Source organism: Coregonus clupeaformis, chromosome 13 (genome assembly GCF_020615455.1).
Source record: "Coregonus clupeaformis isolate EN_2021a chromosome 13, ASM2061545v1, whole genome shotgun sequence".
NCBI lineage: Eukaryota > Metazoa > Chordata > Actinopteri > Salmoniformes > Salmonidae > Coregonus > Coregonus clupeaformis.
In genome coordinates this window covers 46,009,424-46,079,975 of record NC_059204.1, presented here as the reverse complement: position 1 = coordinate 46,079,975, position 70,552 = coordinate 46,009,424, and the positions used below count along the sequence as shown (strand labels likewise).

Here is a 70,552-nt window from a genome sequence, read left to right as displayed (position 1 = left end):
GATATCGAACTTTCATGGAATTGAAATATGATTAGAATAGAATCAGGGGGATTTGCTGTGGTTATTTTCTACACTCCAGTATTTAAAGGAGTGACACGTTCTGAAGCTATCCTCTGTCCAATGTTTGTGTACAGACTCAAGAGTATCAGGATGACTACCCAGAAGAATGCCCCTGTGGACCGGTGAGTTTGAATCATCTGAGATAAAAACCTGTAGGGAGCAGCTTTCACATGCTTCCTCATTTAGTAACCATCTCGTTCATCTGAGCACTGGTCGATGGGAATCAGATAAGAAATGACATGATATATCGGTAATTACTCAGTACAAAAACTAGAAATTACTTGTTTCTGTGGGATACATTAAGCATCATTAGGCACAATTTAGTACCAGGTACTTACCAATTGTGTAAGTAAACTAGAAAGTACCCATTCTTACCACATAAATTCAGATGAAATACAAGATAAATACCAGTGGAAATAGTAACCTACCTTAAAATGCAGTGCTACCAGCTGATGTAGGAGTGGTTGCTATGTGGGATGTGAGTGATGTCCTCTCTCTCCTAACAGAGGCTGTGCTGTGGCCGTCATCATGTTCATCCTGGGAATGGGAACACTGCTGCCATGGAACTTCTTCATCACTGCAACTGAGGTACCACACAGCTCCTTTACCTCATCACAACCAGACACACACACACACGCACACGCACACACACACACTGCCACTGAGGTACCACACAGCTCCTCTACCTCATCACAACCACACACACACACACACACACACTGCCACTGAGGTACCACACAGCTCCTCTACCTCATCACAACCACACACGCACACACACACACACACACACACACACACACACACACACACACTGCCACTGAGGTACCACACAGCTCCTCTACCTCATCACAACCAGACACACACACACACACACACACACCTGCCACTGAGGTACCACACAGCTCCTCTACCTCATCACAACCAGACACACACACGCACACACACACACACACACACACACACACACACTGCCACTGAGGTACCACACAGCTCCTCTACCTCATCACAACCAGACACACGCACGCACACACACACACACACACACACACACACACACACACACACACACTGCCACTGAGGTACCACACAGCTCCTCTACCTCATCACAACCAGACACGCACACACACACACACACACACACACACACACTGCCACCGAGGTACCACACAGCTCCTCTACCTCATCACAACCAGACACACACACACACACACACTGCCACTGAGGTACCACAAACAACATTTTAACTGATTGAATATTACACTTTCAGGTAAACATACTGTCTAATATTAGTTTGCTGTATGATAAGAGTAGGGGGCTTCAGCTAATGTCACCTCTGTTCTCCCATTGTTTTCTGCTGAAGTATTTCGACGACCGACTCAAAGGGACCACATCAAGTTACAGAATGACCCCAGTTACTAATGGAACGACCCCAGTTACTAATGGAACGATCCCAGTTACTAAAGACTACAAATTTGCCAGCTTTATGACCCTTCTAGCCCAGCTGCCCCTTCTCCTCTTCACCCTGGCCAACTCTTTCCTGTATCAGTGGTGAGCAACATACTACAGTGTTATAATAATAATAATAGTAACAGTGTTCTATGTATATTACTGTTGATTCAACACCTCTCCTTTTGAATGGAAGGTATAGTTTAGCATAGTGGTCTAACCCAACCTTCTTTTCCCTGTGTGGCGGTAGTGTCAAAGAGAAGGTCCGGATTGCTGTCAGTCTGGTCTCCATCCTCTTCCTCTTCCTCCTCACGGCCATTATGGTCAAGGTGCCCATGCATCCCGACAGCTTCTTCTCTATTACCATGGCAACTATCTGGTTCATCAACTGTGAGTTGGTTCCCACCTGCCTTCATGTCTCTATGGATCCCATATTATATAATGAATCGTCATAAGTAGTATCATTGTTTTGACTATTTGTCTGATGAAAATGTGTTCCAATTAGATTTGATGTGGAAATACTCACACATCCCCTCTTTCTCCCTCTCTCTAGCTTTTGGAGCAGTGCTCCAGGGCAGTCTGTTTGGGCTGGTGGGTCTGCTCCCCCCGAGGTACAGCACATTGTTTATGAGTGGTCAGGGACTGGCAGGGATCTTCGCTGCCCTGGCCAGTCTGCTCTCTATCCTCAGTGAGTACTACGCTTCCCTACACACAACATATCACCTCACTAACAATGAACACAATGACACACCCAAGCACACTCAATCAGCATGATCTCCTTAATATAGTAACAGGCTCACTAAAACAGGTCTTTGCTAAAGGCATTTGCTCACAATGTTGTTCAAAATGCCTTACTTGTGTTTGCAAGTATGGTACTGTGTTTGCAAGCAGTAAGGATGGGCCCAGAGCCCAGCTTATAGGGGCATGGACACAGTTGTTTGATGCTGACAGGGATCAACACCGAACAGGCTTAAGACACACCCCACAAAACACATGTTTACTATATAACTGGAAGAGCAGGCTCAAACTGTAGTAAACATGTGTGACAGCTTCACTCAACTGAATAACTGGTCACAACATCCTGTTTGGTGGGAAACATCTCAGCTCTGCCTGCCAGGATAGATTTGACTCTGTTTTTACATGGAATTGTCTTTTAATTCTATTTAATGCTGCGTTTCTCTGTGTAGGTAAAGCAGACAAGGCCAGTGCTGCTCTTGGGTACTTCATAACCCCTTGTGTGGCAACTCTGCTCACTTTGCTCAGCTACTTACTACTGCCACACCTGGTGAGTGGCTACACCAATCATGACAAGAGCGTAATAGTCAGTTCAAGTACTATTGCTTAGGACATTCATTCCATTTTGTGTTGGGTTCTAGGGGTTTGCCCAGTTTTACTTGGAGAAAAGTAAAAGTCACCATGACCAACCGGCGACTACAAACGAGCCTCTCGAAAGTGCAGGTAGGTTTACGGAACACTATATTCCATCCTTAACTAATAACAAATACCATATACAATATACCATATAGAGAAGCTATTATTACTAATAGTTCATTCATTTATGGGCAGTGATTTTCCTTAATACTTGTATATACTTGTATGGTTACAGTATGTTTTAAAAACAATATAATGCTTGAACCAGTTGTCACTGTCTTTATCATTGTTTGTTATATTCTTCTCAAAGAAAAAGAAGCTTTGGCCAATGGTCACATGAATGGCTACAACAATAAACCCATAATAACCAGTGGTGATTTAGAGGCCAGTGGGACCAAAGAAGCCCTGTTCATGATGAAGCAGACTGACAGTCACGACAGGTCATCTGTCCTGGCAGTCTTCAAAAAGGTGCCTTGTACTGAATCCCACTGTCATTCAAATCTCAATTCAAATCAATTTTTTTTCTCAAACATTTCTCTAACACTTTGTTACTGTTGTACAGATTTGGGTGATGGCCCTCTGTGTGACATGTGTGCTGGCTGTCACACTGTCAGTTTTCCCTGCTGTTACAGTAAATGTGAAGAGTGTGTATGGAAACAAGGAGTGGGGTGAGCAAACATTTGGGACAATAATACATAATTGCCTAGTAATATAATGTCCAGTTGTGGTTGGACATCTGCATTACATCTGTATCTTTCAGACCGATACTTTCTCTGTGTCTGCTGCTTCATCGTCTTTAACGTCATGGACCTGATTGGCCGCAGTGTCACCTCTATGGTTCAGTGGGTGAGTCTGACATTTCTGCCCTCTGTCCGTCTGCTTTACTACCAGTAATAAATAGCTGCTCCAATGCCTCAGAGTATGTTTCTCTGCCTAATAGTGTCTTTCTGTCTTTATCTGTCCACAGCCCTCAAAGGGGAGCCGTCTGTTCCCTGTGCTCGTGGTGTCCCGTGTGATCTTCATCCCCCTCATCATGCTGTGCAAAACTGACAACCGGCAGTACCTGCCCGTCCTGTTCTCCCACGACGTTGCCTTCGTCGTCATCATGACATTATTCGCCGTGTCCAATGGATACTTCATCTGTCTCTGCATGTCCTACGCACCTCAGTGAGTCACAGAATGTATATCTACTGGAATCTGTTCAACGGTTTTGTCAAATTGTTCCATTAACCATTTTTTGTTTAATTAAATTGAATAACAATCTGTGCAGTTTGCATCATGTTCCCCAGTATCTGAGCTGTCCTGATCTCTGTTCTCTTTCCCAGGTTGGTGAGGTTTAAAGACTGTGAGACAGCAGGGGCCTTGATGACCTTCTTCCTGGCTCTGGGTCTGTCTCTAGGGGCAGCCCTCTCCTTCCTGCTGAGGAACCTTCTCTAGAGGACACAACCTTCCTCACATACACACCCTCCAATCACCACTCCAACCAGACTAAGTCTGACTGTCACAACGGTCAAAAACTCACAATGGTTACACTCTTATAAAAAAAAAAAAGTATTGAACCCAAAAGGGTTATTCTGCTGTCCCCATAGGAGAACCCTTTGAAGAAGCCTTTTTGATTCCAGGCAGAACCCTCTGTGGAAAGAAAAGGGTTCTACCTGGAGCCAAAAAGGATTCTCCTATGGGGACAGCCGAATAACCCTTTGGAACTATTTTTTCTAAGAATGTATTGAATAGAAATAGATTATACACATATTCATTAATACCAAAGCAAACGTATATGTATATTTAAAATGAAGTGCATTGTTCTGATTGAGGATTTTATCATTGTATTTTTATTACAGTTTTTATATTGTTTTTATACTGGATTATTATGATTTGTAACTATTTTTTACTACTATTTACTATCTTCATTTGACTGCATTTTATACACAATAATTCAGCTTTTATGGAGACATTTTTGGTCACTGTCTCCCTGACATTGTGATGGTTTGAAAAATAAATGAAAAACTTTTCCAGAAAGACAAATAATGTTCTACCCAGCTCTGCAGATTTTGCTGCGAAGAGACAGAATCATTAGATCATTTGTTTTGGTACTGTCCATTTGTAGCTTGTTTTTGGACACAGGTCCAGGGATGGCTAAAGGATTGCAATATTTACCTGGAGATAGCAGATAGCACTACTGGGTGATAGTCAATCGATCAATAATATAATACTTTTAGCAAAAATGTTTATTTTCAATTTACGATCTGTAGAAACAATGATAATAGAAAGGTTCAGAACTTTTGTAAAACATCACAGTACAGTTGAAAAATGTCGCCTCCCAAGTGGCGCAGTGGTCTAAGGCACTGCATCGCAGGACTAGCTGTGCCACTAGAGATCCTGGTTTGAATCCAGGCTCTGTCGTAGCCGGCCGCGACCCAGCGTCATCCAGGGTAGGGGAGGGAATGGCCGGCAGGGATATAGCTCAGTTGGTAGAGCATGGCGTTTGCAACGCCAGGGTTGTGGGTTCGATTTCTACAGGGGGCCAGTATGAAACAAATAAAAAAATGTATGCACTCACTAACTGGAAGTCGCTCTGGATAAGAGCGCCTGCTAAAATGACTAAAATGTAAAAATATATGGCAAATAGTAATCCATTATGGATGGTGTTAAGAGCTAGATGGGAGGTGTTGAATGGAGCTGAAGGATGGGACTAATAACAACAACTAATAACAAGATAACTAATGTAAAGCATACTCTGTCCATAATAAGTATATAGGTTATAGGTTGAGAGCTTTCGTGAAAGAGCACAGTTAGAAAAATATGGCATATAGAAGCAAACCAGATGGACATCATGAAAATGATCCGGAGGAAGTTAAGGAGTAAAAACAAACAAAATATAATTAGTGTAGAATTTGACTGTGTCCATAAAATGTATATAGTATGTATGGGCTGGAAGTAGAGGCCTAAGCGTTGTTGTTCACTAGTTTACTCCAATTGGGGAAGGGGTGGTGGGGTTGGAAAGTAATGAAGGGAAATATAATTTTAAAAAGGATGTGTGTGTATATACAGTGGGGGAAAAAAGTATTTGATACACTGCCAATTTAGCAGGTTTTCCTACTTATGTAGAGGTCTGTAATTTTTATCATAGGTACACTTCAACGATGGGAGACGGAATCTAAAACAAAAATCCAGAAAATCACATTGTATGATTTTTAAGTAATTTATTTGCATTTTATTGCATGACATAAGTATTTGATACATCAGAAAAGCAGAACTTAATATTTTGTACAGAAACCTTTGTTTGCAATTACAGAGATCATATGTTTCCTGTAGGTCTTGACCAGGTTTGCACACACTGCAGCAGGGATTTTGGCCCACTCCTCCATACAGACCTTCTCCAGATCCTTCAGGTTTCGGGGCTGTCGCTGGGCAATACGCACTTTCAGCTCCCTCCAAAGATTTTCTATGGGGTTGAGATCTGGAGACTGGCTAGGCCACTCCAGGACCTTGAAATGCTTCTTACGAAGCCACTCCTTCGTTGCCCAGGCGGTGTGTTTGGGATCACTGTCATGCTGAAAGACCCAGCCACGTTTCATCTTCAATGCCCTTGCTGATGGAAGGAGGTTTTCACTCAAAATCTCACGATACATGGCCCCATTCATTCTTTCCTTTACACGGATCAGTCGTCCTGGTCCCTTTGCAGAAACACAGCCCCAAAGCATGATGTTTCCACCCCCATGCTTCACAGTAGGTATGGTGTTCTTTGGATGCAACTCAACATTCTTTGTCCTCCAAACACGACGAGTTGAGTTTTTACCAAAAAGTTCTATTTTCTGACCATATGACATTCTCCCAATCCTCTTCTGGATCATCCAAATGCACTCTAGCAAACTTCAGACGGGCCTGGACATGTACTGGCTTAAGCAGGGGGACACGTCTTGCACTGCAGGATTTGAGTCCCTGGCGGCGTAGTGTGTTACTGATGGTAGGCTTTGTTACTTTGGTCCCAGCTCTCTGCAGGTCATTCACTAGGTCCCTCTGTGTGGTTCTGGGATTTTTGCTCACCGTTCTTGTGATCATTTTGACCCCACGGGGTGAGATCTTGCGTGGAGCCCCAGATCGAGGGAGATTATCAGTGGTCTTGTATGTCTTCCATTTCCTAATAATTGCTCCCACAGTTGATTTCTTCAAACCAAGCTGCTTACCTATTGCAGATTCAGTCTTCCCAGCCTGGTGCAGGTCTACAATTTTGTTTCTGGTGTCCTTTGACAGCTCTTTGATCTTGGCCGTAGTGGAGTTTGGAGTGTGACTGTTTGAGGTTGTGGACAGGTGTCTTTTATACTGATAACAAGTTCAAACAGGTCCCATTAATACAGGCAACGAGTGGAGGACAGAGGAGCCTCTTAAAGAAGAAGTTACAGGTCTGTGAGAGCCAGAAATCTTGCTTGTTTGTAGGTGACCAAATACTTATTTTCCACCATAATTTGCAAATAAATTCATAAAAAATCCTACAATGTGATTTTCTGGAGAGAAAAAAATCTAAATTTGTCTGTCATAGTTGACGTGTACCTATGATGAAAATTACAGGCCTCTCTCATCTTTTTAAGTGGGAGAACATGCACAATTGGTGGCTGACTAAATACTTTTTTTCCCCACTGTATGTGTATATATATATATATATACATATATATATATATATATATATATATATTTGCGAGAAAAAATACATATGGGGGATTTGAAGTGATGCAGACAATTACATTGATGGAAGTTACAATCTATCTGAAATATTAAAGCTGATCTACCCCCTAAAAAAATAAATTATGTTCTACCTCTATCTCTCTACCATGTCTCTTAGCTAATGCAAGCAGCTGGGGGGTACAATTATGGTAGCTATTATCAAACTCCAATAGCTCTTGTCCTAGACCCCATTACATTATTGTCCTTACAGAGGAGAGGACAGTGAAATGAATATCAACAGTGTGACTTCTTAAAGCATGCACTGCTATAGGATGGTAGAGAGATGCAACATACAATTTGAATGTGATCGAACACTTGTCATTTAATACACTAGTAAAAACACGTCTTTGTCAGGGTTCATCCCTCAGAGGAATCTGCAAGCTCCTCATAGAGATCAGTATCAGTGCCCTCCGAGGCTTACTCTGTGGCCACTAGCTGTAAACGCTGGCCCTGTTCCTGGAGCATAGCCTTGCTCCACAGCAGAGCCTCGTCCAGCCCAGCCCGCTCCAGGATCAGGGAGAAACGCTTGTCTGCCTCTCTCCGGGCCTGGGACAGGACACAACACAATTACCCTATGATGTTATCTCCACTTCCTGAGATCAGGCACTAACAATGTGGAGTTGTAGGCATAGCCGCGGGAAGTAGTTTGGGGGGACGTTTGCCTGCACTACAGACGGCTATATCAGAAAGCTAATACAGGACTAGTAAAGGCATAGTGCACTACTTTTGTGAAAAAGATTTAATCCAAAATAAATGATAAAAAATAGATTTTTCAGGGGGGCTACTTCCTGCGGCTATGGTTATAGGCACCCGACCTTAGATGTACTTCACTGTGGCTGAATAGTGTGTACTGGTAAAGGAGGGATATCAGCCGAGTTGCAACTCTATGCTGAACTCTGACCTGCCAGTGTCGTTGGAGCAGCAGTGGTCTGCCGTTGACTCTCTCCATCATGTCTGCCAGCTCAGATTGATACTCAGCACTACGCACCCTCATCTCCTTCCTGTTACACAAAGGGAGGGCTGAGTATTGTTCAGTATAATATTATTCTGTGAGCCCCCCCTAAGGTCTAAGAGTTAAACCTGTAGTTCTGCTGTTGCCGCTGTGCCCTGGCAGTACTGTGCTGTTTCTGGGCATTGAGCCATTTGGCCACCTCTTTCTGAAGACTACACCTGGCTTCTGACTTCTGCTGCTCTGCTCTCAGTCTCTTCTCTCTCGTTACCAGTCTCTTCCTATAAATAGCAGAATATGTATTCTTTAGTCTAAATAGAAACCTAACACAGTTAAAAATAGAAACCTACCACAGTTAAAAACAACATTTGCATCAAGTTAAGAACTGAAATTCAGTATACTCTGCACATACTTCACAGCCTCCTCTCGTAGCAGTGCAGACTTGGTAAGTCTTTGTGAGCTGGCCTTAATTCTAGCTAGGTCCCACTTTACCACTGGGCATGGGGCCTTCTTGACATTCTTCTGAGTTTCCTTAGACGTACTGACAGTCTGATCACCTCCAGCGTTCACCTGGAAAGTAAAAGGCTGTGGCACAGTGGAATGCATTCCCTGTCTGACGCTCCTGAGATGGTCCTCAAACCTGTGGTGCAACCTCCCAAAGTCGGGTATAGTCCGGTTGATGATGGGTTGGAAAGTGAGCTTCTTCTCCACTTTCATTGGAGGAGGGCGACGAGTAGCCAGCTGGGCACATCTTTCCAGTATGTCCTTATAGGAGGGGACAGGAACTGAACTCTCAGCCTTTGGTCCCTTGTCTCCCTCCTTGGCTGCTGTTCCCTCTTCATCACCCTCAGCTACAGCCGTCCTCTTGGCAGAACCATGTGCAACCTTTGACCCCAAGTTAAAGGGCTGTCGCATGGCCAGCATGAGATCTCTCCGTTTCTCATAGAGAACCTTTCTCTGCCTCTCACACTCCTCTACGATCTTGTCGTACAAGGGCAACTGGTTGGTCTTGGGAACAGGGTTAGCTTTGAATCGAGGCAGTGTGGCTGTTGGCTTGCTGGCAGTCTCCTCCCAGGCCTTCCTAAGCTGCCTCTGCTTCTTCCCCTCTGTCTCCTCACGCAGGGTCATCTTGAAAGGCTGCGGCACAGTCACTTTGGGTAGGCATCTCTTATCTTCCTTCAGTTTGGGTGTGATGACCTTTGGTTGGGGACCTTGGGGTTGGGGTTTTGGGTTATAGTCGTCTACGGAGAAGCCCTCCCACATCCATGAAGGAGCACCTCTCTCAGGCAGCAGAGCCCCTGTAAACCCTTCATCCATGTCCTCTTTCTCATTCTGACATGGCACTGAGGTTGCTGACTCTTTGTGCCCCTTTTCATTGTCTCTCCTTACTCCTTCCTCACTAGAGAGGATGGGAATTAAATACATTTCAGTGTTGTTGGCTGAGTCACACCTAATAGCCTACAGTTTACACAAGTGCAGTTCACCTAAATAAGTTGCAGAAGACACATAAATTGTGATTCATAAATGTAATCATGGTCATCATGGGACACCCTCTCACCATTTAGTATCCAAGGGTGTGGTGACAACTTCAACTGTAATGCACTTCAAAGGTCTGTAGACTGGCTGAAAAAACAACAACATAAAAGCCCTGAAATCTTAGAAGAAAGTAAGGGCTCTATTCAATCCGTAGCACTGAAGATCCGGTTTTTTGGCGCGATTGACAATTAAAGGCAATGGTCCCGCAGTCGCAGAGAGACTGCAGTCACGGTAAACGCTGCATATGTCGGCTCAATCAGAAATTACAGATCTCCCGCGATACGGATTGAGTCCATCCCTTAGTTTTCCATGCATGAAAGTTGATTTATCATTAATCCAGTTGCCCCCAACATTTTCTCTATTTGTCCCTCTATCTCTCTAAGTCATTGTATCAGACAAAAGATCACGTTTTATACTACTGTACATCAATGGGGTGGTTATTATTACATTAATGTGGATCTGCCATTTATGCCAATTAGTTAAAAAAAGACGACATGGAGTTGGTGGTGCGCTCTGCGCTCCAACTGCCCAAGCGATCTACCTTCAAACAGCTCCAATCAACAAAGCTGTGCGTCTTCAAAGTCACAAAATGTGGTTTGTTAGGCTTTACATTTTGAGGCCCTGCGCATTGATTCCACTTCTGGTTAATTGGCGAAGTAATACAACCATTTAAGATGACCGACTTTCGATGTGCGCCCCACATTATTTTTACAAAATTATATTCACAGAACAGAGGCCACTTCTTATGACTCCATTTTACTCAAGTATTCTGAGAAACAGAACACAGAACACCACCTGTTATTAATAACTCGTTATGTCACAAGGGACAAACAATTTAAGTGATTTTTAGCTATCACATAATTTGTACCATTCTACAAGAGCATTCTACAGCACAATCGCAAAATATCTGTGAAAGCCTCCATATACAGTCAATGGTGAAAGCATTGGACTTTTTCCAATTTGTATCAAATTTCTTTTAATGTCCTCTGCCCCTCTTATCTGTTTGTCTGCTTATGTTACAGTGCTGTCAGAAAGTATTCACACCCCTTGAGTTATTCCACATTTTGTTGTGTTACAGCCTGAATTCAAAATTGATTAAATGTTTTTAGAAATCTCACCAATCTACAAACAATACCCCATAATGACAAAGTGAAACCATGTTTTTAGAATTAAAATACAAATGTCTTGAAAATTAAATATAGAAATATAGAATCTACATAAGTATTCACACCTCTGAGTCAATGCATATTAGAATCACCTTTGGCAGCATTTACAGCTGTAAGTCTTTCTGTCTAAGTCTCTAAGAGCTGTGCACACCTGGATTGTACAATATTTGCCCATTATTCTTCGAGCTCTGTCAAATTGGTGGTTGATCATTGATACCAACCATTTTCAAGTCTTGCCATAGATTTTCATGCAGATTTAAGTCAAAAATGTAACTTGGCCAATCAGGAACATTCACTCTCTTCTTGGTAAGCAAGTCCAGTGTAGATTTGGCCATGTGTTTTAGGTTATTGTCCTGCTGAAAGTTGAATTCATCTCCCAGTTTCTGGTGGAAAGCAGACTGAACCAGATTTTCCTCTAATATTTTGCCTGTGCTTAGCTCCATTCTGTTTATTTTTTATCCTGAAAAACTCCCCAGTCCTTTACAAGCATACCCATAACATGATGCAGCCACCATAATGCTTGAAACTATGGAGAGTGGTACTCAATAATGTGTTGTATTGGATTTGCCACAAACATAACACTTTGTATTACTTTAGTGCCTTGTTGCAAACAGGATAATACACATCACTGCATCCTGTATCAAAAGGTTGGCTGGTCCTCATTAAAGTCCCGTAGATCACTTCATTACTCCCTTTTTGTTTACAAAGCTCTATTATACAAGCTTCCGACTTACCTAACTTTGTTGTTAAAGTATAAAAACATGAGATACCAAACCCATTCACAGGGTTGGTTAAGTCTTGAGATTCCTCGGGTTTCCACTGAAATAGGTAAATCCGCTTTTAGTTTTAATGCTCAACATTTTTGGAATCACTTACAAAATTCATTACATTTGGATTCCCTGCTGCCACTAGGGCAGTTTAAAACCCTGATGATAAATGAGTTCACCAAGGTGTGCAATTGTTTTAAATGGACTTAAATACTTTTTTATGATGCCTGTGATGTTTGTGATGTACTTGTTATTGTATCTTGTAGTTTCATCTTTTATATTATGTCCTCAGGGCACCATTGAAAATAAGACCCTGGTCTCAATTGGGCTCCCCTGATTAAATAAAAGTTAATAAATATTTTGGAATATTTGCATTATGTACAGGCTTCCTTCTTTTCACTCTGTCAATTAGGTTAGTGTTGTGGAGTAACTACAATGTTGTTGATCCATCCTCAGTTTTCTCCTGTCACAGCCATTAAACTCCGTAACTGTTTTAAAGTCACCATTGGCCTCATGGTGAAATCCCTGAGCAGTTTCCTTCCTCTCCGGCAACTGAGTTAGGAAGGACGCCTGTATCTTTGTAGTGACTGGGTGTATTGATACACCCTCCAAAGTGTAATTAATAACTTCACCATGCTCAAAGGGATATTCAGTGTCTGCTTTTTTGTATTTTTACCCATCTACCAATTGGTGCCCTTCTTTGAGAGGCATTGGAAAACCTCCCTGGTCTTTGTGGTTGAATCTGTGTTTGAAATTCACTACTCGACTGAGGGACCTTACAGATAATTGTATGTGTGGGGTACAGAGATGAGCTAGTCATTAACAAAAATGCTAAACACTACTATTGTTTTTATGTTACTATTATGTGACTTTTTAAGCAACATTTTACTCCAGAAATAATTTAAGCTTGCCATAAAGGGGCGGAATACTTAGAGTCAAGACATTTCAGCTTTTAATTGTAAATTAATTTGTAAAAATTTCGAAAAATTGAATTCCTCTTTCACATTATGGGGTATTGTGTGTAGGCCAGTGACAAAATAAATCGCATTTTAATCCATTTTAAATTCAGGCTGTAACACAACAAAATGTGGAAAAAGTCAATGGGTGTGAATACTTTCTGAAGGCACTCTAAATGTATTTGGTCTTCTACATCATGACTAAGTTGCTTTCGATGAAAGTGTCTGGTAAATGGCATATGTTACTGTGCTATTTCTCTCGACTGGAAATAGTAGCCAAAGGAATTGTGGTTGTAAGTATGTTTTTGTGTGTGAGAGCGAGCGAGATGAGGGGGGAGAGAAGGTTCGCTCAATAGATTCATTATGTTTACCCAGTCAATGCCTCCGCATTTGAACCTAGCAGAAGGGTAGGCTACTGACACCGCTGTTATATGATGGACAGAGAGTAGGCAATATTTCTTCTTAGATATGGGCTGCGCTGGAGGGTGGCTGCTCTGGGCTATGTGTCTGGTGTCTACCCTTCTGGAGTATGGTGAGTTGAGCCATGGGTTGATCAAGGGAACTGCAAAATATAGATATAAACCTGATTAAAGTGGGATTTTTTTGCTTACCAGTAGGCTGTCTGCCAAAAACATTGCAGTGTATGCTATCATCTCAGCAGTATATTATTTTGCTGCGGAGATGATCCATTATAATTTGAAACAATCTATGGATTTCAAATGTTTTATTAGTATAACATTATAGTAATTGTGTTTTTTAGAAGTGTAACAGGATTTGGTTTCCTAAAGTAGCCTAAATGTTTTATGGCTATGTAACCATTTATTGCATTCATTATATCTAAACGATATAAGCCCATACATATGTGGTAAATCAAAGGTGTATAAATTACTATTTGATATGGCTGAGTTTGTTAGAAAAATCTAAATATATATATATATATATCAAATATAAATAGTGGGTTTTCACTGCATAGAGAATACGGCTGTATTCTTCTACCCCTGCCTCTCAGTGATTAGCTGTGTTTGGCTGCTTGGTCGGAGCTGTCAGCTGTAATTAGTGCCCAGTGTCCATGCTAGTTTCCCACACATATACAAAGGGCCCCGGGATGCCCTTTGTATATGTGTAGTGGGGGAGGATGCATTATTACAGTAATGAGAAAAGGGGAGGGAGGGAGGCCCGGGCTGGGACCGTTTGCTAGACCCGAGGTCAGGAGCATGCATGGGACAAGCCATTGTGCCTTTGAAGCATTTTTGATAGAAACACAAGGAATGTTATTTGTGGGTCATTAGTTTGTTTGTATTTAATTGCTACACCACCAAACCCAATAAGTACTAATGATTGCCGTTCATGCTGCTGTATTACCTTGTATTCACCATAGGATATCTCATATATGTGAGAGGAATATGAATAGTGGAATGTGCCTGCCTTGCCCATTGATAGGTGTTGCCCTAAGCTTGTCTCACCAACCTCCTGTCCTCCATCCCCTGTGCAGGTGCAGTGAGGGTGACCATGAGAGACACCAATCTGGAGGTGGTTCAGGGGGACTCGGTGACCCTGCCCTGCTCCTTCTTCACCATGAGTCCCCTGTCCAGACTCAACATCATCTGGACCCTGGCACCCTTCTCTGACCCAGACTTCCCCACACAGGTCTGTTTGAATCCCCATTAGTAGATACAGTGAGTGTTGAAACTTTCTGTTTGACATGTCAGAAAGGTCTCAGTGTGCTGATTTGTCTGTCCCGTCCCTCAGGTGATAGTGTTTGACCACGGCCAGGTGATCGAGAACCCCTCCCTGACAGGCAGGGTGGGTTTCCCAGGCCTCCCCTGGAGTGCTGACATCATTCTCAACAAGACACGCATATCCGATGCTGGCACATACCGCTGCATGGTGAGCAACCCCCCAGAGACTGGAGACCCTGGTATAGGGGAACTGGCCCTCAACGTCCTGGGTAGGTGGTTCACATACTAATCACTATAACCATCTCGTATTACTCCCTGAATGTAATTCTCAACGAAAACAGTAACTCATTCTCTATCTTATATGTTTAACATTGAGTCAGCCTACTGTGCATTTCAGTTCTGAGTTACTTTGACAATCTGTAACCAATATATATTTTGTTCTTTCAGCACCCCCCTCGCTGCCCCTGTGTCTGTGGGATGGGGTCACTGATATGGGGGGGAGCGTTGCCCTGTCCTGCATGGTGGCTGAGGGGGTGCCCACTCCCGAGATGCGGTGGGATAAATTGGAACCAGAGGAAATCTCACTACCCATCAACATGGATGGTAAGAGCGGCCATGGTTCTCTAACTAACCCATGCCTAGAGCCCCAGAGACAACATGCTGCAGGTGCAGTGGAGCTTGTCTAATGGTAACCTCGTTCCCATGCTCAATTGCTACCGCATAGAGAGCCGGCTGGTGGACGAGATTAATCGAATGGTAATTTCAGCTACAGCACAGCAATCACTATTGTGATGTGTTTAATTCTATTTCAGGACTAAAAACAGTATTGTTGTAAATACAAACTGATGTTTGTATCCTGTAACCTCTGTTGTTCTCTATGACAGGGGACCTATCAGGCTCTGTCCAGATAATCAACATCTCGTCCCAGAACTCTGGGCTGTACCGCTGCTCTGTCACCAACCTCCTGGGCACCCAGAACTGTTACGTCAACCTGTCTATCTACAGCCGTGAGTCCCTCCCTGGTCCACATGCTCTTCAGTTGTCCCTCACTCTAACCCCCCCCAGATACTTGTCAATCATATCATACTAATTCAGAAGGGTTTTGAAATGTTGATGAAACAGGTCAGAGCTACTGTAACTGTGTTGGAAGTGCTGTGTGTTTAGAATCAGAGTATCTCTCCCCCTCCCTCTGCAGCTCCAGACAGCTCCCCAGGGATCCTCCAGGGGGTGTTGCTGACCCTGTTCATGGCCCTGGTGCTGCTGGCCCTGCTGGTGCTGGTGCTTTGGCTCCATCGCTCTGGCCAGGACAGGAAGTGGACGGAGGGGAAGGAAGAGGAGTGTTATAATGAGATAAGATACACTCCCTCTCTGATCAAACGCTCCTTTGTTTGATCCCTCAATCCAAGGAAGACAAACACCCGGATGCATTCTACAAAAAAATATACAACTCATTGACATTGTACAACTCATTGAATTGAACATTTGTTTCAGAAAATGTGATAAGAATGAGCAAGCATTCCACTGGGGAATGAAGAGAGTTACCTCACTGTAGACATTGGTTCCCACTTCACTATATTTTTTTGCGTCAAGCAGTCGCACAGAAGCTATTGAAATATTTCCCGCATAGAATACCTGATGAAAACTGTAACTTTTTTTGGGAATAAATGTTTGACTGGAATGTGCTTGGGTTTCTGTTCAAGACAGGTTTTCTGCTAAGTCCTGAATGAATATTCCAATTATGATAACATTGCCTGACAAAGGCTGGTAGAAAAAAGAAGACAGGGGAAAGGTCAATGAAAGCACTCACAGCATTACATTTGCAAATTATGACACAAAAAGCTTTAATTTAAATAGGGGGGGGGGTCACAGAAAACTGTACAGAACTTTGAATATATCGGCATACAGTTTTTAAATAAAACATCCCCCCAAATGACTCAAATAATAACGATAAAAAACATATGGGATGGTGTACTATTATACAACATTTGTGCAAAATAAGTATTAATCGATTCTTCCAAAACTGCATGATTCAATGTGAAGAGTGCCCTTCCACTCAGGAGCCAGATCTCTCTTCTGAGGGGTAAACACAAGAGAGAACCTCCCCTAAAACTCAACATAGTGTCTTCCATGAAAAAAGAACCAGAAATCCAATAATAATAAAATAGATTTATATATATTTTTTAATATATATATTTATATACAAAACATGCTGTACATCAATGGCAGAGATTAAGGAATCCCTTTTATTATAGACACCCAGTTCTGTCCAATAACTTGTGCTTTCCTTTCTCCTAGTCAGAAAAGTACTCCCTGTTGTTGGATATTACACTGAGAATGAGGGGAAGAGATAAACAGAAAGAAAAAGGGCCTGATTACAATGGCTCTGCTTTTCCTGAGCCTAGGGAGAACACACCTTAACAAGGGCTGATCAATTAGCTACATACTGGGTTTTAACATCTGGTCGGCGCCTCCTCAACAACACTCATGGAGTTCGAGTCAATGATCTGACTAACAAAAAGACTAGATTTACATTAGCCAGTGCTTCTTCCAAGTCCTCAAAATGTTTTTCTAGATGATGAAACCAAAGGGTGGTTATAGAAAATGAAGAGAGCTGTAGCACAAGCAGAATGAAAGGAGAATGAAGCTGCAGTAAGCCACTTCAAACCACTGCTGTTTCTGTAGTGGGGGGCATCACATTGACTGGCACTTTGAGCAGTGACCCATGAGTTCAACCATGAGGCCCAGACTTCCAAGATCCAGACTAAATTACTTTGCTACTGCATAATTACCCAGTCTAATTGATCTAGGTACAGTCTAACCTAGCGCTTGAGAGCTCCACCCTTCTGTGTCTCTTCCCTTTTAGACACAGTAAGATGAGCAAATAGCAGATCATTCCTATTGGTTCCCAATGAGACCCTGAGAATACCGTTTTCCACCTATTAGTTCTTATTCACCCTGTAAGAACAGATTCCCAGAGAAAGTTTAGTAGACAGTTCAGTCTGCTAACTAAAGTGAGAACTCAGACGGTTAGGGGCAAAAATGAGCATACAAGGCAGTTTTCTAGGACCGGATTTACACTATGGCACAAGGTTATTCCAGATAGCTCTACCAGTGATATAAAGACATGCAACAACTGGCCAAGGGACAACCACCTTGATTACTGTAGTGCTGTAAGACCCTGTAACCCTCGGGACAGAACAGAACAGTGTGAGACAGCCAGCTTGTCTGATATGTGCTCTGGTTAGGTCTCTACTCAGAAGTACGTCAGTGCTCATTCGCCCCTTAAAGCAGGGTATGGCCAATGCAGGAGTGGCAAAGCAAACATCTTAAAGTGACTTCTCAGGAATACTTCCAGTTATATTACACACCAAAAAAAGAGGAGAACCCTTGGTGAAAGTGTACAAGGATGATGCCAAACATGTGGGGCAAAGGTTACGATTAACAAGAGCCTATTTCAATCTCCATGTTTCTATCACACCAGCATGTCAAATAGACAAACCCTTTTAACAGTCTTCCAGACATGATCAATAATCAAATAAATATGCCATCGTTGTTTTTAGTATTTATTCAACTTTGTTTGTTTCCAACTAAAACGCTGGAGGTAAGTGTAGCACAAACATTAGTTGTAGGTATAGTAGTAGTAGGAGGTGCAGTAGCAGTAGTTTACTAGTAAGAGGATCTGGCACTGTAGCTGGAGCCAAGGAAAGCAGAAGGGCCTCTGCTGGTGGCTATCCCACACACAGAGCTGTCTGAGTCCCTCCCACTGTCTAGAGTCCACAGCTGATTGGATCAGGTCAGGGAGAGAGTGGTCGGTCACTAGGGCAACTCAGTGGGCTAGCCTATAGCCACTGAGGAGGTTGTGATTCTTCAAGTAAAGTAAAAAGACATTCCACTAACCCCAAAAATAGGAAACTAAAATCTAAAAGGCTTTAGAAAGAACAATCCCAGTTTAGAATCCTGTGGTCAGAACAATCTCCTCTTCCCTCTGTGCTGTTCCATAGGCATCAGCTCTGTCCAGAGTCACCCTCCCTCCCATCTCCTTAGACCTCCCCAAATTCAGAACTTGTGTCCAGGCCTGACTGGACTGTAAACTCTGCTGGGAAAAAGCACCACGTTGGGAAAGGCGGGAGTCTTATCCCTGAAACAAGCTCCTTGACAGAACGCTTGAGATTGTTGATGCTCTCAATAGCCTCCGTAAGAAATATCTGAATGAGCATGAGGGAGTTTTTACAGGGAGGGCTGTTGGAATGTGGGTGGTATGCTGGGGAAGTGGGGTGTTGATATTGACTGGTCATATGATGTGACCCATGCAGTTTCACAGTGGATTTCCCCACAGTGAACTCGTTCTACAGTGAAGCAGCAGGTTGGAGATAAAGAGCAAGGCTTGTTATGGTAGTAACTCTGGCTTCACCTTAACATACAGCAGCATAGGATATTGGCATTCCCTTTTTGGATTCGTTATGCTGTTGCATCTCAGGTGAAGGAGAGGAGAAACGAGGGGTTTTCCCTTCCTCTATATAGAATAAAAAACTAACTAAACAACATCCCTTACAATTGCACTGGCTTTTTGGCCTGCTAGAGTTCCCATTGTTATGGCCAAAAGTCCACAGAAACTCTGAGGGCGTATCAGGCGAGAGCTCCTGTTTCAAGTTCCTAGGAGGGGACATGGTGAACGGGGGGGGGGTTTGGGAACGGGGTCGGTGCAAACATTTTGTTTTTACATGCATCCTTATGGTGGCTCAATGAGGAGCAGATTAACGTATGTAGACCTTCAGATCCATCCAGTATTGCAAAGGCTTGAAAAAATGTACAATGAACATGTTGAGAGGTTGTGATTTGCCATCAGAGATGTAGCGAACCTCAGAGTCCAGTTCTCTTTGAGAGAGAAGAGCATTGGAATGACTCCGGAAAGCTGGAATGAGTCCAGTCTGAGCCGGTCAGGCCTACTCTAGAACCGGCCATGGTAGGGGTGTGCTTCGGCTGCAGGGCTTCTCCAGTGGAGACTCAGTCCAGATGCTCAAGTAAAGGCAGCTCTGTGGTCTCCTCCCGGGGGGCGGGGCTGAGGGGATCCCCTGCAGTGAGGGGCGTGGTCTCAGTGGACTGGGTAACGCCCAGTGGGTCCTGGATTGGGCTGGGCTCAGGCAGGGCTGCAGGTGGAGTAGACTAGAACACAGAGTGACAAATGTAAATAGCCTCAATTAATGAAACCTCTATGGAGTTTCCACTGCAACAAACTACCATCATGTTAATCACCAGTTAATCTCAAAACCATAACATCCTTGAGTAGGAGGGACTGTACTGCAGTTACATTATTCTCATGTGTTCATAATAGGGCTGACCCCATTTAGTTTGGTCGATAGGCTGTTGGTCGACCGAGATTTCTTTAGTCGAGCAGTCTAAAATATATATTTTTTATGGCACGAGACACCTGTCTGATTCACGCCTGTCTCAGTGGACTAGTCCATTGCGGAGGCCGCGGGGGTGGAACACCAGTATCACCTGCAGTACATTTACCTTTAATTCCCATCATTTCTAATCTACAATGTTTGTTTGGTTACGGTCATTTCTGTTAATGCATTCAATATATTATTATTAGTCTTTTACCGTTCTCATTGTCGGAGTGGACCTGTTGTTTGCGAATTGCAAAACCTAGGCTACACTTGTGAGGAGGTTCTGGTTTATTCCATTCCATTTAGGAGTTGTCCATTTATTAATTGTCGTTTGTAGCGCTCCTGTCAATGTTGAGTAAGGACGCACACCTGATTATACATAGAAGTAGGCCTAGGCTACCTGGCCTGCGAGCAAATGTAGGCCTAGAAATGTCCCCATGTGGGGATCTGATAAACCCAGGCACAGACACATGCATCCATACACGATAACATACGCACTATACACACACGTTCACATGGATTTTGTGTTGTAGGCCTGAGGGCACCCACTTAGTGTGTTGTGAATTCTGTAATGAATGTATTGTAATGTTTTTCAAATTGTTTCACTGCCTTCATTTTGCCGGACCCCAGGAAGAGTAGCTGCTGCAGCTAATGGGGATCCATAATAAATACAAATACTATTTCTGATTGTCTTAACTCACCACCACTGTGGAACTTCTCAAAGTCATTTTTTCTTCGCCTCAAACAGCAAGTAAAGAAAGTCTGTTTTTACATCCACTGAGAATGAAAATAGTTCCTCAATGTAGCCTATTTGAAAATTCTTTCCAGCTCCCTTTCGATTACCACTCAGCATGAAAGGAGAAAAAAAATGTCATGCTCTGATCCGGTGGATACGTCATAAAATAGGCCTACCTGATTACTTCTTATCCCTTGCGCAAAATAGCCTACAGCTGTGTCTGTCTGTCTGGAGCTCACTGGTGCGGGAAACTGAGGGCCCAGAATATTTTATACAATGTTGCAAGTTTGCTAGACCCAGCTTCAGGCCAGACCCAAGTTAATAGTTGATACAATGTTTCAAGTTCCTTCAGTCCATGCATAGCCAATGTGATTTATAGGATATTTATCAGGATATTTTCTACCTGCAGGCTGCAATGTTGTTATTAGTTGGTTTTATGTCAGCTATTTTTACATAGTTGGCAATAGAAGTTACTTTTAGAATTCTGATTAACCACATGATCATGATTTTGAGATGCGAAGACTTTATTCTAAATGAAATGAAACTGTTCCACGAAAATGTGCATATAAAAATCACAACTGGCACGCAGATCGGTAGAAAGGGTAAGATAAATCGGAACTCCAAATGGAAAAGGTTGCCGACCCCTGGTGTAACCTATTAGGAGCGTAACAGCAGGAGTTTAACAGCAGGAGCGTAACAGCAGGAGCGTAACAGCAGGAGTTTAACAGCAGGAGCGTAACAGCAGGAGCGTAACAGCAGGAGCGTAACAGCAGGAGTTTAACAGCAGGAGCGTAACAGCAGGAGCGTAACAGCAGGAGCGTAACAGCAGGAGCGTAACAGCAGGAGCGTAACAGCAGGAGCGTAACAGCAGGAGCGTAACAGCAGGAGCGTAACAGCAGGAGCGTAACAGCAGGAGCGTAACAGCAGGAGCGTAACAGCAGGTAACAGCAGGAGCGTAACAGCAGGAGCGTAACAGCAGGAGTTTAACAGCAGAATCTCTGAAGGCCAGCAGCAGCGGGAGGAAGAGGGTCGGCAACAGTTTTTTAAAATTCTTCTGGTAAGGTTGATCTCTGGCTCCCTCGAGTCATTTGTGTGTCTTAATTATTGAATCACAGTGTGCTTAAAGCATCAGACAAGCTCAGTATCCTACATATAGTTGATTTTATTAAAACACATCGGGTGTGTCTATATATGGAAAAATACACGTTTAAACATTTCGCCCAATCTATGAGCTTTTTAGTCGGGGACAGCCCTAGTTCATAAAGACAGTCACGCTATGCTCTAGCTTCCTACACACACTACGTTGTTTTACCATCCTCACCTGTGTCCGTATGCACGGAGACCCTCCACTGTCGCTCTCAGCTGCGGCTGGCCCGTTGAAGCCCTTCCTGCCAGACAGGCTCCACTTCCCGTAGAGTCCCTCGTAGGGCAGCCCGCTGCCCTGTCCCATGCCATGTCCCAGTCCTGTCCGTCCGGACCCTCTGTGCCCCCCATCCAGGAAGCCTGGGCAGAAGCGCTCGGGGCCGGGCAGGGGAGGCATGGCCACAGAGCTACTGAAGGACAGCTGGGAGCTGGACAGGTGCTGGCCCAGGAGGCCCTGGATGGACGAGGTCCGGTGAAGGGAGGTGACCAGCCCAGCATCCATCCTGCCCTCTGATTGGCTGAGCAGGGCCAAGGGGAGAGGCTGAGGGTGGTGGGGCCAGGTTGGGGTGGGGCCCACAGGGTTGTCAGTTCCTACGGTGACAAAGAGAGGCATTTGATACAGATCATTACACAAACTGCTCCATGGCTGTGTTACCAGCATACTGACACTAGTGACTATTGTTATAATAGCCAGCTGCAGCTGAACATTGGACATCATTAGAGGTCGTAGTGAGTGGTGGGGTCCTGGGCTCACCCATGGGGGGGTGGATGGAGGTGAAGTGGGGCTGGGGAAGGGGCAGGCTGGAGGCCGGGGTGCTCTGGGTGGTGTGAGTCGCTGGGTTGTTGGAGATGGAGGTGGAGCCGCCGCCGCAGTCGGAGTCCTCGATGTTCCCCCCACTGTTGCAGCCAGCTCCACAGCCCTTCTGTAACCTGCAGGAGACACACAGAGGGAGTTAAACAGTCGTCACACACGGTCAGTGTGAGTGTGTGAGAGAGAGCGAGAGAACATTAGAGTATGGCATATGTGTGATAGTATGTGAACTTTGGTTGTGTGTGGTGTAGGTATCAGCCCTAGCATGGCTACTGCAGGCTGAGTACTGCAAGTGTACCTGTCCCAACTGCTGATGAGCCAGGTGTAGATGTTATGGGGGCTGACAGGCCCCCCCCAGACGGAGCGGAGCTGGGTGTGCCCCCCTGCGTAGGAGGTGGTGAGGGGCGACACGTAGATGGGGTAGCCGATGGGCTGGTCACATGACGAGTTGATCATGTTCCTCAGGGCCTGCTTGGCGTTCTGGATGCTGCCGCGCTCCGGGTTCCGGTTCCGCAGGAACACCAGCTCCTGCTGCTGGCCTGCCCACAGGCCGCGCACGCACTCCCTGTTCACCTTGATCACCCTGAAGCTGAGGAACCTCTTGTTGAGCATGATGATCTTGTACTCGTCGCTGCCGTCGTCCATGACGTGGCGCAGGGCCAGCAGTGAGGGCATGTTGGCCAGGATGGCGCTGCGCCACACCGGGTCGCCCTCGTGGCTGATCAACATCTTCTCCTCGTTGGCTGTGATGGCGTCGTACAGAACCACCGGGTCCTCGTACTCGTCTGGAGACGTGAAGTGGTCCTGTTGGGGGGTAGGGTCGGAGAGGGTACAGGCTTAGTGTGAGCGACGTCATCATTAAGCTTCTTAGTCTCAGATCTGTCCACCATACTGTCTCTAATATCGGTCAATTCTTAGGGTGCGCTCGTAAATTTGCTCTGGCATTCTACTCCGAGTTCAGAGTACTCTGGTTTGAGAGTGAAATTGGTCAAGTTACAAACAATTGGTTGGTTATACCTGGTGTTAGTAAACACTGGCTAACAAACAGAATACAATTGTTACCATTAACACAGTTGCAGACATTAACCCTTGGGATAACATGAAAAAAGTATAACCACCTCTGCTAGGGTGAGTAAAATGGTCAGAGTGAGGTGTTCTCTCATTTGTGTCTGGAAGTAGCTAGTTAGCAAGCTAGCCAACTTTAGCCAGTTAGCTTGGGTGCTTGACTGCCGTTGCGAGAGGGAAACGCTCTGAATTTACGAAAGGACAATCTGACAACGCTTTGAAATTACGAACAGCCCAGTGCGCACTCTGACACTCCAGAGTGAATTTACGAACGCACCCTTAGTGTGGGTGATGTCATTACCTCGATGTCATTAAGTTGATTACACTCAGATCTGTTGACCACCATACTGTCTGTAATGAGTCATGCCTATATGATATGTCTTACCTGGTGCAGTTTGAGGGACATGCGCACCCCGGGGGCCACCACCCTGTTCAGCAGGTCCATGTCCGCAAACACCCACTCATCCCTGGGAGAGGTGATGCGGAAGTCCCCCTTGAAGAGGGCGTGGAGGCCGTACAGGAAAGGCTCCAAGCTGACAGGCAGGGCACAAACATACAGATAGTCACCTTTGGTATACGCTATCATAGAGACAAATTACATGCTCCCTTCAGTTAGCGAGCAGACAGACAGTTTGGCCCTGGGTCTTACCTGGCTGACATGCTGTGGGAGGCTGTGCCCAGAGCCCGTCTCCCCAGGATACAGAGGCCAAAACACAGGGTGACCAGAGGAGAATCCCTCTCGCTGTCCTCCACCGGCTACAACACAACACACGAAGCATTTCATTAAGCTAGTCTGCTGATAACACTAATGACATAGCTATGGGAAGTTCTGGTAAAAAAACAAACACGTGAATTGACAGCTACACAACAATAACATGACAAGGAACACTGACCGTCTGCCGTCTGCTGTTGCAGTACTGGATCCAGTCCAGGTAGACCATACAGAAGGCAATGGGGGTGACGCCAGAGGCCCTGTGGTCGTAGTCCTCGTCTATGTTCAGGTTGAAAGTCGGGTCACTGTCCACGTATGCGGGTCCCAGGCAGGGCCGCAGCGCCTCCTGCACCGTCTCATTGGACAGCCACTCCTCCAGTTTAGGAGAGCGACTCACGTAGAAGATGATGCTCTATGGAAGAGGAAACACTTGTTACAGACCAGGCCAACTACTGTTCAAATAACATGTTATTGTATCTCATTTTACAGTTAACTATAAGTTCCGTATGGATCATACACCTTGACGTAGTAGGTGATGAGGATCTTGCGCAGGTCGAACACTTGCAGCATGGAGGCGGCGTTGTTGTCGCTGATGCTGTAGCCCTCCAGGACGTACTTGGTGGCAGCCACCTCCCAGGCCAGCCAGCGCTGGCCGAACGCTGCGTTGAAGGAGAGCATGTGGGGCAGGTGGCCTGGCTCACAGCAGCAGCAGCCCTCGTCCTCCTCCACCCCCTCGGTGATGGCCTCCACCTCCCGCTGCTGGCAGTACGTACCTGGGGGAGAGACACCGGGGGAGGGGGATGAGGGAGGGACAACTACCACATTGAACTAAGTTCCATAAAAGTTCATTCTACCCCAAACTCCCTTCCTCTCTCCCTCCTCACCCCTGAACTCCAGCCCCCTCAGCTGGAAGGTGACCAGGCCGTTGCCGATCTCGATGATGTGCACCAGGGCGTTGAGGTAGTCGGAGGCCAGGATGAAGCAGTCTCCTGTGGTGTAGTTTCCCCAGCGGCCCAACAGCAGATCACCACACAGGCTGTGCTGCAGAGAGCGTGTCAGGTGCTCATAGAAGATGGAGTTCAGGTTGTTGTCATCAGCACCTGGAAGAGAGGAGACCACAGGCATGAGGGCAGAGTCGTTTTAAAGAATGATGACTTGCGTTAGATGAGGGGAAGGAAGACTGTGGTAGCTGACCTGGGTTGCGGTCCAGCTGGGTGGCCAGTCGCGTGTTGGAGTGATCAACCCGCTTGGTGCTGGAAAGACGGATATTATGTTAACTGGGCGACAGAGGCTATAGAAACTCCTGTAAAGTGTACTTTTCATAAGACAGGTGGTGACGGTGTAAAACGGTAATGCAGTCTGCTAGCTTTCACTGCACCTAGCAATAATCTCCATAATCTGGTTTTAACATTGACCTCTGAACTGCACCAAAAGCACAGCAATTGCTGGAGTCATGGAGTGTAATCATTAGTCCAAAACATTTGCAACGGTAACAGTTTAATCTAAACAGAAAACTTTTTGCAACGAAAAATAGAGTTTATTTTGGACACATTTAGGTAGGTCCCTCCCCGTTTCGTTTGCTTCTGTTTGGTTCCTAGTGAATACATCGCTCGGACTCCTGGAAAGTAAAGAACTCACTTGTAGTCTCTCTCCCAGAACTTGACAGGCCTGGTGTAGGAGGTGACGAACACAGCACTGCCCAGGACAGGGTTGAGGGGGGTGGAGAAGAGAGCAGAGAACACGGCCTGGACAAACAGCATGGCTGAGTCTGAGAGACAGGTTAAGGAGCTCCAACAGACAACACTAACATACAGGACATCCAATGCACACAGCATGCAGTGTTATTACACACTTTATTTCACTGGCAAATGAGCAACTGGGAGTGCAGAAAGAACTTTGTTTAACAGGGATGTAGTCTATCCAACAGTTTTCTACTGATCACAGTGCCAGGATACGGGGCACAGCGAAGGGTTGGGCGAAGGCGTGGAAGGCGGAGCCCCAGGTGATCTGCCAGGGCGCGATGTAGGTGAGGACAAAACGCAGCTTGTAGAGCAGGTCCCAGAGCTGTAAAGAGAAACCATACAATCTACTGTCAGCAATCAAACACCTGAATCCAGTCATTTCTCAATGTAACGTTCTTGCATAGCTAGAAATTACTTAAAAAGGGACATTTCACAATATTTCAACCTCATATTCATCCTCTCCAGCACCACCCCAACATCAACATGCTGTATGTGATAATGGCGCGTTTATGTTTTTCATTTAAAAAGATAAGTGTTTCCAATGACATCGGTGTGCATCATGTGATTTTAACCAATTGTGAGTAGGTATTACCTACTAATTGTCTACTAATTGGTTGATGATGTCATTGGAAACATTGTTCTTCCTCTATCTTTTTTTACTAAAAACATAGAAACACTCAATTTTCACATACTGTTTATGACGATGTTGGGGTGGTGCTGATGATCATGAATATGACGTATAAAAATGGTGACATTTCCCTTTAAGGTCAGAGTATACAACTACACTGAACAAAAATATAAACGCAACATGTAAAGTGTTGGTCCCATGTTTCATGAGCTGAATAAAAATACATCTGATACATTTTCCATACGCACAAAAAGCTTATTTCTCTCAAATGTTTTTTTTTTATATCCCTGTTATTGAGCATTTCTCCTTTGCCAAGATAATCCATCCACCAGACAGGTATAGCATATCAAGAAGCGGATTAAAGAGCATGATCATTACATATGTGCACCTTGTGCTGGGGACAATAAAAGGCCACTTTAAAATGTGCAGTTTTGTCACACAACACAATGCCACAGATGTTTCAAGTTTTGAGGGAGCGTGCAATAGGCATGCTGACTGCAGGAATGTCCACCAGAGCTGTTGCCAGATAATTGAATATTAATTTCACTAGCATAAGCTGCCTCCAACGTCGTTTTAGAGTATTTGGCAGTACGTCCAACCGGCCTCACAACTGCAGACCACGTGTAACCACGCCAGCCCAGGACCTCCACATCCGACTGAGGGGGGTGGGGGGGTGCTGAGGAGTATTTTGTCTGTAATAAAGCCCTTGTGGGGAAAATACTCATTCTGATTGGCTGGGCCTGACTGCCAAGTGGGTGGGCCTATGCCCTCCCAGGCCCACCCCTGGCTGCACCCTTGCCCAGTCATGTGAAATCCATAGATTAGGGCCTAATGAATATATTTCAATTGACCGATTTCCTTATATGAACTGTAACTCAGTAAAATCTTTTAAATTGTTACATGTTGCGTTTATATTTTTGTTCAGTATAAATACAGTTAAGTATGTGCAGGTGCTTTAATTTGGTTGAATTTGTGCAAAACCAAATCCTAGGGAGGAGTATTCTGTACCTTGCTGAAGAGGATGGACATGAAGAAGTAGTCGATCAGGAAGGTCTCTGAGAAGTGGGGGTAGTCGAAGAGGAAGAAGAGGGCGGTGAAGGACAGCGTGACGTACTGCAGAGACGGGGCGCAGAATGACGAGCGCAGCAGCTTCATCCCCGCCAGAGAGATGAAGAGAGCACGGCCGCTGGAGGAAGGGAGAGACCGAGAGGAGGGGGCATCAAAACACATTAATGGCGCAAATACAAAGCGTAGTCTCACTAAACATACACTCAACTCTGATTGGCTGGATATATGGGATGAAAAAGGGAGGGGAATGTGTGGCGAGGTTGGTAGGGGTCAAACGGGATGGCTGGGCTGCTTACTAGATGTCCAGCTCCTTGGGTTTCAGGCTGACGCGCTGGGCCTCTGTAGTGAGGGAGTTGAGCACTACAGCCGGATAGATGACATACTTCTCCACACACTGCAGCCACGCATATAGCTTCTCAAACCACATCAGCTGGGCGGCATCTGGGATGGACAGGGCACAGCACACAATCAATGACAAACCTTAGGCCTTGACACTATTCTTAAGAATGTGTGAATGTGTGCGTTTAGGGGGTGACGGGGTTGCTACTCACCGCGGACCTCGAACTGGCTGTACTCTCGGGAGCGGAGCACGGGGTGGGCCAGGCAGAACCAGGGCAGCTGCTTGCGGAGCTGAGGCAACAGGTAGTGTGTGAGGAAGCCCACCACCCCGGCCACCATGTACAGGATATAACTAAGAGCAGGCTGGAGGGGAGAGGAGGTAGAGGAGGTTTCAAATATCACACACACACTCACTGGGGAGTGTCACAGCAAATCAGAAGGACTCCCTCTATACATTGAAACGTCATATCTTCCATCTCCAGTCGACCAGGTGAGTTGACTGACCTGCAGAGCGATGAACACGGTGCTGGCACTGATGGCAAACGTGATGACAGCAATGAGAGGACACATGACCAGGTCCGAGTGGAAAATCTCTTTCTGTAAAAGCCACACAGAGAGAGAGAGACAAAGAAGGTTTTAAAACCTCAGAACACCAACAGCATTCAGGCATTTATATTATATACACTGAGTGGACAAAACATTAGGAACACCTTCCTAATATTGAATTGCACCCCCTTTGCCCTCAGAACAGCCTCAATTCGTTGGGGCATGGACTATAAAATGTGTTGAAAGCGTTCCACAGGGATACTGGCCCATGTCTTCTTTAACCTGTCTCCTCCCATTCATCTTCACTGATTGAAGTGGATTTAACAGGTGACTTCAATAAGGGATCATAGCTTTCACCTGTTCAGTCTGTCGCTCAGTGTATATGACAATGATGGAGGAATGTATCGGTCTGCGTCCCAAATGGCATCCTTTTCCCTACATAGTGCACTACTTTTTACCCGGAGCCCTATGGACCTAGATAAAATGTAGTGCACTATATATAGTGAATTGTGTGCTATTTGGGACGCATCCTTGATCTTACCACAGAGTTGCGTAGTTTCTCAGGTAGGGGATCTTTGATCTCCAGAGGAGGCTCCTCAGGGGTCCGACTCTCCAGCTCGGGAAATAACTTAGAGCGGACCAGAGACCTAGAGATAAAAACACATACAGTGAAATGTATGATATGAGTGACAGGGTAGAGTTGATGTTATGACAATAGCTAGGATCTGGGAATATTAGTGTGTTTCAAGGTACCAGTAGGTATATCGCTGTTATCATATTCATATTAATCAATGTAGACACTAATGAGCTTTTCATTGACCAGACAGAGAGCAGTAAAATGTAGTGTTGTCGCGATACAAGAATTTTGACTTTGATACCGATAATAGGTGTAGTCTCACGATACGCGATACCAAAATGATACCACAGCAGAAATGAAAACCGGGAGAAGGACTGTGAGAAGGTAAGTTCTGGATACTTTTTTAAGAAGGACATTCAAATCCAAAATGAATAAAATTAAAATTAAACAACGAATCACTGATGCATTCTGTTCATCTCTTATAATCAACTTGGGCAAATTAATACATTTTCGAAAAAGTTAAATACATTTAGTTGATTTCAAAACGTGAGACCCATTTGATAGAAGAACCGAAAGTAACAAATTCTAATACCGGGCTGTTTTTTATATTGTAGTAAAGAGTCTTGATAGGGGCCTCGGTCAGACCATCAAATAATTGGTATACACATTAATCTCGAGGGCAAGGATATTGGAAATGTAATGAAAGCCTACTGGATGACAACTTCTTTTAAACCAAGACAGAAGAATTTATAACTGACTTTTTCCTACATAACATAGGTACAGCAGATCACCTTATTGTATGGGACACTTTTAAATGTGCCTTTAGAGGCCATGCAATTCAATACTCATCTTTAAAACAAAAACTATTTAGGTCCAAAGAGTTCATCTTAAAAAAGGAAATAGAGGAACTACCAGTACAGATAGATAGCAATAAAAACTAACAGAGGCACAGAATAAGTTACAGGAAAAACAAAAATAAATGGAGGAACTTATTCAAGAAAGATCAAGTGTAATATACTGAACAAAAATATAAATGCAACATGTAAAGTGTTGGTTTCATGAGCTGAAATAAAAGACCTCAGAAATGTTCTATACACACAAAAAGCTTATTTCTCTCAAATGTTGTGCACAAATTTGTTTACATCCCTGTTAGTGAGCATTTATCCTTTGCCAAGATAATCCATCCACCTGACAGGTGATTAAACAGTATGATCATTACACAGGTGCCTCTTGTGCTGGGGACAATAAAAGGCCACTAAAATGTGCAGCTTTGTCACACAACACAATGCCACAGATGTCTCAAGTTGAGGGAGCGTGCAATTGGCATGCTGACTGCAGGAATGTCTACCAGAGCTGTTGCCAGAGAATTGAATGTTCATTTCTCTACCATAAGCTGCCTCCAACATCATTTTAGAGAATTTGGCAGTACGTCCAACCGGCCTCACAACCGCAGACCACGTGTATTGCGTCGTGTGGGCGAGCGGTTTGCTGACGTCAATGTTGTGAACAGAGTACCCTATGGTGGCCGTGGGGTATGGTATGGGGGTAAGCTACGGACAAAGAACACAATTGCATTTTATCGATGGCAATTTTAATGCACAGAAATACGGTAACAAGTTCCTGAGGCCCATTGTGAGGCCCATTTTTTAAAGGTATCTGTGACCAACAGATGCATATCTGTATTCCCAGTTAAGTGAAATCCATAGATTAGGGCCTAATTAATTTATTTCAATTGACTGATTTCCTCATATGAACTGAACATTTTTTAAAAAAAAATTGTCATTTAGCAGACGCTCTTATCCAGAGCGACTTACAGTTAGTGAATGCATACATGTATTTATTTTTTCATACTGGCCCCCCGTGGGAAACGAACCCACATCCCTGCCGGCCAAACCCTCCCCTACCTTGGACGACGCTGGACCAATTGTGCGCCGCCCATGGGTCTCCCGGTCGCGGCCGGCTGCGACAGAGCCTGGACTCGAACCAGGATCTCTAGTGGCACAGCTAGCACTGCGATTCAGTGCCTTAGACCACTGCGCCACTCGGCAGTAAAATCTTGTTTGCATATTGCGTTTATATTTTTATTCAGTACATATTATACAAATAAAGCGAACTGGATGGAATATGGAGAAAAATGCACCAAATTATTTTTTAAATCTTCAACATAGAAATGTTATCAAAAATTACATAAATTTACATAAACTTGTTACAAATCACGGAGTCATCCATGATTCACCAAACAATATTTTGAAAAAAACGGAAGCAAAGTAGAGGAAGCAAAGCACACTACAAAAACGTATGTGCTCGTCAAACACCTCATTCCAAAATAATGTGCATTAATATGGAGTTGGTCCCCCTTTGCTGCTATAACAGCCTCCACTCTTCTGGGAAGGCTTTCCACTAGATGTTGGAACATTGCTGCGGGGACTTGCTTCCATTCAGCCACAACAGCATTGGTGAGGTCAGGCACTGATGTTGGGCTATTAGGCCTGGCTTGCAGTTGGCGTTCCAATTGATCCCAAAGGTGTTCGATGGGGTTGAGGTCAGGGCTCTGTGCAGGCCAGTCAAGTTCTTCCACACTGATCTCGATAAACCATTTCTGTATGGACCTCACTTTGTGCACGGGGCATTGTCATGCTGAAACAGGAAAGGGCCTTCCCCAAACTATTGCCACAAAGTTGGAAGCACAGAATCGTCTAGAATGTCATTGTACGCTGTAGCGTGAAGATTTCCCTTCACTGGAACTAAGGGCATAGACCGAACCATGAAAAACAGCCCCCAGACCATTATTCCTCCTCCACCAAACTTCACAGATGGGACTATGCATTGGGGCAGGTAGCGTTCTCCTGGCATCCGCCAAACCCAGATTCGTCCGGACTGCCAGATGATGAAGCGTGATTAATCTCTCCAGAGAACGCGTTTCCAATACTCTAGAGTCCAATGTCGGCGAGCTTTACACCACTCCAGCCGACGCTTGGCATTGCGCATGGTGATCATAGGCTTGTGTGCAGCTGCTCGGCCATGGAAACCCATTTCATGAAGCTCCCGACGAACAGTTCTTGTGCTGACGTTGCTTCCAGAGGCAGTTTGGAACTCGGTAGTGAGTGTTGAAAACCGAGGACGGACGATTTCTACGCGCTTCAGCGGTCCTGTTTTGTGAGCTTGTGTGGCCTACCACTTCGCGGCTGAGCCGTTGATGCTCCTAGATGTTTCCACTCCACTATTTACACTGTACTTTAAGCATATGCTTTCATTTCAGTCTCCTCCATCTCCACTAACTGAAGTTAATTATAAGGACATTTATTCTATTAATAGTGTAAAATTAATAGCTATACAGAAAGACTCATGTGAAGGCCTAATTACAGAAGAGGAACTTCTAGATGCAATTAAAGCCTTCAAGTCTGGGAAAACTCCAGGGGTGGATGGCATACCAGTTGAGGTACAGTATATCAAATACTCAAAGGTCCTTTATTAACATGTTTTAACCACTCCTATAAAAATGGTAGACTATCAGATACTCTGCAAGAAGGTCTGATTTCACTATTACTTAAACAGGACCCAGGTTGTAAATATAAAGATCCAGTCCACCTAAAAAACTGGAGACCCCTTACACTTCAGTGTTGTGATGCCAAAATCCAAACAAAATGCATAGCGCATTGACTTAGAGGCATTGTCGGATATTATTCATTTACATTTACATTTACGTCATTTAGCAGACGCTCTTATCCAGAGCGACTTACAAATAGGTGCATTCACCCTATAGCCAGTGGGATAACCACTTTACAATATCTTTTATTTTATTTTTTTAATTTTTAGGGGGGTAGAAGGATTAGTTTATCCTATCCCATCCTACTTTATCCTAATCAGACAGGTTTTTTACATTGAAGATTCATTGGGATAATAGAAGACAAGTATTGGAAACAATAGAACACTATGAAAAGTCTGGGAAACCAGGCCTGGTATTCATAGCTGACTTTGAAAAAGCCTTTGATAAAGTACAACTGGAATTTATATATACAGTGGGGGGAAAAAGTATTTAGTCAGCCACCAATTGTGCAAGTTCTCCCACTTAAAAAGATGAGAGAGGCCTGTAATTTTCATCATAGGTACACGTCATCTATGACAGACAAATTGAGATTTTTTTCTTCCAGAAAATCACATTGTAGGATTTTTTATGAATTTATTTGCAAATTATGGTGGAAAATAAGTATTTGGTCAATAACAAACAAGCAAGATTTCTGGCTCTCACAGACCTGTAACTTCTTCTTTAAGAGGCTCCTCTGTCCTCCACTCATTACCTGTATTAATGGCACCTGTTTGAACTTGTTATCAGTATAAAAGACACCTGTCCACAACCTCAAACAGTCACACTCCAAACTCCACTATGGCCAAGACCAAAGAGCTGTCAAAGGACACCAGAAACAAAATTGTAGACCTGCACCAGGCTGGGAAGACTGAATCTGCAATAGGTAAGCAGCTTGGTTTGAAGAAATCAACTGTGGGAGCAATTATTAGGAAATGGAAGACATACAAGACCACTGATAATCTCCCTCGATCTGGGGCTCCACGCAAGATCTCACCCCGTGGGGTCAAAATGATCACAAGAACGGTGAGCAGAAATCCCAGAACCACACGGGGGGACCTAGTGAATGACCTGCAGAGAGCTGGGACCAAAGTAACATAGCCTACCATCAGTAACACACTACGCCGCCAGGGACTAAAATCCTGCAGTGCCAGACGTGTCCCCCTGCTTAAGCCAGTACATATCCAGGCCCGTCTGAAGTTTGCTAGTGCATTTGGATGATCCAGAAGAGGATTGGGAGAATGTCATATGGTCAGATGAAACCAAAATATAACTTTTTGGTAAAAACTCAACTCGTCGTGTTTGGAGGACAAAGAATGCTGAGTTGCATCCAAAGAACACCATACCTACTGTGAAGCATGGGGGTGGAAACATCATGCTTTGGGGCTGTTTTTCTGCAAAGGGACCAGGACGACTGATCCGTGTAAAGGAAAGAATGAATGGGGCCATGTATCGTGAGGCATTGAGGATGAAACGTGGCTGGGTCTTTCAGCATGACAATGATCCCAAACACACCGCCCGGGCAACGAAGGAGTGGCTTCGTAAGAAGCATTTCAAGGTCCTGGAGTGGCCTAGCCAGTCTCCAGATCTCAACCCCATAGAAAATCTTTGGAGGGAGTTGAAAGTCCGTGTTGCCCAGCGACAGCCCCAAAACATCACTGCTCTAGAGGAGATCTGCATGGAGGAATGGGCCAAAATACCAGCAACAGTGTGTGAAAACCTTGTGAAGACTTACAGAAAACGTTTGACCTGTGTCATTGCCAACAAAGGGTATATAACAAAGTATTGAGAAACTTTTGTTATTGACCAAATACTTATTTTCCACCATAATTTGCAAATCAATTCATAAAAAATCCTACAATGTGATTTTCTGGATTTTTTTCTTTTAATTTTGTCTGTCATAGTTGACGTGTACCTATGATGAAAATTACAGGCCTCTCTCATCTTTTTAAGTGGGAGAACTTGCACAATTGGTGGCTGACTAAATACTTTTTTCCACCACTGTAAATGCCTGGACTATTTTCATTTTGGAGAATCTATTATACAATGGGTTAAAGTTAAGTATAGTAATCCCAGGTGTAAAATAGTAAATAATGGATACTTCTCAGAAAGTATTAAATTGTCAAGAGGAGTAAAACAAGGTTGTCCACTATTGGCATATCTACTTATTATGGCCATCGAAATGTTAGCTATTAAAATCAGATCCAACAATAATATCAAGGTGCTAGGGTTTAAAAACAAAGCTGTCATTGTACGCTGAAGATTCATGTTTTCTTTTAAATCCGTTATTTGGATCCCTGCACAGCCTCAGAGGATTGAGATAATTGTGCTTCTACATTACTGTGTAGTTTACCAATAAAATGGTCAGACGGAGAAGTGGACATACTCGTCGGTATTCATATCCCGAAAGAAATAATTGATCTCACTGCAATACATTTTAATAGAAGGTTAGCCAAATTAGATAAGATTTTACTACCATGGAAAGGACAACACCTGTCTATTGGTGGAAAAATCACCCTGATTATTTAGTCATGTCCCAGTTTACCTATTTACTTATGGCCCTGCCTACACCTAGCAACTTATTTACATTTAATTATATGAGCAAAAAATATTAAACTTTATTTGGAAAGGCAAGCCAGACAAAATTAAACAGGCCTATTTATATAATTACTATGAATTTGGAGGGCAGAAATGATAATATTTTAAAGGCTTTAGTCATACAAAAACTATACTTAAATCCGAACTGGTTCTCTAGCAGTTTAGTAAGAATGGCTTACCCCGTGTTCAAGAATGGCCTTTCTCCTTAATTCAGATTACAACCTCTCACTCTCGGTTATTTGAAAATGAAATAATCCCCAAAATATCACTATTTTTAAAACAAGCAATAGAAAGGTGGTTGCAATTTCAGTTTAATCCACCAGAAAAGACACATATTAGAACAAATATTATGGTTAAACTCAAATATACTAAAAAACGGGATACTTTCCAAATGCACTGTAGCTCGTTTTGGGTCTCAGGTTCAGGAATGGCTAAAAAATTGCAACATTTACTTGGAACTATCTCTGCAAATAGCACTGCTGTGTGATTTGAAAAGTAATAGTCAAATCGATCAATAATATACAGTGCATTCGTAAAGTATTCAGACCATTTGACTTTTTCCACATTTTGTTATGTTACAGCCTTTTTCTAAAATGTATAAAAAATTTTCCTCATCAATCTACACCCAATACCCCATAATGAAAGAGCAAAAACAGGTTTTTAGACATTTTTACAAATGTATATTTTTAAAAGAATAAACGGAAATATCACATTTACATAATTATTCAGACACTTTACTCCGTACTTTGTTGAAGCACCTTTGGCAGCGATTACAGCCTTGAGTCTTCTTGGGTATGACGCTACAAGCTTGGCACACCTGTATTTGGGGAGTTTCTCCCATTCTTTTCTTCTCTGCACAGCTATTTTCAGGTCTCTCCAGAGATGTTTGATCGGGTTTAAGTCCGGGCTCTGGCTGGGCCACTCAAGGACATTCAGAGACTTGTCCCGAAGCCACTCCAGCGTTGTCTTGGCTGTGTACTTAGGGTCGTTGTCCTGTTGGAAGGTGAACCTTCGCCCCAGTCTGAGGTCCTGAGCGCTCTGGAGCAGGTTTTCATCAAGGATCTCACTGTGCTTTCCTCTGTTCATCTTTCCCTCGATCCTGACTAGTCTCCCAGTCCCTGCCGCTGCAAAACATCCCCACAGCATGACACTGCCACCACCATGCTTCACTGTAGGGATGGTGCCAGGTTTCCTCCAGACGTAACGCTTGGCATTCAGGCCAAAGAGTTCAATCTTGGTTTCATCAGACCAGAGAGTCTTGTTTCTCATGGTCTGAGAGTGCATTAGGCAAACTCCAAGCGGGCTGTCATGTGCCTTTTACTGAGGAGTGGCTTCCGTCGGGCCACTACCATAAAGGCCTGATTGGTGGAGTGCTGCAGAGATGGTTGTCCTTCTGGAAGGTTCTCCCATCTCCACAGAGGAATTCTGGAGCTCTGTCAGTGACCATAAGGTTATTGGTCACCTCCCTGACCAAGGCCCTTATCCCCCGATTGCTCAGTTTGGCCAGGCGGCCAGCTCTAGGAAGTCTTGGTGGTCCCAAACATCTTCCATTTAAGAATGAATGATGGCCACTGTGTTCTTGGGGACCTTCAATGCTGCAGAAATGTTTTGGTACCCTTCCCCAGATCTGTGCCTCGACACAATCCTGTCTCGGGGTCTCTACGGAAAATTCCTTCAACCTCATGGCTTGGTTTTTGCTCTGACATGCACTGTCAACTATGGGACCTTATATAGACTGGTGTGCCTTTCCAAATCATGTCCAATCAATTGAATTTACCACAGGTGGACTCCAATCAAGTTGTAGAAACATTGCAAGGATAATCAATGGAAACAGGATGCACCTGCGCTAATTTTCGAGTCTCATAGCAAAGGATCTTAATCTGTTTTTTACATTTAAGTCGCTTAGCAGACGCTCTTATACAGAGCGACTTACAGTTAGTGCATACATCAATTTTTTTCATTTTATTTTTTTTCATACCCCCGTGGGAATCGAACCCACAACCCTGGCGTTGCAAACGCCATGCTCTACAAACTGAGCTACATCCCCTGCCGGCCATTCCCTCCCCTACCCTAGACGACGCTGGGCCAATTGTGCGCCGCCCCATGGGTCTCCCGGTCGCGGCCGGCTACGACAGAGCCTGGATTCGAACCAGGATATCTAGTGGCACAGCTAGCACTGCTGGCACAGCTAGCACTCTGAATTTATTTTTAATTAATGTTCAAACATTTCAAAAAACCTGTTTTCGCTTTGTTATTATGGTGTAGTGTGTATAGATTGATGAGGGAAAAAATAATTTAATCCATTTTAGAATAAGGCTGTAACGTAACAAAATGTGGAAAAAGGGAAAGGGTCTGAATACTTTCCGAAGGCACTGGAATAATACCCTTAGTAGAGGTGTTTATCATTAATTTACAATCTGTAGAAACTATGAGCATAGAAAAGTTCAGAACTTTTGTGGACCATCACAGCACAGTGAGAAAATATATGGCAGCTAGAAATCAAATCTGGATGGTCTTCAGAGATAGATGGGAGGGGTTGAGGGTAGCTGAAGGCTGAGACCAACAACAAAAAAAGATAACTAACGTAAAATATACTGTCCGTGAAATTTATATTTTAAATAATATATATATATATACACATTTTAAATAATATATATTAAAAAAAACATATATTATATATATATATATACAGTGGGGAGAACAAGTATTTGATACACTGCCGATTTTGCAGGTTTTCCTACTTACAAAGCATGTACATGTCTGTAATTTTTATCATAGGTACACTTCAACTGTGAGAGACGGAATCTAAAACAAAAATCCAGAAAATCACATTGTATGATTTTTAAGTAATTAATTTGCATTTTATTGCATGACATAAGTATTTGATCACCTACCAACCAGTAAGAATTCCGGCTCTCACAGACCTGTTAGTTTTTCTTTAAGAAGCCCTCCTCTTCTCCACTCATTACCTGTATTAACTTTACCTGTTTGAACTCGTTACCTGTATAAAAGACACCTGTCCACACACTCAATCAAACAGACTCCAACCTCTCCACAATGGCCAAGACCAGAGAGCTGTGTAAGGACATCAGGGATAAAATTGTAGACCTGCACAAGGCTGGGATGGGCTACAGGACAATAGGCAAGCAGCTTGGTGAGAAGGCAACAACTGTTGGCGCAATTATTAGAAAATGGAAGAAGTTCAAGATGACGGTCAATCACCCTCGGTCTGGGGCTCCATGCAATATCTCACCTCGTGGGGCATCAATGATCATGAGGAAGGTGAGGGATCAGCCCAGAACTACACGGCAGGACCTGGTCAATGACCTGAAGAGAGCTGGGACCACAGTCTCAAAGAAAACCATTAGTAACACACTACGCCGTCATGGATTAAAATCCTGCAGCGCACGCAAGGTCCCCCTGCTCAAGCCAGCGCATGTCCAGGCCCGTCTGAAGTTTGCCAATGACCATCTGGATGATCCAGAGGAGGAATGGGAGAAGGTCATGTGGTCTGATGAGACAAAAATAGAGCTTTTTGGTCCAAACTCCACTCGCCGTGTTTGGAGGAAGAAGAAGGATGAGTACAACCCCAAGAACACCATCCCAATCGTGAATCATGGAGGTGGAAACATCATTCTTTGGGGATACTTTTCTGCAAAGGGGACAGGACGACTGCACCGTATTGAGGGGAGGATGGATGGGGCCATGTATCGCGAGATCTAGGCCAACAACCTCCTTCCCTCAGTAAGAGCATTGAAGATGGGTCGGGGCTGGGTCTTCCAGCATGACAACGACCCGAAACACACAGCCAGGGCAACTAAGGAGTGGCTCTGTAAGAAGCATCTCAAGGTCCTGGAGTGGCCTATCCAGTCTCCAGACCTGAACCCAATAGAAAATCTTTGGAGGGAGCTGAAAGTCCGTATTGCCCAGCGACAGCCCCGAAACCTGAAGGATCTGGAGAAGGTCTGTATGGAGGAGTGGGCCAAAATCCCTGCTGCAGTGTGTGCAAACCTGGTCAAGACCTACAGGAAATGTATGATCTCTGTAATTGCAAACAAAGGTTTCTGTACCAAATATTAAGTTCTGCTTTTCTGATGTATCAAATACTTATGTCATGCAATAAAATGCGAATTAATTACTTAAAAATCATACAATGTGATCTTCTGGATTTTTGTTTTAGATTCCGTCTCTCACAGTTGAAGTGTACCTATGATAAAAATTACAGACCTCTACATGCTTTGTAAGTAGGAAAACCTGCAAAATCAGCAGTGTATCAAATACTTGTTCTCCCCACTGTGTGTGTGTGTATATATATATATATATATCTGTAAAATTAAAGCTGATCAACCCCCCCCCCCCCAATAATTGTAATACCGGACTGTTTTTCATGTTGTAGTATCGAGAAAAAAAAATACAGACGTTTCGGCACGCCGTTTAACACTAAAGAGTAGAGGTATACTGACCACAGGATGACAGGGTCACTGCTTTGGCGGCTCAGGTGGTAGGAGAGGGCCAGGAGCAGGCCGCAGAACACTGAAAACAGCACTGGCACATGGGGATGTTCCCAGGGCGCATTGATAGCACCGAGGCAGAATCCATAGAGCAACGCGGCCACCAGCACACTGCGTAACAGGCTGTAAAGAGACGACAGGGGGCTGGTGGTGGCTGTGGAGAGAAACACCACACACACGGTCAACATGCATCACTCGACAAAAAACAGAGAAATTACTTTGTGAATTACAGTGTATGTCTCACCGTGTGGCCCTGTCTTACCTGTTCCCCCAAAAATGTGCATGTCAACCTGCTCCAGCAGACACATGAGGAAGGTATTGACCTGAGGTAGAAGGCCAAACAGGAAAATGACAGGGAAACACAAGGCAAACACTGAGGGGGAAGAAAGAGATAGAGAGGGAGAAAGGGTGTGAATGAGTCTGTTGGTCACAACATGATTACAAAAGAAATAAAAGCACACAGCTAAAAGTGGCTAACACTGACTGACCTATGAGCACGTCCCTGGCACAGAGCAGGAAGTGAGCGGAGAAGAAGGTGACGCCGTAGAGTGAGAAGGGCTGCAGGTGGCCTGAGCGCCCTGCCAGGTCTAACACCCAGATGAGAGCACAGCACAGGCAGAAGTAGACGGGCCGACTGTACACAATGATCCAGTTATGGCCCTGATGGGTTAGACCAGACAGTCATCAGGTTGTGCCATCAAAACAAAAATCAACAATGGATTGGTTACTAACTTGATAATGACCAAGGCAGATGTTTGAATGACATCATCCACTTACATGCATTGGGGAGGCTGCATCTGGTTGAACACTCTGAGGAAGGAGAGACAAAGTGTAATTTCAAACGTTTTAACACATTAGTTTACTTCAAGTTAACACTGGTCTATTACGGTTTCATCAAATGCGTCGGCAGTTGATTTTCTTTTACTGTATAAACTAATAAAATGGGAATATAGGATGTGAGTAGAACTGTAATGAATCCTTATGACTTGTGTTGTGTACCTTTAGTAGTGAGTACTGACAGCTGGCGATGACCAGGCAGAACTGGAAGACCCAGATGTCCCTGAAGAAGCCCTCCAGGAGCAGCAGGAACCCCAGGAAGGCCACCATGCTGGCCAGCACCACCGCAAACACATTCTCTCCTACACCACGGTTCCTACAGGACAGACACAATGGAGGACAGGAGGTCATTTACACTGTCCAGGGTTGCAAAATCCAGAAATCCAGAGTTTTGAGAAAGCTAGCAGTAACCCTAACACTGTCACTCCACAGTATAGACAGACCTCTAATGGAACCATGGCTTCCTCCTCAATACAGATGACAAACATTGGATCATATTACCACTGAGATAAACTAGCTAGCTGCTGTGTCTCACCTGTCCAGTAGTGCCAGCAGGGCCAGACGGTCGTAGCGTACCCTCAGCCACTTCCCTGGCAGCACCCAGAAGCGGTAGTACTGTTTTGGCTTGGCCTTCTCCTCGATCATCAGCGTGTTCTCCTGGGACTCATGGAGAGACTCATGGTCCAGGTCAAACTAGAGACAGAGAGGGGGATTCGAGTCAAATATCATGCATATTTGATAAAATACTAAAGCCACATTTACAGGAATATACAATAAATGTCCAGAGGGTTAATTTGTCTGAAATACATGATTTTGATTTGATTTGATTTATTAGGATCCCCATTAGAAACAAGTAGCGACAGCTAGTCTTACTGGGGTCCAACATATAAAAAACAACAACATTAAAGACAAAATACTTTACAATTTACATACATTGTGTGTGCGCGCATCTATCAGTTACACATACATGTCAGTACATACACACAACAAGAAGATCACATGGGGGAGAAGCGTTGTGCCGTGAGGTGTTGCTCAATTTGTTTTTTTGAAAACAGGTTTGCTGTTCACTTGAGCTATATAAGATGGAAGGGAGTTCCATGCACTCATGGCTCTGTATAATACTGTACGTTTCATTAAATTTGTTCTGGACCTGGTACTGTGAAAAAGTGGTGTAAGTGCTGTGTGGAAGTTGACTGCAAACAATTTGTAATTTCCAACATGAATGTTTCTTCTAAAAACAAGAAGTGACGCAGTCAGTCTTTCCTCAACTCTTAGCCAATAGAGACTGGCATGCATAGTATTCATATTAGCCCTCTGATTACAATGAAGAGCAAGACATGCCACTCTGTTCTGGGCCAGCTGCAGCTTAACTAGATATTTCTTTGCAGCACTTCACCACATGGCTGGACAAATTAGAGCCTGCAGGACTTGCTTTGTGGAGTGTGGTGTCAAAAAAGCAGAGCATCTCTTTATCACGGACAGACCTCTCCCCATCTTTACAACCATTGAATCTATATGCTTTGACCATGACAGTTTACAATCTAAGGTAACACTAAGTAATTTAGTCTCAACTTGTTCAACAGCCACACCATTCATTACCAGATTCAGCTGAGGTCTAGAACTTAGGGATCGATTTGTACCAAATACAATGCTCTTAGTTTTAAAGATGTTCAGGACCAGTTTATTACTGGCCACCCATTCCAAAACACTTTGTTAAGGGTTTGTGACTTCATTAGCTGTGGTTGCTGATAAGTATATGGTTGAATCATCAGCATTCATGAACACACATGCTTTGTTTAATGCCAGTGGCAGGTCATTGGTAAAAATAGAAAAGAGTAGACCATAACACATAAGTTCACACCAACAGGTTATGGTCAATAATATCAAAGGCTGCACTGAAATCTAACAGTACAGCTCCCACAATCTTCTTATTATCAATTTCTTTCAACCAATCATCAGTCATTTGTGTCAGTGCAGTACATGTTGAGTGCCTTTCTCTATAAGCATGCTGAAAGTATGTTGTTAATTTGTTTACAGAGAAGTAGCATTGTACTTGGTCAAACACCATTTTATCCAACAGTTTGCTAAGAGCTGGCAGCAAGCTGATAGGTCTGCTGTTAGAACCAGTAAAGGCCGCTTTACCCCTCTTGGGTAGCGGAATGACTTTGGCTTCCCTCCAGGCCTGAGGACAAAATACTTTCCTCTATGCTCAGATTAACGATATGACAGATAGGAGTGGCTATAGAGTCAGCTACCATCCTCAGTAGCTTTCCATCTAAGTTGTCAATGCCAGGAAGTTCGTCATTATTGATCGATAATTCTTCCACCTCTCCCACACTAACTTTACAAAATTCAAACTTGCAATGTTTTCTTTCATTATTTATTTTTATTTTTTATACATGATTACGATGGCTCACTGTTCGTTGTTGGCATTTTCTGCCTAAGTTTGCCCACTTTGCCAATGAAGTAAACATTAAAATAATTGGCAACATCAAATGGTTTTGTTATAAATAAGCCATCTGATTCGATGAAAGATGGAGTTGAATTTGTCTTTCTGTCCATAATTTAAAGTACTCAAAAGTTTTTTCCCCATCATTCTTAATATCATCGATCTTGGCTTCATAATACAGTTTCTTCTTACATTTACATTTTAGTCATTTAGCAGACGCTCTTATCCAGAGCGACTCACAGGAGCAATTAGGGTTAAGTGCCTTGCTCAAGGGCACATCGACAGATTTTTTACCTAGTCGGCTCGGGGATTAGAACCAGCGACCTTTCGGTTACTGGCACAACGCTCTTGGTGTTCTTCTTTTTGTTCAGTTTAGTCACATATTTTCTCAATTTGCATTAAGTCAGCCAGTCAGATGTGCAGCCAGACTTATTAGCCACTCCTTTTGCCCCATCTCTTTTAGCCATACAATTTTTCAATTCCTCATCAATCCATGGAGCCTTAACAGTTCTAACAGTCAGTCAAAACAATATCATAAATGAATCAAGTGCAGCGTCTGGATGCTCCTTATTAATCACATCAGAACAACAAATATTTTTAACATCATCCACATAAGAGTCACAGCAAAATCTTTTGTATGATCTCTTATACACTATTTTAAGCCCAGCTTTTGGAACTTTGGCTTTCCTGGATATAGCCACTATATTGTGATCACTGCATCCAATGGGTACGGATACAGCTTCAGAACAAAGCTGTTGAAACAGAAATTCTAATGGTGTTTCTCTCACCTCTGGCATCTCTGACATCTCCAGGGGCACCCTGCGTACCTGCATGCCCTGCAGAACCACAGGCCTGGGCTGGAGCATGGTGAGCACCGGGGCCCCCTCCTGGACATCAGTGGAGGTGAAGCTGGAGGATTGGGACTGTCTTTCCCGCTCCCTGAGAGGAGAAGAAGAGGGAGGGGCTCAGACATATCAAAATCAGTTTCAAGCAAAAAGCCTAACGCTCATCAGAGAGAGACACTTACGCCACTGGATCCTCATAACCGCCTCCAGCAGGTCCAAACGTGTACGATCTCTTCACTCCTGAAAAAAACAAAGCATCAACTACACTGTAAACTAGGACAGAATCATTTGCATTGCACATTTAAATACATGAATGCCTCAGTAAAGCCCACGAACAAAGGGGCTTATTTCTCGCTCTCTTCAGGCTAAGTTTATTAAAAGGAGAGGGCCCCCCTTCCACCTGCCCAATGCCTCCCCCCCACCCCCCCTCCCCCCGACGAAGATTCTAACTCTTCCCTTCCCTAAAGCTAGCCCCAGCCTAGCATCCCCACACACTCACCGCCCTCGTCATAGAAGTAGTGCACAGCCCCCTCTGTGGTGTCGTCGAAGGTAGAGGCTTCGTGGACCCCCCCGCGGGGCAGCAGTAGTGATGTGGCAAACTGTAAGGCAGAGGGCAGGGTCCGGGTGCGCGAGTGTGAGGAGGTACGGGCACGCTGGAGGTCCTGGAGACTACAGGAAGACACAGGAGATGGGCTTTACGTAGCATGTACATACAGAGGTGATTGGCATAAGACATATATCAAGAGTGTTGGTGTGGAAGTGTTTGACTGGACCAACCTGGGTGGGGAGCCCATGGTAGAGGGGGGTGGTGTGGGATTGCTCCCCGCGTTGTGTCGCCTGCGGATGGCCTGGGTCCTCTTCACACTGCTCACCGAGTCCCGCTTGCCCCCCTCCTCTGGGGCCAGAGCTGGGGGCAGCAGATATTCACATGAGTACAAGGATGTTCATTTCAGATGTTGAGTTCTAGAAATACCTGACCCTGATTAATGGAGTAAATATAGCAAACAATCAGTCTTTCAATGAAACAGTTTCACATTTCAGAGCTTTCTATCTTGAATTGGACTGTTTATCAGTAGGGTTGCTGATCTAGAATCAGTTTTGCCTTTTAGATTATAATGAATGGTCAGGGCGACCTGATCCTATCTCAGCACACTTTATGAATAAAGGCCCAGAGTTAGAGAGAATAATATGTCTCACCTCCCCCCACAGCTCCCTCCTCCACCAGTTCCCCAGCCCTCCAGCCCGTCTGGTTGCCAGCCCAGGAGCCTCCCAGAGAGTCCAGGCGGTGGTGGTGAGTTCCAGGGAAGCCATCTGTGTGGCTGGTCCGGGCCTCCAGGTCTGACTTGGAGACGGTGAGGGGTCGTGGAGCAGGGGTGGAGGAGGTCAGCATGGTGGAGGGCAGGGCCACAGTGTTAGTGTGGCCCCCACCGGCCCCGTCCATACTGAGCACCCTGGCGTGAGTCTTAGCACTAGCCGTGCTAGCTGACCTCTGAGCCCTCTGGGAGTACGAGGGACCAGCCATCTCAGACAACTCTCCTTCCCTGGGGGTGGGCAGCTGGGTGGAGGAGGGGGGTGGGTTCGTAATGCCAGCGTTAGCGAGGTCGGGGGAGTAGCAGGAGGTAGAGGAGCTCGAGTCGTCATCGTCATCGTCAGAGCTGTAGCGTCTCTGGGAGCCCAGACTGGAGCCGGCGCTCATGTCACTGCCGTCATCTTCATCACTGGAGTCCTCAAACAGGCTCTCGCTGTAGGCCTTAGCCCCCAGCCGGCTGCGCACTGGGATGTAGTCTCTGTGCTGCCCGTGGTTATGGTGACGCCTGTAGGAGCCGCAGTCAAAGCTGCTGTTTCCCGCTCCACCTCGCTTGCGAGGGGCTTTCCTGCGGCCAGGCCGGTGGCCCACACTACTCCCACCGGTCCGCAGCAGCTTCAAGTCTTTGGGGCGCACCACCTGCTGGGCCTGCAGAGAGGGCTGCTCAGAGTGCAGGAAGGGGGTGGAGGAGACGGGCAGAGCAGGCTCAGAACACACTAGACCCAGGGCCAGCCCTGACGGCACCGAGCTGGCCTGCCTCGGAGGGGGGAGGGGGGGAACCCTCCTGTCCAGATCACAGGACTCTGAGTGCCCACTACTGGAGGGAGATGAGTCCTGGAGGGAGGGGGGCTGTGCAATATCTGAGGGGACAGGGGGCAAGTCCTCCCCTTCCACTAGTGTCCTATCAAGCTCCTGGCCCAGAGAGCGCTCTTTGGCAGGGGAGTGCAGCAGTTCGCTGTCCGACAGGTCGTCAGTATCACTTCCTCCCTGCAGCACTGGCTCCTCTGCTGGCTCTAGGGTATTGGTGCCCAGGGCTGGGGCAGAGGTTGGGGTCCCTGAGTCTATGTTCCGTGGCAGGCTGAGTGAAGGGCTTTCCAGCTGGGTGGAGTCAGTCTTCTCACTGCGGTAGCTGCTGACGGTGCTGAGGGTCTCGCGGTCCGTGGCCGCCCCGCCCCCGCTGAAGCAGCTGTCTGTGGAGCCGGCAGCCATGGCCACCCCACTGCGGCTGCCTGGGTGCTCTGTTCCTGGGGCGAAGGCCACGGGGTCAAGGCCCAGCCCCAACAGGTTCTCACTTAGCTCCTCACTCAGACTGCTCTTTATGAGGGGGCTGATGGGAGCGTCCCCCAGGCTCCCCGAATCAGCAGAGGGGCCCAGGGGGGAGTAGGCCCCCATCACGATCACATCTTCGTCAGGACTCTGCTGGGACAGCTGCTCCAGCATCCCCTCAATCTCTTCCAACTGGCCCTTCTCTCCTCCGTCTTCCTGACTGGAGGGGGAGGGGGGGATGGAGATGCACTCCCCAGGTTGTAAGCTACCAAATCCCCCTGACATCCCTGCTCCCACTCCCCTTAGGCCAGGGAACTCTCCCCCTAGAGCAGCAGCCAAGCAGGACTGGACCATGCTGGCAACGTTGGCAACATCTGTAAGAAGTAAAAGTCCAAACTAAGTACACAAATGCCAAAGCAAAGACAAACATAGCTAAATTGTTTTGTGTTGGATTAAATAAACTTCATATCACTATTTGGCACATGGACAAAAGATTCTAGATCTATTTGCAGTGTAATGCTGTGCTTACGGATGGGGTCCTGGGAGCTGTGGCGGAGGACCTCCCGGTGTGCTGACGTGACAATCAAGTTATTGCTGCCTTGCTCTCGCATCAGATCCTTGATATCTGAGAAGAGAAGAAGCAGTTCCTAAATTACACTGTTGCCCATGTTGGATAAAAAACACAGCATCCCTTACTCAGATCTGCTTTACCAACCCATACACTGCGGTTAGATTAATACTATACCCTTGGAGCCTCCACTGTCATCAAGCTGAGGCAAAAACTCCTGAGGAAAAAACAATAATTTGTTAGATTAAGAATGAATATCATAGGAATATAAATAATTTGTATGGGATTAAACAACCCAATAATTTCATGTTCCTGTGCATGAAGTGCGCAGATTGCTGCATGGAACTATATATATATATATATATATATATATATATATACAGTGCCCTCCACTATTATTGGCACCCCTGTTTAAGATGTTGTCGAGGACTTCCAAAAATTCTCCTTCTTTTTTAAACAACATTGAACCCAAATGCAAAAAAAGAGAAAAATCCAACCTTTTATTTAAGTACATTACTTTGGTGGTAAAAAAACAAATCACACATTTAGGAAAAAAAAAACTTGAAATCATGTGTCCCACAATTATTGGCACCCCTAACAATTCCGCTGAAAATTTTAATTGATTTTTAAAAATATATATTTTTCTGTAGTTGCTAAAGTTGGTCAGGGTATCTAGGAACTTTTAATTAGTAATTCATGACTTCCTGTTTCCCTGGGGTATAAATATGACGTGACACAGAGGCCTAATTCTCTTACCCATTTGTCAACATGGCAAAGACAAGAGAACACACCATTCAAGTAAGGCAGATTTGTGTCGACCTTCATAAGTCAGGCAATGGCTACAAGAAAATAGCCACTCGCCTTAACTTGCCCGTATCTACAGTCAGAGGAATCATTAAGAAGTTTAAAACAACTGGAACAGTGACAAACAAGGCTGGAATAGGTCCCAAGTTTATCTTGCCACAACGCACAGTGAGGAGGATGGTAAGAGAAGTTAAAAAAGTCCTAAGCTCACTGTCACAGAATTGCATCAAAGAGTGGCATCTTGGGGTCACAAAGTCTCCAAAACAACCATCAGACGCTCTCTACATGCCAACAAGCTGTTTGGGAGGCATGCAAGGAAAAAGCCTTTTCTCACTAACACTCACAAACGTAAACGTCTGGAGTTTGCTAAGCGGCACTGGGACTTCAACTGGGATCGTGTGCTTTGGTCAGATGAGACAAAGATTGAGCTTTTTGGCAACAAACACTCTAAGTGGGTCTGGCGTAAAACAAAAGATGAGTATGCCGAAAAGCACCTCATGCCCACCGTGAAGTATGGTGGAGGATCTGTGATGCTGTGGGCCTGTTTCTCTTCCAAAGGCCCTGGGAACCTTGTTAGGGTGCATGGCATTATGAACGCTTTGAACTACCAGGACATTTTAAATAACAACCTGATGGCCTCTGCCAGAAAGCTGAAGATGGGTCGTCATTGGGTCTTTCAGCAGGATAATGATCCAAAACATGTTGCAAAATCTACACAAAAATGGTTCAGCAGTCACAAACTCAAGGTCCTCCCATGGCCATCTCAGTCCCCAGACCTCAACCCAATCAAAAACCTGTGGGGCGAGCTAAAGAGGAGAGTGCATAAGAGAGGACCCAGGACACTGGATGATCTAGAAAGATTGTGCAAAGAAGAATGGTCAAAGATCCCTCTCTCTGTGTTCTCCAATCTTGTGAAATGTTATAGGAGGAGATTAAGTGCTGTCTTGTTGGCAAAAGGGGGTTGTACAAAGTATTAACATCAGGGGTGCCAATAATTGTGGGACACATGATTTCAACAAAAAAAAATTCTAAATGTGTAATTTTTTTTTTTTTACCAAAGTAATGTACTTAAATAAAAGGTTGGATTTTTCTCTTTTTTTGCATTTGGATTCTATGTTGTTTAAAAAAAAAAGGAGAATTTTTGGAAGTCCTCGACCACATCTTAAACAGGGGTGCCAATAATTGTGGAGGGCACTGTATATGGTGTAAACGCAAGGCAGTCCTCACCGACACCTGGTTGAGTCCAAACAGAGAGTGCTGGGAGCTGCAGCGAACTGGAGGTGTTGAGTTGACCTTTCTGAACACAGTCATCTCCACACCAACATTGCTGTCCCTGAGAGGGGAACATACCAACATGAGAAAACATAACACTCAAATCTGTCCACAATCATGTGAAATAACAGCCCTCAAAGCATCAACATAAATGAGCTTCTTCACTCGGATGTACATAGAATGACATCTTGTTTTGACATGATTTGACAAAAAAGGATTCCATTAGGATTTGGAAATCTCGGCCAGTACCCATGCTGGTTCCCATCGTGGCCTCCTGACCCATCATCCCCCTCTTCTAGCCGTGGGGCGTCGGTTATGAGCGAGGCCTGCCTCTTCTCCACTATCTCCCCCAGGTCGAACATGGCATGGAGGCGGAAGTTCACTGCCTTTATGGCTGTGAAGAAAGCCGCCACCACAGCACAGTACACACCTGCCACAACCAGGCTGGGGGGGAGAGACTGGACGGAAGGACGAAAGAGGGGAGGGGAGAAGAAAGATTGAGTCCAGAGCTGGGAATTAAAGTAGGCTAGCCCATGATGAGGGTAGTGAAACAACGCCTTGTTCTCAATACCAGTAAAAGAACTAACAACAAATGGTCCACCTTGATAGGCAGGCACATGGACATGTTGGGCATCATATTACAGACAAGGAAGGACCACTCTTCAAAGATGATAGACATGACAGCTTGAAAGGACATAACAGGCCTGGTTTACAGGTAACACTCTTCACTAGAGCAAATACTAACATGTTTGACCACAAAAGCTTAAACATTAAAGTAAAGAGAAGGAATAGGACATCAAGTGTGAAAAAAATACTGTTTTGAATACGGAGGGGAAATGGTACGCTCTGTTCCACTTTATTACATTTACATTTTAGTCATTTAGCAGACGCTCTTATCCAGAGCGACTTACAGTTAGTGAGTGCATACATTTTCATACTGGCCCCCCGTGGGAAACGAACCCACAACCCTGGTGTTGCAAGCGCCATGCTCTACCAACTGAGCTACAGGGGACTACATTACCAGCATTATCCTGTTCTCCTGTCCTATGATAAAACCAGTTTGACCTGAATAGTGGCTGATACACATTTCTTAGTGCAGTATGTAAAAAGTGCATGACTAACGTGACATCCAGTCAATTCAGTTAGAGAAAAGGAATTCTTCCACCCTTTATCTACAGAAATCATTTGAATCCTCACCATGTAGAGCAGGAAAGGGAAGGCCAGGAGAAAGATCCAGAGGTACAGGTGGAAGCAGTTGGAGAACGTGCTCTGATGGGGGTCCACATACCAGCCTCCTGTGAGCGAAGCCCACACCCCCTGCCGCAGTATCTGAAGAGCTTGGGAACCCATCGTCCCCCTCAGAGCAGCCAACCCAGGGTTCCAAGGTTTCCTCTAAGGCTGGAGCTCCAAACGATCCAGTTTTAGCCACCCGTTCACGTATCTACAATGGCACTTCCATTGAGGATGAAAAGTTAATGAGTCAGTTGAAGACAGTCCTCTTCACTTTCTGGTGTATAGTCCTTAGTGTTTCTCAAGGGAGACTGTGCATGTTCTTGATCCAGACTGGGCTGCTTTGCTGTGCAGTTCTTGCAAAAAAGTAATCCTTGCTTTATCTGGAGAATTACTTTTTGGCACACTGGTGGTGACCCACTGATTAAATAACAACATTCATCTGGAAGAAAAATCACAACTGCTTTGGTTGGTTTCTTCACACATTTCCAGCATTTTGAGTCACACTTCAATAAATTAAGAGTAGGTCCTGATAACATCCTTCAGAGTAAGACGCTGAGCACCTCTCTAATGTCACAGACAAGTATAATAATGCTCCTACTCAGAGATGGAGCCGTAACTAGGTTGGACTCAATTCTTTAGATATGTATTTGGAGTCCTCAACCTCATGAGATCGGAAGCTTTATGAATCCTGAGAGATGATCATAATAATCACCTGCAATGATACTCCATAGATATATGTATACTACTACCCTAAAGTATCTGAATCAGTCAATGCAGAACGCTAGCTAGCTACCCATTATCCATTAGGTAACTTAGTTCATAAGTCAACTAACTAGGAATCCTATTTTTCATGAATTCCTCGGTAGCTACAACGTTAGCTTCAAGGCCAACAATACTCCCACTATCCTGTCACCTACTGATTGATATACACAATCTAACGTAATTTACTGTTATCTATGTTAGCTGGCTAGGTAATGCTAGCTAGCAGTTGCCTACATGTTATTTTAGCTATCAACAATTTCCTCCAGACGTTATATGCCAACCAATGCACTCCACCAACAAACAGAGCAAGCTACCTAGCTGAATTGTCAACTGAAAACACTTATACAAGCTAACGTTAGCTATAACCAAACAGTTAGTTAGCAGCTAGCTATATGCCAACCATTGCTACGTAGCTAGCTAACCTTAGTTGTGCTTCCAAAACAAGACATCAACTCGTAATTTCGTGATAATACTTATAAACAAATGCATTATAATGTTTCGGATTAAACAGAATGGCTGACATAGAGCTTTGGCAGCAATCACATCATGAAAGATCCCTGTTTCGAACAGAAACGGGCTATTTCACTTTGCAAACATGAACGCTCGATTAGCATGCTAGTTAGGCCACATCAAATAAAACAGCCAACGCTAAATTAGCTATCATAATTGAGACGGAGTGTTTGGCTAGCTAACAAGCTAAAATAACTTCGTAAACTCTCGTGATAACTATATTAAATTGTTTATCAACGACTCCCTTAGCTGCTTTGCCTCTTATCTTCCGTGGTGAGCAGTAACGTTAGCTAGCTAAAGAATCTCGGATTTTTCCTTACCACTGCGGTTTGTTAACTAGTACAGTTGGCTAGCTAACAAGCTAGCTTACCACAGTTGGCTATCATTGTTTTCAGATGATGATGGTCTTTCTTCTTTGGAAAGACACAGTAGACATCTACTTTTTGTTTAAGAGAAACTGGCAGTTTGTACCGATTTGCGTCATTGCCCTTATCATGTGTTCGCTAGCTAGCTTTAAAAAGCTCATTTTCGTTAGCTCGCTAGCGGCTACAATCATTCGCTCATTCACACCGGAAGCAAACACCCACACAGGAAGAGAATGGCATTCTACAGTGTCATTTTGGTCGTGTTGCATTTAGTCATTCTTCTTCTAATATGTACGTAAACTAGCTAGCTATACTTCCACAAGAACTAGAGCGCTTACCTTTATTTTCATGTATTTAGTACATTATCAAAGACATTACACAAACAACTTTTACAATTTGTGGACATAAAGCAAAGCCTCAAAATCAAAAAAAGACTGCAAAGAAACTGGTTGCCATGACAATCAGCACCGCATGATAACCGAAGATTGTTTGCCAGATGCTGATACATGATCATGCCATTCTGCATCTTTATAAAAGCTCTTCCAAAAAGTTTCCACACAGTTCTTATTACAGTTTTTGGTTATTATACATTTTCCCCCTTGAATATCTGTATAGGTCTGGAAGTTCTGGAACTTTAGGGGGGAAATGTTATTGTCACTTTATTCTCACATTACTGAGCACATGAGGAATATAATTTTGATGTGATATTCACAACCCCCAAAAAAATCATAATAGAATGCTGGTCCCAACATCGTCTCTCTAGCCCTAGGTCTGGGATTTCTGAGACTACTGTTCTTTGACCATAACTTTAACTTTGTTTGATTTCAGTGCAGCCTTAGACGTTATTGAAAAAACTCACTTGTTATGACTTTACATCACCTGCCATCACATGGTTGGAGAGTTACTTATCCAATAGAACCCAGAGAGTGTTCTTCGATGGAAGCTTCTCCAACATCAGATATGTACAGTGCGGTATCCCTCAGGGCATTTGCCTTGGGCCGTTACACTTCTCTATTTTTACAAATGATTTGCCACCTGTCTTACAAAAAGCTAAAATGACTATGTATGCTAATGATTGCACACTCTACACATCAGCACCTACAGCCAGTAAGCTCACTGAGACTCTTGGCAAGGAGTTACAGTCAGTGTCAGAATGGGTAATTAACAACAAACTGGTCTGAAATACATCTAAAACCAAAAGCATTGTTGAAGTTGAAGAAGCTGAACTCCTAAGAGTAACTCTGGAAGTCAAAACTGTAACTAGGCCACTCAGGAACATTCAATGTCATCTTGGTAAGCATCTCCAGTGAATATTTGGCCTTGTGTTTTAGGTTATTGTCCTGCTGAAAGGTGAATTTGTCTCCCAGTTTCTGTAGGAAAGCAGTGCCTGTGCTTAGCTCTATTCCGTTTCCTTACATAAGCCTTGCTAGAGCTGCCAAGGTCAACTGTAAGTGCTGTTATTGTGAAGTGGAAACGTCTAAGAGCAACAACGGCTGACAATGACATTCTAGACGATTCTGTGCTTCCAACTTTGTGGCAACAGTTTGGGGAAGGCCCTTTCCTGTTTCAGCATGACAATGCCCCTGTACACAAAGCAAGGTCCATACAGAAATGGTTTGTCGAGATTGGTGTGGATGAACTTGACTGGCCTGCACAGAGTCCTGACTTCAACCCCATCGAACACCTTTGGGATGAATTGAAACGCAGACTGCGATCCAGGCCTAATCGCCCAAAATCAGTGCCCGACCTCACTAATGCTCTTGTGGATGAATGGAAGCAAGTCCCCACAGCAGGTTAGTATTGTGGAGTAACTACAATGTTGTTGATCCATCCTCAGTTCTCCTTTCACACCCATTAAACTCTGTAACTTTTTTAATGTCAGCATTGGCCTGATGGTGAAATCCCTGAGCGGTTACTTTACTCTCCGGCAACTGAGTTAGGAAGGACGCCTGTATCTTTGTAGTGACTGCGTGTATTGATACACCATCCAAAGTGTAATTAATAACTGTAATTAATAACTTCACCAAAATGGATATTACTCAAATGGATATTCAATGTCAGCTTTTTTTTTTACCCATATACCAATAGGTGCCCTTCTTTGAGAGGCATTGGAAAACTTCCCTGGTCTTTGTGGTTGAATCTGTTTTTTATTTTTTATTTACTGCTCGATTGAGGGACCTTACAGATAATTGTATGTGTGGGGTACAGAGATGAGGTAGTCATTAAAAAATCGTGTTAAACCATATTATTACACACAGAGTGAGTCCATACAACTTATTATGTGCCTTGTTAAGCACATTTTTACTGCTGAACTTATTTAGGCTTGCCATAACAAAGGAGCAGAGTACTTATTGACTCAAGACGTGTCAGCTTTTCATTTTTAATTCATTTGTAAAATGTCTAAAAACATAATTCCCCTTTGACATTATGAGGTATTGTGTGTAGGCCAGTGACACAAAATGTGGAATAAGTCATGTGTATATACAGTCTGAATAGTGTCTAAATCGTTTTTTTGTTGTCTCTTGGTGTCTTTCCAATATATAACTCTTATTTTATTTTTTATTTTGAATTTAATGTAATATCTTATGCTGTTCTTGACTATAACTGTTCTGTACTTTGTCATGTATTTGTACGTTTTATGTGGACCCCAGGAAGAGTAGCTGCTGCATGTGCAGTAGCTAATGGGGATCCTAATAAACTAAACTTTGAAATAGGTCTACAAGGCTAAGAAGGTGGTATAATGAACCCTGTGCTTGAATATCATGTGCAATGTTGATTTGTTTATGCCATTATTGACAGTAAAGTGATCTGGTTGTTCTCCGAAATGTAGTCTGTCGTGTCTGCACAATTGAAAAAAGAAATAAAAAAGAGGTATCAATGGTTATATTAGAACATAACTGATTGGTGGAGACAGATAAAGGGATAACTGGGATTGTCTTCAATTCTGACTCCTTCTCAATTGAAGGAGTAGACAAATGATTGGAGCAGACTGGCAAATGTGCCATCTAGTGAGAGACTAGTCAGAGACGATGAACCAAGTGCTGGCAACTAATCTTCAGGGGAAGTTGCTAGAGGCAGGTCGATTTGTTGTTAAAAGTTGCTAAATGACGTTGTGATGTCATTGCGTGATGACGTCATTATGTAAAACGTAAAACTGCGTCATTACGTATAATACACAATAACGTTACTCAAATTGACTGGCCATCTCGGCAACAAATATGATTTGACATTTGTTAGTTTAGATTTGTTTGTTTATTATCACATTTTTATTTGTAAAAGTAATATAAACACAACACATTTTATATGAAAATATATTTTTATTTTTAAACACAACACATTGAATTATTGAACAATTGCACATTACACATTATTGAACAATTACATTTTATTTATTTTCTTATTAACTAGTAAACCTACACATTCTGAACAATTATAGTTTTAAGCAGTGTATTGGTAGTTAGTTAACATGCTACCTAACTGATCAACAATTATAGGTACAAGCTAATAACAAGGTATATATAAATGTATGCACTCACTAACTGTAAGTCGCTCTGGATAAGAGCGTCTGCTAAATGACTAAAATGTAAATGTAAATGTAAATATATGCTATCTTATTGAACAAACAACTCAAATAATGATGTGTGTGCTAGGCATCTCTCTCCAGGTTGTTGTGCTGCTTGGCTGGCCTGCTGCTGCCTGTGCACGAGCTGAGCGCCTGTTGTGACATCACTCACAATGCACTTTTGCAGCCAGGCACGTGTGTTGTGACTGAGTGTGTGACAGAGAAAATCGTTTTTGTGTCATGTAGAGGGAAAATGCGTGCATTGTAGCGCTTGAGTCACTTTTCAAAAGTTGCTAAAAGTTCCAAATAAACTGACGCCAGTTTATGAAATGACTCAACACAACCTTACTTGACACTGGATGTTACATTGTCATATGACAGTTCCGTTTAGCTAGACAAATTAGATTGCATACCTACCACTAAATGAATGCACATGACATTTGAAGGTAACCCTGAAGATGTCAAGTCATGTTTTATGCTGTCATTAGGCAGAGTTCATCTCAGCCTATGCTACCCTCCAGTCCCTCGACTCATCTCCTCATTTGAATTCCATGCTGTCACAGTCACTAGCCCATTCAAGCTTAACATCCTTATCATTTATCGCCCTCCAGGTTCCCTTGGAGAGTTCATCAATGAGCTTGACGCCTTGATAAGTTCCTTTCCTGAGGATGGCTCACCCCTCACAGTTCTGGGTGACTTTAACCTCCCTACGTCTACCTTTGACTAATTTCTCTCTGCCTCCTTCTTTCCACTCCTCTCCTCTTTTGACCTCACCCTCTCACCGTCCCCCCCTACTCACAAGGCAGGCAATACGCTTGACCTCATCTTTACTAGATGCTGTTCTTCTACTAATCTCACTGCAACTCCCCTCCAAGTCTCCGACCACTACTTTGTATCCTTTTCTCTCTCGCTCTCCTCCAACACAACTCACTCTGCCCCTACTCAGATGGTAATGTGCCGTCGCAACCTTCGCTCTCTCTCTCCCGCTACTCTCTCCTCTTCCATCCTATCATCTCTTCCCTCTGCTCAATCCTTCTCCCTCCAATCTCCTGATTCTGCCTCCTCAACCCTCCTCTCCTCCCTTTCTGCATCCTTTGACTCTCTATGTCCCCTATCCTCCCGGCCGGCTCGGTCCTCCCCTCCTGCTCCGTGGCTTGACGACTCATTGCGACCTCACAGAACAGGGCTCCGGGCAGCCGAGCGGAAATGGAGGAACACTAGACTTCCTGCGGACCTGGCATCTTTTCACTCCCTCCTCTCTACATTTTCTTCCTCTGTTTCTGCTGCTAAAGCCAATTTCTACCACTCTAAATTCCAAGCATCTGCCTCTAACCCTAGGAAGCTCTTTGCCACCTTCTCCTCCCTGCTGAATCCTCCTCCCCAACAACCTGCCCGCTTGACCCTATCCCCTCCTCTCTTCTCCAGACCATTTCCGGAGACCTTCTCCCTTACCTCACCTCGCTCATCAACTCATCCTTGACCGCTGGCTATGTCCCTTCCGTCTTCAAGAGAGCGAGAGTTGCACCCCTTCTCAAAAAACCTACACTCGATCCCTCCGATGTCAACAACTACAGACCAGAATCCCTTCTTTCTTTTCTCTCCAAAACTCTTGAGCGTGCTGTCTTTAGCCAACTCTCTTGCTATCTCTCTCAGAATGACCTTCTTGATCCAAACCAGTCAGGTTTCAAGACTGGTCATTCAACTGAGACTGCTCTTCTCTGTGTCACGGAGGCTCTCCGCACTGCTAAAGCTAACTCTCTCTCCTCCTTTTAGACCTATCTGCTGCCTTTGATACTGTGAACCATCAGATCCTCCTCTCCACCCTCTCCGAGTTGGGCATCTTCGGCGCAGCTCACTCTTGGATTGCGTCCTACCTGACAGGTCGCTCCTACCAGGTGGCGTGGCGAGAATCTGTCTCCGCACCACGTGCTCTCACCACTGGTGTCCCCCAGGGCTCAGTTCTAGGCCCTCTCCTATTCTCGCTTTACACCAAGTCACTTGGCTCTGTCATATCCTCACATGGCCTCTCCTATCATTGCTACGCAGACGACACACAATTAATCTTCTCCTTTCCCCCTTCTGATAACCAGGTGGCGAATCACATCTCTGCATATCTGGCTGACATATCAGTGTGGATGACGGATCACCACCTCAAGCTGAACCTCAGCAAGACAGAGCTGCTCTTCATCCCGGGGAAGGACTGCCCGTTCCATGATCTCGCCATCACGGTTGACAACTCCGTTGTGTCCTCCTCCCAGAGTGCAAAGAGCCTTGGCGTGACCCTGGACAACACCCTGTCGTTCTCCGCTAACATCAAGGCGGTGACCCGATCCTGTAGGTTCATGCTCTACAACATTCGCAGAGTACGACCCTGCCTTACACAGGAAGCAGCACAGGTCCTAATCCAGGCACTTGTCATCTCCCGTCTGGATTACTGCAACTCGCTGTTGGCTGGGCTCCCTGCCTGTGCCATTAAACCCCTACAACTCATCCAGAACACCGCAGCCCGTCTGGTGTTCAACCTTCCTAAGTTCTCTCACGTCACCCCGCTCCTCCGCACACTCCACTGGCTTCCAGTTGAAGCTCGCATCTGCTACAAGACCATGGTGCTTGCCTACGGAGCTGTGAGGGGAACGGCACCTCCGTACCTTCAGGCTCTGATCAGTCCCTACACCCAAACGAGGGCATTGCGTTCATCCACCTCTGGCCTGCTGGCCCCCCTACCTCTGCGGAAGCACAGTTCCCGCTCAGCCCAGTCAAAACTGTTCGCTGCTCTGGCACCCCAATGGTGGAACAAGCTCCCTCACGACGCCAGGACAGCGGAGTCACTCACCACCTTCCGGAGACACTTGAAACCCCACCTCTTTAAGGAATACCTGGGATAGGATAAAGTAATCCTTCTACCCCCCCTTACCCCACCCCCCCCAAAAATAAACAAAATAATAATAATAAAACAAAAAATATATATATACAGTGGGGAAAAAAAGTATTTAGTCAGCCACCAATTGTGCAAGTTCTCCCACTTAAAAAGATGAGAGAGGCCTGTAATTTTCATCATAGGTACACGTAAACTATGACAGACAAAATGAGAAAAAGAAATCCAAAAAATCACATTGTAGGATTTTTAATGAATTTATTTGCAAATTATGGTGGAAAATAAGTATTTGGTCAATAACAAAAGTTTCTCAATACTTTGTTATATACCCTTTGTTGGCAATGACACAGGTCAAACATTTTCTGTAAGTCTTCACAAGGTTTTCACACACTGTTGCTGGTATTTTGGCCCATTCCTCCATGCAGATCTCCTCTAGAGCAGTGATGTTTTGGGGCTATCGCTGGGCAACACAGACTTTCAACTACCTCCAAAGATTTTCTATGGGGTTGAGATCTGGAGACTGGCTAGGCCACTCCAGGACCTTGAAATGCTTCTTACGAAGCCACTCCTTAGTTGCCCGGGCGGTGTGTTTGGGATCATTGTCATGCTGAAAGACCCAGCCACGTTTCATCTTCAATGCCCATGCTGAGGAAGGAGGTTTTCACTCAAAATCTCACGATACATGGCCCCATTCATTCTTTCATTTACACGGATCAGTCGTCCTGGTCCCTTTGCAGAAAAACAGCCCCAAAGCATGATGTTTCCACCCCCATGCTTCACAGTAGGTATGGTGTTCTTTGGATGCAACTCAGCATTCTTTGTCCTCCAAACACAACGAGTTGAGTTTTTACCAAAAAGTTATATTTTGGTTTCATCTGACCATATGACATTCTCCCAATCCTCTTCTGGATCATCCAAATGCACTCTAGCAAACTTCAGACGGGCCTGGACATGTACTGGCTTAAGCAGGGGGACACGTCTGGCACTGCAGGATTTGAGTCCCTGGCGGCGTAGTGTGTTACTGATGGTAGGCTTTGTTACTTTGGTCCCAGCTCTCTGCAGGCCATTCACTAGGTTCTTGTGATCATTTTGACCCCACGGGGTGAGATCTTGCGTGGAGCCCCAGATCGAGGGAGATTATCAGTGGTCTTGTATGTCTTCCATTTCCTAATAATTGCTCCCACAGTTGATTTCTTCAAACCAAGCTGCTTACCTATTGCAGATTCAGTCTTCCCAGCCTGGTGCAGGTATACAATTGTGTTTCTGGTGTCCTTTGACAGCTCTTTGGTCTTGGCCATAGTGGAGTTTGGAGTGTGACTGTTTGAGGTTGTGGACAGATGTCTTTTATACTGATAACAAGTCCAAACAGGTGCCATTAATACAGGTAACGAGTGGAGGACAGAGGAGCCTCTTAAAGAAGGAGTTACAGGTCTGTGAGAGCCAGAAATCTTGCTTGTTTGTAGGTGACCAAATACTTATTTTCCACCATAATTTGCAAATAAATTCATTAAAAATCCTACAATGTGATTTTTTGGATTTCTTTTTCTCATTTTGTCTGTCATAGTTTACGTGTACCTATGATGAAAATTACAGGCCTCTCTCATCTTTTTAAGTGGGAGAACTTGCACAATTGGTGGCTGACTAAATACTTTTTTTCCCCACTGTATATTGTAAAGTGGTTGTCCCACTGGCTATCATAAGGTGAATGCACCAATTTGTAAGTCGCTCTGGATAAGAGTGTCTGCTAAATGACGAAAATGTAAATGTAAATGTAATTATGGTGGCTGTGTGCAGGGGTGTTTCTAGGATTTGAAGACACTGGGGGCTTAGCCCAAAGCCAGTAGGGGGGTCCGGGGGCATTTCCCCCTTGCAATTTGTTTTATTATTTAACAGCATGAATTTGGGACTTTGAGATGATCATTGAGAGATATTTTTCAGGTAACTTGCACCTTCCCACTTGCCACAGCAGACACTGCCAGTACTCAATTACAGTTGATACTGTGGGTCTCTCTACTCTGGAATTCTCTCTACTCTGGAATACTCTCTACTCTCTTTACATTTGACATTTTAGTCATTTAGCAGATGCTCTTATCCAGAGCGACTTACAGTTAGTGAGTGCATACATTTTTCATACTGGCCCCCCGTGGGAAAAGAACCCACAACCCTGGTGTTGCAAGCGCCATGCTCTACCAACTGAGCTACAGGGGACCCTGGAACACATACAGTACATCTACAGTGTATTGCCAAAAACCACTCAACAACTTCAAACATAGACTCTGACCTGTCCAATGAGCCAAACTGATTAAAGAATCCCACAGTACCCAAACACCAACTCTCTCTCTCTCTCTCTCTCTCTCTCTCTCTCTCTCTCTCTCTCTCTCTCTCTCTCTCTCTCTCTCTCTCTCTCTCTCTCTCACACACACACATATTTCTGTGGGGACCAAACAATTGATTCCCATTCAAAATCCTATTTTCCCTAACCCTAACCCTTAATCTAACCTTAACCCTAACCCTAATTGTAACCCTAAAATAGCCTTTTTCCTTGTGGGGACTGGCGAAATGTCCCCATTTGGTCCCCACAAGGATAGTAAAACTAAAACAACACACACACACACACAACCACACGCCGCTTTAAGTTATACAGTTTGTGGGCTCACCCCTCCTCTGCATTCTGGTGTCTCTCTCCATCATATCCTATTCTTCTGTTGCAGCCTCTGTGTCTTGTCTGGTGTCTCTCTCCATCATCTATTCTTCTGTTGCAGCCTCTGTATCTTGTCTGGTGTCTCTCTCCATCTTCTATTCTTCTGTTGCAGCCTCTGTGTCTTGTCTGGTGTCGCTCTCCATCATCTATTCTTCTGGTGCTGTCTCTGTGTCTTGTCTCATGTCTCTCTCCATTATATACTATTCTGTTGCTGTCTCGGTGTCTTGTCTCATGTCTCTCTCCATTATATACTATTCTGTTGCTGTCTCGGTGTCTTGTCTGGACTGTCTCTTTAGTTTTGCAATCCAAAACAGTCAAGGGGATACTGGGGTAGCTTAACTTGTTTTGGGCCTGTGTCTGAGTCATCTAAATTATCCTCTTCCCTGCCATTTGCCCCTGGCTGCTGCTGTTCCAAGTGCTCCACTGGCCTGCTTTTCTCATCTGTCCTCCTTCTTGGCTCATCTGAAAGGTAGCAAGGTAGAGGTGCAACATGTCGTTAGTTTTAAAGGGTGACTGCACTTGGTTCATTAATTATGAATAATTAAAAATTCCTTATATTAAGCAAACCAGACTGTGATGAGTGTGATTAGAAGGAGTCAGGCGCAGGAGGGTCAATCACTGAATACAGAGTTTATTCCATCGTACCCAGTTGCGCTGGATATCGACAACAAAATACAGGCACAGGGAAACAATCTACCCCAGCAATACAAGGTATGGGTAGCTCCAACAAAATACAGGCACAGGGGAATAATCTACCCCGGCAATACAAGGTACAAGTAGCTCCACCGAGCTACACTCAACTCACATAAAACAATCACCCACAAGGACAAGGGGGCAGAGGGAACACTTATACACGGACTAATGAGGGGATAAGAACCAGGTGTGTGTAATTGACAAGACAAGACAAAAGGAATGATGATATATGGAGCAGCAGTGGCTAGAAGGCCGGTGACGACGAACGCTGAAGCCTGCCCGAACAAGGAGGAGAGGCAGCCTCGGCGGAAGTCATGACACAGACGGCACAATTGTCTTGTTTTTTAAATGTATGGATAGCCAGGGGCACACTGCAACACTCAGACATAATTGACAAACAAAGCATTTGTGTTTAGTGAGTCCGCCAGATCAGAGGCATTAGGGATGACCAGGGATGATCTCTTGATAAGTGTGTGAATTGGACCATTTTCTGTCCTGCTAAGCATTTAAAATGTAACAAGTACTTTTTGGGTGTCAGGGAAAATGTATGGAGTAAAAAGTACATTATTTTCTTTAGGAATGTAGTGAAGTAAAAGTAAAAGTAGTCAAAAATATAAATAGTAAAGTAAAGTACAGATACCCCAAAAAACTACTTAAGTAGTACTTTCAAATATTTTTACTTCAGTACTTTACACCACTAGGAAAAGTTTGCCAAATTATTTAGCCAATTAGCTTCAGTCGGCTGGTGTGTGCGACCTGACTTTGACTTTGGATAGCCTATCTCCAGGGCTAGTTATGGACCATAAATAAATTACACAATGTAAATGAGGCAATATTTTCATGTTGCACACCTTTTAGTTTTCTCATTAAATGCATTCAATATTTGTATATTAATTTCTACAGTTTATAGTTGGTTTGAGGTTTTAAGCTATTGGAATTTTAACATTTTGTCCCATGTACATTGTGTAATTTACCAATGGTCCCTAACTAGCCCCATAGAGATATCCAAAGTCAACCCATATTTAACACATGCATTACGATTGGGTTGCGTGCAGCTGCACTCTGAATGTATGATTACTCGTGTGCTGCCAGCTGTGGGCAGGACTCGTGTGCTGCCAGCTGTGGGCAGGATTGAAACAAACCCAACCTTCATTTACGTTGTGATGCAGTTATGACCACAAGTCTCACAAAACTGAGTTCTGTACGAGACTAACTTTATAGTCAAAATTATCCTATTTACACTTTGTAGTCAATTTTGACAGTAGAATAAATATTTCTGACTCATATCGATGCCACATAGTCTCTTTTCTAAATGAGAAGTTGGTTTTTAGGGGCAATTATTCTTTAAAGTTACTGTAAACTGACACGACCAGGGCAACTCAACTGTAAAGAAAAATTCAAGTGCCGCATAACAGCGCAACACCGCTCCAAACATGACAGATAAGAAGCTACAGTACATAGCCCCTAGGCCATATGAATATAAAATACCTGTAGAATGGAAGAAGTTATAAGACCTCTATGATTCATTTAATTTAATCAGTTCTACCATCTAATGTGAGCTTTTTAGATTATATAACATTTGAGAACACATAGCTTAAGGGCCTATGTATTTTCAATGTTTTGTTCACCTTCAATCTAACCATAAAGCTTCTGGCTTCAACAAGTTCAAGTTAGTTTATTTGTCATATAAACATGATATACATTTAGTCAGTTCTACCACCTCAACATTGCTAATTTTAAACAGGGTTAAATTAATGATGTAGTAAAGTTCAGCTTCAGTCCACAGGGGGGCGCTGTGATACTGTCAGAAGATATGTGCTTCAGTCAGAAAAACGCCTGTTACTCAGTCAGATCCTCTGCACCGTAGCTCAGAGCAAATATGGATATTCATAACTTCTTCCGAAAGAGGCAAAAAAAAAGCGAGCAGGTTGAGGCAGCAGTGAATGAGGTGGAAAGAGCAGAACAGCTAGAAAGTCGAAGTGCAGCAGCAGAGTTAGCCACAGGTTTGTGCAGGGTTGGTGGTAGCAAATTTTCCCCCAACATAGAACACCCCCTAACTGCGGACAGTCTCTAGCGGTTGGAGGACTAAATCACCTCGAGTTCAACATTTAAATGGACTGGAAAATAATGGTACATTTTGCGACTAAAGACACCCTTCTAGCTAACTGACCACCGATTTTCATTGCAATTTATGTAAGTTAAGTTAGGTTTTGAGAGTTTTCAAAAACAGTTATATACATACACATTTTGTGGGACACGCTGTATATTGTAAAATTCGACTGCGCGACAGACCACACAATTTAATATCCAACTTTTTACCTCTGAAATATAGCTAACGGATTTTCTAATGTTGCTAGCTTAGTTGCTAAATGTTGCTAGAACTGCTAAGTAAGCAAAAATGAAAGAAATTGTAAGCGTTAGATAATACATATCACGAAAACAGCTGAATGTTGTCAAGCTTTATGGTATCAAAATTGGAGTCCTCTGACGGGGGCGTTTTACACAATCTGCACAAATTAATTTTGAACTTCGAACCATTCACTTTTTGACACCCTATCACTGTTGGCTATGTTTCATCTTACAACAGCTACATAGAGGCAGTATTTAGTCAAACGTTACAATGTACGCATCAATATTAAACTAATTGGGACACTAATTTTCATTACAGATATAAAACAAAAAACGTGAGTACACTTTCAGTTATTGTGAAAACTTTCATCATCACCTTTCAATGCCTTAGCTTTGAAATGTAAATGTTTATACATATTCAGATTGAACTATCTTTCTAAAATGTGTATAGTATGCCAAGTTATTTAGCGACATGTATTTACCACCACAGCATGAAGAAAGTCAAGAGGAAGTAGTGGAGTGAGGTGGACATGTTCCATGCCATGGAGGACTGCGGGGCAGGGATGGCTATCCGCCAGGATGCCAAGGTTCGGCATCTTTTGTTTTTAGGAGATTATCATGTGAAGTTTTCTTTTCTTATCTACCAAGGTGCATGGTGTATCTCGGCAGACCCTGGCGGACAGGCTGAGCGGCCGGGTGACCAATGGTTGTCGCAGTGGACCACCCACATTGCTTGAAAATTCTCTGGTGCAGTACTGTATCTACTGCGCCAGCCATGGGCTCGCCTTCACTAGACAGAGGCTGATGAAATACGCAGACAAAATACCCAGGTATTTGGTGTTCTATGTGTTTATGTATGTAGAATGCTGGACTGACTGTTCTCAATGTGTGTGATGTAAATGTGGATGTGTAAGGTGATGCCAAAACAAACATTTTCATCCTGGATGGACAATTATATATTCTATTCTATTGTAGGTTTCGGCACGCAGGGGAAACAATCCCACCACTGGGGAAGAGGTGGTGGGAAATATTCAGGAGGAGGCACAAGAACCTGAGCATGAGGAGGCCGGACACCGTGGACAGGGGGAGAGCTGAGTGTGGCACAATGGACACCTCCGACGATGGACACCTTCTTCACTTCTTATGAGAAGCACTTGAGGAGAGTGGGTTGAGGGAGAAACCCAGACAAATCTATAACTGTGACGAGTCTGGGTTTCGTAGCGACCAGAGCAGGCACAAAGTGCTGGCTCCCCGGGGTGCAAAACACGTGTACCAGCAGGCTCCAGGGACCAAGGAGCACATCACAGTGCTGGCCTGCTTCAACGCAGCTGGGGAGGAAGTCCCCCTGTTTATCATCTACCCCAAGTGTTTCTCCGGTTGCCACTACCCACTGGGAGCCCCCCCCAAGCCTTGTATGGATGGTCAAACAGTGGCTACAAACAGTGGCTACATTGAAGGGGACCTGTTCAGCTAGTGGTTTCAGCACTTCATTAAGCATGCAGTGAAGGAGCGCCTTCTCCTCTTCGATGGGCACAAGAGCCACATGGACCCGGAGGTGCTCGCGGCGGCACTAATGGAAGGGGTTATACTTTGCACTTCCACAACACTGCACCCATGTCCTGCAGCCGCTGGACGTGGCATACTTTGGCCCTTTAAAGGCTGAGTTCTCCAAGGTCCTGTTTAATGTCGTCTCGGTCCCTACCGGGTCCCACCACCTCCTCTCCTGGAACCAGCAGCACTGTGCCGTCCATCAGCACCTCCTCCCCAGCGACCACAGGAGGACCCTCAGCCCCTGCTCCAGTCCCATCCCCTGCTCCAGTCCCAGCCCTAGCTCTAGAAGAGCACCCCCTAATAGAGGGGGGGCTGATAGCGAAGGACCTGGGGCACATCCTTACTGTACTGAAGTATTGGCTAGACCGATACAGAAGACTCCCTGTTGTCGCCACATACCTCACCAGGGAGGAATACACGCGCCAGTGTCAGGAGAGGGCCGAGGCAGAGGAGAAAGAGCGTCGGGCAGCCCTCAGAACACAGAGAGCACAGGAGAGGTCTGCCATGGATGAGACCATTGACGCCATCGCCTCTGCTGGACTCCCCGCTGGAACCACTCCTGACAGCTGCATCACCACTGCCAGTGCCTCCCAGTGTGCAACACCTGTAGGAGCCGCCGGAGTCCACAGCTGCAGAAGAAGGCCACGTGCCTACTCTCCCGGCCACACCATCATCAGCCCCTCAACCCCACCATTACAAACACCAGCTCCTCCAAGCCATTGTCGGCGGTTTCGTCCACCACCACCACGATGCACACCACCACCCCTGTCTGTCACCACCAACGCGGCCTCCTCTGGACCAACTGCCTCCTCCGTCTCCCCTGGTCACACCTCCATAGCAGCCTCGTCTGGTGTCCGTGCCCCCTGCAATTTGAATACAGCCACCTCCACAGGTAAACACATGTTAAATTACGAAAAAATGACTGTTTTATCTGTTTTATAAAACTGTAATGTTTAAACATTTTTTTCTCTCTTTATATATCTACAGTCCATAGCACCAGCCAAAACTTCTGCAGCTTCCTCCAGAGGTATTGATGTAAAAAAGTTGAAAAGGGTTTTCATGAAACATGCTCTGCCTAACACTATTTCTTCTCAAACTGCAGCACAGAAAAGGAAGCGAAAAGCTCCACAGGCCACCTCTGTCACGCCACCCATGGCACCACTCTCAGGTACTTCATAATCTGTTTTTCTCTCTCTGTTGTATAAATTACTATTGTTGTTGAAGAACTTCTACATTTTGCAAAACCATGTTAATCAATTTGGTGATGATGATTCTTTAAATAAAAGAAGACATCCCCTGCTGTGCTCGCTGAGGGGAGCGTGATCCGCCTGCAAGCTCCCCTCAGGAGTGAGTCCGTAGTGCCATGGGTGTGCTGTGACTTCTGCCAGCACTGGTTCCACTGCAGGTGTGTGCAGTGGGATCCAGAGGTAGCGGTGGAGCTGGATTTCTATTGTGATTTTTGTGACAATATAGGGATGGAGGTCGAGATTTAATTGTTTGTTTTGTTTGTTTTCATATGAAATTATTTATTTGTAAAAAAAACAAAAGCATGTCTAAAATATAATATATATTTATTCAACCCATCTTGTGTATTTCTTCCTTTACTTTCCAAGTGCATCTCTGCAACACAGTGTTTTCATTGTTTATGTCAATGCACATGACTGAAATTAGTTTTATTTGATGTAAATTATTTATACTCATTTATATTTTAGTATTAAACTGTTATCTACTTTCTCAAAACATAAATATTAACCTGTAAAACAAATTAGAAGACACTATTTGGTTACAACAGTGAATATGTTAATGAACAACCATTTTTTAAGAGTCCACAGGAGGGCGCACCGGGCTACGCAATGAAAAGTTGACAGGCAAATAAATAAGGCTAGTCAACTATTTAGTAAACACTTTGGATACGAGGTTGGTGTCTCTTTTTTTGAACAAAATTAAACATATATATCTTGTAATTGAACAAAATAGTAAGGTGGCCAATAACTGGGGACCGTATGCCGATAATACGGGACATCTTTTTGCTAAACCGTTTATCAAATAGCTGATAATAGTAGTATTTCCACTGAAATGTCAAACATGCTAATTGCTAACCCGTTAGCTAACATTTTTACGACACCAATAATCACATAACATTGATGGCTTGATCACAAGATAACAATGTTGAAGGTAATATATTTCTTAAAGGCTGTTGAATATTTCCGATAATACGGGGTTCCACGCTAAGTGATGTGTGGTTATGCAAACTCATATCAGACTGAAATGTAACAAATAATAAAATAACAATTTTGGACCATAAAAAGATTTGGGGCTGGACCAAAAACATCGACGCCAATGGCTGTGTGTAGTAGTTAAAGTGCAACCCATTCATTTGATAAGGCATTTGTACTCATAAAAAAGCCACACAACACAGGAGTATACGAAGTATATAACCAAGTGTATTTCCCCTCTGTCAATGTACTGTACACATATTAAGATTCATTTCACAGGAACACTTTACAATATAATTGAGTTAGGACAGGAATATACTCGGAGCAGTTTATGTTAAATGGCACTTCATAAAAAAATAAGATGAAATCACAGAAATGGAAAATGTTAACATAATACAACAGACAGAATGGCAACAACAAAATGTTTTTCATTTTACATAAAATGAAGAAATGAAACAAAAAAAGAGTGCACATCATCCTTTGTGTTTTCTCTTGATACATTTACATACAATCACTAACCTGGCCTTAATGGAAATGTAATGTTATTCAACATTGAAAAAAGAAAATACTTACAATGGGTCTCTAGTCAGAAAATGGTGTCTCATCATAGACAAAATGCTCCCTTTCATCTGGATCGGATTAAAAGGCAACATAAAAAACTGAACTGCAGGAATGGTAACAAGAGAAACACAGAAGTATCTGAGAAATAGCTATACAATTCACAAACCTTCAATAATTCATCTCACAGAATAGTATTTTATTCATGGGTAGAAAAACCAGAATACATGTTTGGTTAGCTTTCAAAGGAAACACAGTATTTATCTCTCAAAGAGATGTTTCTACTGGTTGTGCCTTTCCAGTTTTTTTGTGTGCCAATTTTGAAGAAGGAAAGAGAAAAACAGCCTCTTGACACAAGGTTGGGCATGATCCCCCTCCCACAGGAACCTCCAGAAAAAGTTACTCAAATATGACTGTGTCCTGCAGCTCCCTTTCATATTCACTGTCTCTACTTTCCTCATAGGGGAACTGGCTGGAGTGTTGACAGTGGTAACCGTGGGGGCAGAACATCTCTCACATGAAGTATAGTCTGTTCCCCGTGTACTCCAACAAACACAGAAGCAATGCTTTTTCAATCCCAAGACATCTATACATACAAATATGTTTACAGAGCAATGTCTTTGCTACAGTAGCGTTTTGCTAAGTTAAGTTTGAGGAACTTGTTCCTGGATGGAATGAATTTGTAGATTTGTTGCTCTCTCCTCACACAGAGATGAGAGAATCCAGCTCATCTCATCCATCCAGATAGAGGGTTTGTTGGCTAAATTCGGCCGTAAATTGGTGTATTCCCTTTGAAAAACTGTATTTTCCAAAAGGAAAGAAATACATCATGCTTGAAACATGGTTCAATGATATTGGACCATTAACATAGCACCATGGACAACCAGAGAGATAGACTGAGTGGAAAGTAGTTTTATGTGGGATAACACAAAATGTGGTAGGCTAGTCTGTAGAGAAGGTGGGTCACCCAATCTCCAGGTATGGGTATGGCTTCAGTTTAATCTAGTAAACTCTACTGGGTTGCTCTGTCCTTAACGACCATAATGACCTTTCAGTACACACTGATACCGCTGATGTCATTACAAAGACATAGGGACTTGAGATAGAGCATGATGAACTGACATTCATGCAAACCTGTTTCTATAGTACAATGGTCTAAGCTCAGTTTTTACTGTGAACCATAACCATACAGTTGATAGATAGTGGTGCTATATACAAAGACAGCAAAATGGATATGCTTCTTATCCTGTATGAAATGGTATGTTAACCAATACAATATTTGGTATGCGATAAAAATTCTGAAAGCATAATTTAACAGGAATACTGATGGCAAGTTGGATTTTTTGTAATTTTTTTGTGCCACAAATGTAACAATTACACCCTACATTTTGGATATTTATCTAGAGGATCATGTGGAAGTGAAGTTCATTGGGAGAACCCCCTTTCCATGATTTTCCTCTATCCCAGTGTATCCCAACAGTCCTCGAGTACCCCCAACAGCACACATCTTTGTTGTTGCCCCGAACAAACTCACCTGATTCAACTGATTGAGGGCTTGAAGATTAGTTGACAAGTTGAATCAGGTGTGCTTGTCCGGGGTACTCGAGGAGTTGGGAAACCCTGCTCTAGCCTATCTCTCTCGTTCTCTCGTTCTCTATCCCCTCTCTTAGACGTAATACTCTTTGTCTTTGTTCTTCTTGCCCTTGGTTACTGTCTTCGCTACTGCAGC

At 44.1% G+C, this 70,552-nt stretch overlaps 5 protein-coding genes across 11 annotated transcripts in view; 2 read left to right on the top strand and 3 right to left on the bottom strand.

Moving 5' to 3' along the window:
* The window catches only part of LOC121579607 (equilibrative nucleoside transporter 2), a 6,112-nt gene extending 1,624 nt beyond the window's left edge, over nucleotides 1-4,488 (top strand). For both annotated transcript variants that reach the window (XM_041894346.1, XM_041894345.2), the window contains exons 2-13: nucleotides 135-182; nucleotides 567-648; nucleotides 1,421-1,608; nucleotides 1,757-1,896; nucleotides 2,060-2,194; nucleotides 2,694-2,791; nucleotides 2,883-2,964; nucleotides 3,188-3,345; nucleotides 3,440-3,545; nucleotides 3,638-3,723; nucleotides 3,845-4,044; nucleotides 4,203-4,488. In XM_041894346.1, the coding sequence (XP_041750280.1) occupies nucleotides 151-182; nucleotides 567-648; nucleotides 1,421-1,608; nucleotides 1,757-1,896; nucleotides 2,060-2,194; nucleotides 2,694-2,791; nucleotides 2,883-2,964; nucleotides 3,188-3,345; nucleotides 3,440-3,545; nucleotides 3,638-3,723; nucleotides 3,845-4,044; nucleotides 4,203-4,314 (1,419 nt within the window). In that variant the 5' untranslated portion in view covers nucleotides 135-150 and the 3' untranslated portion in view covers nucleotides 4,315-4,488. The remainder of the gene's footprint in view (nucleotides 1-134; nucleotides 183-566; nucleotides 649-1,420; nucleotides 1,609-1,756; nucleotides 1,897-2,059; nucleotides 2,195-2,693; nucleotides 2,792-2,882; nucleotides 2,965-3,187; nucleotides 3,346-3,439; nucleotides 3,546-3,637; nucleotides 3,724-3,844; nucleotides 4,045-4,202) is intronic.
* A 3,528-nt stretch (nucleotides 4,489-8,016) lies between these two features.
* Nucleotides 8,017-10,818, bottom strand: LOC121578933 (protein FAM161A-like). Its single transcript, XM_041893229.2, has 6 exons — nucleotides 10,626-10,818; nucleotides 10,107-10,171; nucleotides 8,961-9,947; nucleotides 8,680-8,829; nucleotides 8,501-8,600; nucleotides 8,017-8,145 (listed from the first exon to the last, which is right to left on the bottom strand). Exons 1-6 carry the CDS (start codon nucleotides 10,785-10,787, stop codon nucleotides 8,017-8,019), a joined length of 1,593 nt encoding a protein of 530 aa, XP_041749163.2. The 5' UTR covers nucleotides 10,788-10,818.
* Nucleotides 10,819-13,317: 2,499 nt separating this feature from the next.
* LOC121580254 (immunoglobulin superfamily member 11-like) lies at nucleotides 13,318-16,330 on the top strand. Its single transcript, XM_041895308.2, has 6 exons — nucleotides 13,318-13,505; nucleotides 14,466-14,620; nucleotides 14,723-14,921; nucleotides 15,100-15,255; nucleotides 15,537-15,659; nucleotides 15,848-16,330. Exons 1-6 carry the CDS (start codon nucleotides 13,442-13,444, stop codon nucleotides 16,042-16,044), a joined length of 894 nt encoding a protein of 297 aa, XP_041751242.2. The 5' UTR covers nucleotides 13,318-13,441; the 3' UTR covers nucleotides 16,045-16,330.
* Nucleotides 16,331-18,202: 1,872 nt separating this feature from the next.
* LOC121579606 (pecanex-like protein 3) lies at nucleotides 18,203-52,509 on the bottom strand. Of its 2 annotated transcripts, none has more exons than XM_045224463.1 (34): nucleotides 52,274-52,509; nucleotides 50,646-51,120; nucleotides 49,698-49,906; nucleotides 49,404-49,509; nucleotides 47,550-47,589; nucleotides 47,334-47,429; nucleotides 45,430-47,178; nucleotides 45,010-45,139; nucleotides 44,732-44,901; nucleotides 44,415-44,472; nucleotides 44,176-44,326; nucleotides 41,474-41,631; nucleotides 41,101-41,254; nucleotides 40,879-40,911; nucleotides 40,590-40,761; nucleotides 40,364-40,474; nucleotides 40,054-40,255; nucleotides 29,374-29,479; nucleotides 28,791-28,883; nucleotides 28,499-28,649; nucleotides 28,244-28,388; nucleotides 27,888-28,065; nucleotides 26,465-26,573; nucleotides 26,148-26,277; nucleotides 25,704-25,762; nucleotides 25,394-25,609; nucleotides 25,029-25,282; nucleotides 24,691-24,921; nucleotides 24,447-24,553; nucleotides 24,183-24,330; nucleotides 23,031-23,536; nucleotides 22,676-22,851; nucleotides 22,100-22,512; nucleotides 18,203-19,815 (listed from the first exon to the last, which is right to left on the bottom strand). In XM_045224463.1, the coding sequence occupies exons 2-34, from the start codon at nucleotides 50,796-50,798 to the stop codon at nucleotides 19,657-19,659; spliced, it is 6,873 nt and encodes a 2,290-aa protein (XP_045080398.1). In that variant the 5' UTR covers nucleotides 50,799-51,120; nucleotides 52,274-52,509; the 3' UTR covers nucleotides 18,203-19,656. The 2 variants fall into 2 exon arrangements, with proteins under 2 accessions (XP_045080398.1, XP_045080399.1); XM_045224464.1 differs by having other exon boundaries at nucleotides 52,324-52,509.
* Nucleotides 52,510-70,415: 17,906 nt separating this feature from the next.
* The window catches only part of LOC121578931 (neurexin-2-beta-like), a 314,921-nt gene continuing 314,784 nt past the window's right edge, over nucleotides 70,416-70,552 (bottom strand). For all 5 annotated transcript variants that reach the window (XM_045224458.1, XM_045224459.1, XM_045224460.1 and 2 more), the window contains one exon: nucleotides 70,416-70,552. This exon is cut by the window's right edge. In XM_045224458.1, coding sequence (XP_045080393.1) covers nucleotides 70,490-70,552 — 63 coding nt within the window. In that variant the 3' untranslated portion in view covers nucleotides 70,416-70,489.

Coding starts and splice junctions, on each gene's coding strand:
- LOC121578933 (XM_041893229.2), bottom strand. CDS start 10,787: ATGTGGGGCGCACATCGAAAGTCGGTCATCTTAAATGGTTGTATTACT. Junction 9,948..10,106: donor ACACCCTTGGATACTAAATG/GTGAGAGGGTGT, acceptor CATCCTCTCTAG/TGAGGAAGGAGTAAGGAGAG. Junction 8,601..8,679: donor CGGCAACAGCAGAACTACAG/GTTTAACTCTTA, acceptor TTTGTGTAACAG/GAAGGAGATGAGGGTGCGTA.
- LOC121580254 (XM_041895308.2), top strand. CDS start 13,442: ATGGGCTGCGCTGGAGGGTGGCTGCTCTGGGCTATGTGTCTGGTGTCT. Junction 14,922..15,099: donor ACTGGCCCTCAACGTCCTGG/GTAGGTGGTTCA, acceptor TTGTTCTTTCAG/CACCCCCCTCGCTGCCCCTG. Junction 15,660..15,847: donor CAACCTGTCTATCTACAGCC/GTGAGTCCCTCC, acceptor CTCCCTCTGCAG/CTCCAGACAGCTCCCCAGGG.
- LOC121579606 (XM_045224463.1), bottom strand. CDS start 50,798: ATGGGTTCCCAAGCTCTTCAGATACTGCGGCAGGGGGTGTGGGCTTCG. Junction 44,902..45,009: donor ACCATGGGCTCCCCACCCAG/GTTGGTCCAGTC, acceptor GTCTTCCTGTAG/TCTCCAGGACCTCCAGCGTG. Junction 26,574..27,887: donor TGTCCATCCTCTTCAGCAAG/GTACAGAATACT, acceptor TTCTCTTTACAG/CTCTGGGACCTGCTCTACAA.